The sequence below is a fragment of the Mesoplodon densirostris genome, chromosome 8 (genome assembly GCF_025265405.1).
Source record: "Mesoplodon densirostris isolate mMesDen1 chromosome 8, mMesDen1 primary haplotype, whole genome shotgun sequence".
NCBI lineage: Eukaryota > Metazoa > Chordata > Mammalia > Artiodactyla > Ziphiidae > Mesoplodon > Mesoplodon densirostris.
The window spans coordinates 7,608,619-7,680,244 of NC_082668.1; the positions used below are offsets into that span (position 1 = coordinate 7,608,619).

The 71,626-nt window shown below is 48.4% G+C and overlaps 1 protein-coding gene across 1 annotated transcript; it reads right to left on the reverse strand.

Annotated features, from left to right (window-relative positions):
- Window positions 1-545: 545 nt before the first annotated feature.
- On the reverse strand, window positions 546-40,964 carry EFHD1 (EF-hand domain family member D1). Its single transcript, XM_060106495.1, has 4 exons — window positions 40,591-40,964; window positions 17,892-18,039; window positions 9,711-9,845; window positions 546-1,851 (listed from the first exon to the last, which is right to left on the reverse strand). The coding sequence occupies exons 1-4, from the start codon at window positions 40,881-40,883 to the stop codon at window positions 1,717-1,719; spliced, it is 711 nt and encodes a 236-aa protein (XP_059962478.1). The 5' UTR covers window positions 40,884-40,964; the 3' UTR covers window positions 546-1,716.
- Window positions 40,965-71,626: the final 30,662 nt, after the last annotated feature.

Here is a 71,626-nt window from a genome sequence, read left to right on the forward strand (position 1 = left end):
TTGGATAAATACCAAGAAGCACGATTGCTGGATTATATGGCAAGAGTCCCTCCATGCCTTTTTCATATCCACTTCCTCTGGTGGGGAGGTTGGGGTGACCGTACATGGAAGAAGGATGCCTGTGAATTGTAGGTCTTAGGTTTGTGCAGAAACAGAAATTATTCTCCCTGGGGAGCTAAGGGTGTTCTTTTAGGCCAGGGGTCCTTACCTAGGTCCCCTAAATACCCTGGAATTATACATGGGAGGGAAGGGTCATTGGCCCTCATCAGAGTTTCAAGGGGTCCAGGCAGCAAGAGAAATTAAGCTGCAGATTTTACCTGCAGCTGAAAGAATCCTCAGTGATGGGAAGGGCAAGAGTAGCTGACAGGCAGCCTCAGTACTCAGAATGCCCCAGAGTGAAAGCCAGACCTCTAATCACCACTTCTAACTCTACTTCGGGGACTTGGTGTAAAACAGGAGGCTAGGCTGGATGTGGCCCCCACAGAAAACACCCTTCTCTCCCCTCCAATTCACAGAAGACGAGAAGCACATTGATGTGATGGCAAAGTCCATTTGCACTGTTTATTTAAAAAGAACAGCCGTAAGGTAAAAATGCAGATGTTTTCTTTTTTGTAGAGACAGCAGGTAAAAAAGAGAAGAAATAAATATGATGTTAGAAATTCTTTTATAAAATACAAAAAAATCCCCTGATATTTGTGAGCAATCCCAAGAACTCATAACATATAAAAAATTATGCTGAAGAACAGCTTCACCTCAGCACCTTAGAGCAGAGGTTGGAAACCAGCTAGATGGTGAGGATGGTCGTGACTTTTGGGATTTGGAAAGGCTCTAGGTTTGTCACTTGGGAATGTCAGGGGTCTACTGTAATATAATTTGCATAAAGTCAGAGTTAACAGGAATTCTTCTACTCATTAATATTACTTATAATCATTCTTTCATTCTTACAGTTAAGTAGCACAGTATTTAAGGGTAGGAAAAAAAGGCTGAAGTGGGAAGAGGAATGAAAAGGATAGATATAGGGGGAATGTTAAGAGAACAATGTTAAGAGGAGAAAGGGGATGGGAAGGAACAGAATCTTCTATCCTTTCACTATGTTGTGTCATCTCAGCAGCATGCCGTGCCCCCTGTTGGAGAGGGGATAGGGAGTGGTCCAGCCTGGCCTGCCTTAAACCTCACCATCATCAGAGGACAGAAGATGCAAAAGCACCCGGCAGGATCAGGCTAAGAATGAGAACAGGGAAGTTGGATGAGAAACAAAGGAGAGAGGGGCATGACGGGAAGAGGCACAGAGAAAGGATTACTCAAGAAAATGGGCAGCATTAACATCGTAGGCCTCCAGGGACTATCTCCTCTGAGGACCACCAAAGAAAGAAGTATCTGTACAAATTAATACAGCAGACCACTCTGATGTGGAGTGGGAAAGAGACAAGGAAAAAGTAAAGGTTGCCAAGTAGAGGCACATTCCGGCTACAGAGAAGCGCAGAGGAAGGCGAACAGGAGAGGGACTTGTGGGGGGCAGCTGGAACCCCTGGGAGGGGCTCCCAAATGGGGATGAGAGCCGCCCCCTGCCACCCCTATGAGGTTAAGGAGTTTGCGCTGCGTGGTGGTTGTGAAGGCTTGTTGGGGCAAAGGGTCAGCAGGGGCGAGGATGCCCGGCCAGCTCTCCCCGGGTCATCTGTGAGGCACAGCTGTGGCCAGAGGTCAAGGTCAGCTCAACTATGTACTGAAAGCGGCCTTGAGTTCCCGGAAGGCTGCCTGGCGGAGCCTCCTCTTCTCTTCCGCCTGCTTCCGCTCATCTTGCTCTGCTTTTAGCTCCGCTTCAAACTTACTGGCAGAGTTCAAGGCTTGGACCTGCAGAGAAACAGCGAGGACAGACCAACAGAGTGAGAGAGGAAAGAGAAACCTGCAGAGGGAGCAGCCCATCAGACAGAATTCGCTTGTCTCCAGCCACGTGACCTGGGAACCTGGTCCTGTTGGGGGCCTGACCCCCGCCCAATACTCCCTTCCCTTGGTCTTCCAGCATTTTCTTTCTAACAGCGAGGACACCGTCACTTTATTTGCTGCTGTGTTACACATGCCCCTTCCTATCTGCTGGGGTTGGCTTTTCCACCTCAGCTTCTTTTTCAGGATACCCCTAACATCCACACCGATTGCCCACTTCTACTTTCCACCTTTAATTTCACAATAATATTCTTTAGTTCTAGGGGAAAACAAAAACCAAATGAGCTTCCTGCAGGCATTTCGAATAGGATTGCATCAATCTGCCTGTGGCAGAGGGATATCTTTATAATGTACAGTTTTCCCTGAATGACTCAGTTTTCATTCAGTACTGGTTGTTTTGGGTTTTTTTAATGTTACCGACTAAAATTTTCAGCTTTCTCTGAATCAATCCTTCCAAATTTACTTCCAAATACTGAATGTTTTTTGTTGGCATTGTGAATGGGATATGAATCCATCTTCAATAATACAGTATCAGCTAAATCCATCTTATCCTCTATTCTAGGACTGATTCTTTTTTTTTTCCTCTCTGTGTGTCTCATCAATTTTGTAGAATTTGCAAACATGTTGGGCATGTACATTATTTTTAATAAAGACTGCTAAACTGCTCTCCAAACAGCTGCTCCAGTTTGCACCCCACCATCACGGAATGCAAGCGCTCATTTCCCAACCTTACCAATGCTTATCATTAACCTTTTTCCTGTTTGCCAATATGACAGGCAAAAAAATTGGCACCTTCTATTATTTCCTCTTTGGTGAATTAGCCATTTGTATGCTTTGCCCATTTTTCTATTCAGTTGGTTTTTTCTTTTCCTTTAATTTGCAATTCTTTACATAATTTAGGTTTAGCCCCCTATTATATACTTTTCTTCACTTACTTTTCTCTAGTCTTTTGTTTGTCTTTTAACTTCAAGGTATCTCGGGTCATACAAATATTTAAATTTTGATGTCATCAAAAATTTCAACAGAGACTGCTCTTTCTTGACTCTGGCAAGAAGTCCAGGTTGGAGTTTACTATCTACCCAGCCTCCCCGAGCATCCATAGAACCCTACAACCAGGGTTCACACTCCCATTCTCTAGTGTGTTGGCCTCGCCCTAGTTTACTTTCTAACCCGAAAAGGATGCCTGACCGGTCTTTGCAACACACCTGTCACAGTACCTCCAACTCCCAGGACCTGCACTTCTTTTTTTTAGGACCTGAACTTCTGCCTGACACACTTCACCTCTCTTCTCCCAGTCTGCCAGGTGCTGCCCTTGGACCAAGGACTTTGTTCCTGCTTGCAGGCTGAGAACGTGTTTTGCTTAGAAGTTTCACAAGGACGGTGTCTGGACCCTCTGGGAGGTGAGGATTTCCAGTTTGGCCTGGGCCTTCAGTAAAGCTCAGCCCTCCTCCTCCCATCTCTTTCCCCATAGCGGTCATCCGAACAGCCGCAGCCTTAAAGGATCCTGCCACTCTCAGCAGCCCACCTCCTCCCTCATTTAGAAAACACAGAGGAATGCAGTCCGTCCACTCTGGACTCCTCACCCACCCATTTTATCCTTCCCCCTTTCCCTATGCTTCTGGAAGTGAGACCCTGGGCGCTTCATTGAACATCTCTAGGCTCAGAGGTGTACTGGCTGGTACCTGCTTGCAAGCCAGTTGTTTGATTTTCAGGAATTTTATGAGCTGGTTGTTAAATATAGCCATTGTTAGGGATTTCCCCGGTGGTCCAGTGGCTAAGGCTTTGGCTTCCAATGCAGGGGGTGCAGGTTTGATCCCTGGTTGGGGAGCTAAGATCCCACATGCCTCACAGCCAAAACACCAAAACATAACAAACAGAAGCAATATTGTAACAAATTCAGTAAAGACTTTAAAAATCGTCCACGTGAAAAAAAACTTAAGGGACTTCCCTGGTGGCACAGTGGTTAAGAATCCGCCTGCCAATGCAGGGGGGGCATGGGTTTGATCCCTGGTCAGGGAAGATCCCACATGCTGCGAAGCAACTGAGCCTGTGCACCACAATTACTGAGCCTGCGCTCTGGAGCCCGTGAGCCACAACTACTGAAGCCCGCGTGCCTAGAGCCCGTGCTCCGCAACAAGAGAAGCCACCGCAGTGAGAACCCCGCGCACCGCAACCAAGAGTAGCCCCGGCTCACCGCAACGAGAGAAAGCCCGCGCACAGCAATGAAAGACCCAACACAATCCAAAAAAGTTTATAACAAAAAAATCTTTAAAAAATATAGCTGTTGTTAAAAATTAGATTTATATACTTTCACAATTAAATAAATTATATTACAAACAAAAGTAATACATACTTAAAAGTCATCACTTCCTGATTATTTTACTACACTTTACTATTATTTGTGTTCTTGAGGTTACCTACGTCTGTTATACCTCTAAGGTGGAAATCCTATATGATGACATGCTACCATGAATCTTCCCAACTCCGCGTTCAACAGCATCCTGTTGGTAGCTTGAAAGCAACCCCAGTGGGAGTATTTACATCTTGGAACAACTATGCTACAAACAAGGGTTTGATTATTGTTTCATTGACTGCCTAGACAATCTTTTCTTAAGAAAGTGATGGAAAAATATTTAAAATGTTTTTAAGTTTTAAGTTTAAACTTAAACATGTGTAGTGTTTGTAGCCTTTACATTGTGAATAGCTCCAAGATGGAGAGAATGTTCTTCCAATATTTGGAAACTATTATCAAATTCAGTGAAGATGTTGTTCACGTCATTGATGAATGAATGAAGTTCTGATATATGTCCTTTCACTTTTTTCTTAGAAATTAATTTTAAACAAAATACCAACCAACATTCATGTTGGAATTACATTTTTTTTTTTTTTGGCTGCACCACACAGCATGTGGGATGTGTTAGTTCCCCAACCAGGGTTCGAGCCTCTTGTCCCTGCATTGGAAGCACAGAGTCTTAACCACTGGACCACCAGGGAAGTCCCCAGAACTACATTCTTTTGTCAGTTGCAATCATAGGCTGCCGACAGATGCAAGAATCCAGCAAAGGGGGATTCCTGCTCTGTCCAGGGGTTAGGACTCCTCCGCACTTCCACTGCAGGGGGCACAGGTTAGATCCCTTATCAGGGAATTAGCCCCCACTCACCGCAACTAGAGAGAGCAGCGCACAGCAACGAAGAACCAAAGCAGCCAAAAATACATAAAATAAATAAATTTATTTTTAAAAAAAGAATCAATAGGCTATATGGAATCTACAATTAAAATAGTATATATTTTATTATTTGCAAATTGTGTGCTACATATCTTTTATATCTTCAAAATATATTTATAATAAACTTAGGCATATATATATACACAGTTTGTCCAGACAGCCATTTGCTTAACATTTATCAACAAACCACTGTCTAAGTTTCAATCTCCTCATCTGCAAAGTGGGTCAGTAACACCTACCTCCAGAGTGATTATGTGAGCATTAGATAACACATGAATCTGAAGCGCTCAGCAGAGGGTCTGGCCAATCGTCAGTGCTCACATGTTTGTCAGTCACCCCACCTGCCCATTCCTGGCCAGGTCAGAGGAGGCTTGGGGGCCCTTGCAATTACTTCACTTGGGCTCCTCCTTCTCCACATTAAAAGTCTACCTCATCTCTTGATTCTGTGATCTCCAAGTCCTTGTCCCATCAATCACCCCTTCCTTTTTTTTATCTTCATGTTTTCTTCTCCCTGGATCACTTCCCTGTGACATAAAAACACACCAACATCTATCTTCCCTAGGCTTTAAAAAGAAACCCCAAAACTCAAGTTCTTTCCTGATCCTAAGCTACCATCCGCACTTTGTCCAGGTCCCCTCTGCCAACCTTCTAGACAGAAAAGCAGCCCTCAGGACTCCTTCCCCCCAGTTCCCACTCACCTCTTTACCCTGTTACAATCTGCCCCCCACAGTGAACCTCGTCTCTCAAAAATCTCCACTGACCCATTTTGCTGGACCCAAGACCTCTGCTCTGGCCTTATCTGATTCAATCTCTTCTTGAAATTGCTCCTGGCCTCCAAAATAGCATTTTTTCCAGGGTTTCCTTGTATCTCTGGTTACTTCCTTTCCCACAGTCCAGTCACCATTACATTCTACCCTTGGTCAATTCCCTCTAGTTCTCGGGTTTCAGCTTGTATCTCGTGAAGATAGATAGCTCCTGTGGTCTGTGTGGCTGAGTGTCCATGAAACATCCATTTCCTCCTTCTTTCTTTCTATGAGATGCTCCCCTGGCACATGGCCCAAGGGTCTAGGGGAGACTGACCTCACCCCTGGGCTCGAGGAGCGAATCCAATCAGGGTAGATGCTCCAGCCCTTGCCAGCAGTCGGTTCAGGAGTGGACAAGTGTGGAAGAGATTATTCCATGACCCTCAGTATCTAGTATGCTCATCTTCCTTAGTAGCAGAATTACAACTGGGCACGTGGATCCCCAGGAAAAATAAAGGCATTTTGTAGCCTCCCATTTAGCTGGGTGTGGCCAAGTTCTGTCCAATAGAACCTGAGCAGAAACTATTAGCAAACAAAAGGCACAAGGTCTTTCTTTTTTACTGTGTCTGCAGACAATCGTAGTGAGAAATACTAGAAAGAAAAATACCTAATCTAAAGAGGCTTGGGTAGCAGGGGCACTAAGACAAACCCAACAGTGTACCCTTCCGATGAAGGGGCCTGAAGTCACCTCGGACTTAACAGTAAAACCCAGCTGACCACTCTTCCTCCATAAACCATTCACATTCACAGGCATGGGTCCTGTCTTGATTCTTTTAAACATCAACCCCTGGCCACACAACTCCAATAACCTCGTGACATTACACTTTCCACCTCCAATCAAGTGGTCGTAAATACTGAGAGTTCTAGGGAGTTGGGGATTCATCCTTATCTTCTCCCCAGCCCCTTTGTCATGCTCTTCATCGGACCTGCAATTCTTCTCCAGCCATCTACGGAGGCTTCCCTGAGTCCAGCCTCCCCCGGGGCAAGTCTGTCCCCATAGTGCCCACGGCTGATCCCATCAAGGCCCTGCTCTCCAAGCCTGGCTATGCACTGCATCCACCTGCAGAGCCCAGGTAGAGTTGGGTGAGGTCTGGGAAGCTGGTTGGCAGATAATTCTGGTGATCAGCAGTCTGCGGAAGGCCTGACCCTCAGGGGAGCCCAGAGCTTCCTGTCCAACTGCATCCAGTATGGACAGAGGCCAGCCTCCAGACACTCCCCCCGCCCCCCGCCATGCCTTGGAGCCTTTGCTCTTGCTGTTTCCACAGCAGGAACGCCTTCCCTTCCCTGATTGCAAGGTGAATCCCCATTCATCTCTGAACATCTGTAGCAAATGTCAGCTCCTTTATGGCCTCCTCCCAAACTTGGGCAATAATTCCTTCCATTCGTCATTCATGCAAACATTTCCTGAGGGCCATTATTAGTCAGGCACTGTAATTACAAACATAACACACCTGCCTTTGAATCTGTGGGTGAGGAGGCAGACGTATAAACACAAAAAATTGTATTGTTATTCTTTTCATCTTTTCTCCTTGTTGTAAAAATAATGCACACACATTATAAAACCTTACAAAATTATAGAAAATAAGTTCCTCTGACATCACTATTACTAATACTTTAGTATATAATTATCCAGGTTGTACTTAACTATTTAATGAAATTGGGTTTCAAACATACTGTTTTGCCTAATTCATTCGGGAAATCTGTCCACACATAAATGCAGCTGCATCTCATTCTTTGAGAGCTGCAGGGTGTACAAATGTGTGGGTGTACCACAGTGGACTCAATTCCCTGGTAGTGGAAGTTTGGGCTATTTCCAATTTTCCTCTGTTATAACAATACTGTAGGAAAATCCTTGTCTATGCATCTATGTGCATTTTCATGAGTATCTCTGAAAGATAAAATCCTTAAGGCAGATTTCCAGAGGTGAAGGATATGAAATGTTAACAGCTGGCCCCAAACTGCTCTCCAAAAAGTTGGGTCAATTTATACTCTTACCAAGAGTGTCCAAGAATGCCTTGAACAGATAAACTATAATACTGCTTCCATTCATCATAGAGGCACCCAGAAGAGCATGGACAGTCTCAGCCCTGAGAGTCAGGAAAAGCAGCCAAGAAAAGGCAGCTCTTTAAGGTGGGTTTGATAGAATGAGTAGAGTTCTCGTGGAAGAGGCATTTGGGTGGGACATTCCAGGTAGAGGAAACAGCAGGTGTTGAGGCCCAGTTGTGAAAAGACGTGGCAGTTCTTGAAGAACTGTGCATAGGGGTGAAGAAGGCTGGAGCTGGGATCAGAGCCAGATTATAAAAGGTTGGGAATGCCCAGATAAGACATTCCCAGAGACTCCATACAGACTTGAGCACTCGGCATATCACGCTACAGCAGTGTGCTGAAAACAGGGTCCTGTTAACTTTGGGTTTCAATCCCAGGCCCCTGCCCAAGGCATCTCGGGAGATCTGCAAGTGGTGATTCAGTCAGTGAATAGAGAGGACTCATCCCACCATCCCTCCTCTCTACGCATCATTATCAATGCGAGTTTCTCCAGAGCTTGATTTGGTGCCTGGCATTTCTGGAACTGAGTTGAACCAATGTTACGTCATGAAGGAAGGGCCAAACCACTTTCAAGATTGGACATACGATGCTGGTGTTGAAGGTGCAGTGAGTGGACCGCCTGTCCCTGAAACTGCCAGGTGACAGCGGTAGGGGATTCAGGCAAAAGGAGGCCACCACGATTCACAGTTCACATACTGGCAGAAAGATGACGGACTCTTGTCTCCAAGGCAACGTCACAGAGAAGTGAAGAGAGAGTGCTGCTTAGGGGCCTGAGCAGGCTGGGCTGTATCACCAAGGACACTTTGTCTCCGGGCAAACTCCTGGAATAAGCCGAAACTCCACAAGAGGCTGGCTGTCTCCTGCCTGGAGGGGAAGGGCGTCCCCACAGCTCATATCACATACAGAGTGCTCTCGGTGAGCCAGGAGCTTGCTAAACACTTCAGACACATGAATGCATTTAATCCTCATGGCAATCCCATTATCAACCCCGTTATACAGATGAGGAAACTGAGGCACAGACAGGTGACAGGTAAGTAAGAGGAGGCAGAATCTGAACCCAGGTAGCCTTATCCACTGCACTCCACTGCTGTGGAGGGGGATTGTGCCCTGCGGAGAGGAAAATGACAGCACCCAGCAGGGGTAAAATCTCCATAAACGTTCAACGACCGTATGAACTCGTGAATGAATGGAAGCACCCAGAAGGGCTCCAAGACCAGGCACTGGAGATTCCTTCCCAGCTCCCAGCCATTGTCAATGATGCAAATACATTTTCTGATTCAGGGCAAGCCACCAAGGCACCCTCCTTGGGCCCCATTATTCACTTGTTTACACACAGGTGTCTAAGATGCAAACATGCAGGTAGCTGTTCAAGTAACTCAACTGTGGTTTGGGGTAAGGAGGAATTCTTTAGGAAAGTCTGGATTCAGAGTCAATCTGGCAGCATTGCACCAGCAAACCTGTTTGAATCTGAAACCAGGATCAAATGCATTTGCCGTCTGGCAGGTTTCCTGTTTTGCTTTTAATTTTCAGATGGCACACAAACGCACTCTCATTTCCCTACAAGCTCACACGATTAAGCGCTTGCTGTTTCACTTGTCCTGAGGGAGTTAATGAGCTGGTCGCGGGCTGGGAGCTCCTGCTGGGCAGGGTGCACAGAGGGAGGGATTGCCCCGCACAGGAAGGAGGCACCTACCTTGGCTTCAAAGAAGTCCTTGGCACCTTTGACGCCCTCCAGGGCAACATTGATCTCAGAAAGCTTCGCCAGCGCCATCAGCCCACTGTCCTCCTGTAGTTCCCCCGCTGCGGCCTTGTGGAATATGAGCAGGAACTACAGGGGAAGGTTGGTTAGGGTCAAAGTCAGCATCACCGAGAGATTCGCAACAGTCCCCTCTGGCCTGAGCTAGGGTCATTATAGCCCAGCCTATTAAAAGGGGTGTATATGTGTCCGTGTGACAAATTATTTTGTCAAAGCTGAAAACGTGGGGAATTCCCTGATGGTCCAGAGGTTAAGACTCTGCCCTTCCACTGAGGGGGGCGTGGGATCGATCCCTGTTCGGGGAGCTAAGATCCCATATGACCCGTGCCAAAAATTAAAAAAAAGAAAGAAAGACACACAGAAACCAAAGCTGCCTATTTTTTCCACAAGGATGTAGGGGAATGGGCACCCTTATATCGAGTTAATGGGAATGTAACTTGAATCAAAATTTTTGGAGGGCACTTTGGAAATATTTACAAAAGATAAAATGTTTTCACCCTACCAATCATTAATTCCACTGCTGGGAATCTATCTTTTAGAACCATTTACACAATAGTTTAAGAAGCATTGTCTGTAAAAGCAAAACATTGGCAACATCCTAGTTAACAGCCATGAAAGAAAAAATCCAGTAGACCTGTATGTACTATTTTTTAAAACTAAAAAATTCAATATTTCTGACAGTTTTGAACCATTCCTATTTTCCATTTGTGTCCCATTTTGGGCATTAGACTATTTACCTTTTTTGGTGTTTTCTAAGAGATCTTTATGGAACCTTGTTCCAAATACTTTATGTTTCAAATACATTAGTTCTGTCACTTCCCTTTCAATTTTGTTTACAGCAAAACTTTTTCAAAAATTATTGATCTTTCCTTTTCTTTCACCAATGTTATGCTTAGAAAATCCTTCCTTGCCACCAAGGTCACAGAAACAATTGCCTGTGTTTTTGTCTACTGCCTTTATGACTTTTTTAAAAGCGTAAATATTTAATCTCAAATTTATTCTGATTTGTCATGTGAAGTTGATCATTAACCTTATTTTCTTCCAAATGGTTAGCTAGTAATCCCCACATCATTTATTGAATAATCCACCCCCTTCCTCCAGATTCAAAATGTGACCTGAATGAATTTGTCTTTAAAGCCAACTTGTACTAAGACCTCTGCAAAATAAATTTTTAAATAAATAAATAGGCCAATCTGAAAGAGCTGTCCCTGCCCCTCCCCACTCCCACCTGCACGTCCTTCCATCACCCCCAAGGAAGTTTTATGGCTTTTTACTTCTCTTCTTTTTTTTTTTTTTTTTTGGTTTAATTTATTTATTTTTTGTTTTATTTTATTTTTGGCTGCGTTGGGTCTTCATTGCTGTGCGTGGCCTTTCTCTAGCTGCAGGGAGCGGGGGCTACTTTTTGTTGCGGTGCGCGGGCTTCTCATGGCGGTGGTTTCTCTTGTTGCAGAGCATGGGCTCTAGGCACGCAGTCTCAGTAGTTGTGGCACGCGGGCTCAGTAGTTGTGACCCGCGGGCTCTAGAGTGCAGGCTCAGTAGTTGTGGCGCACGGGCTTAGTTGCTCCGCGGCATGTGGGATCTTCCCGGACGAGGGCTCAAACCCGTGTCACCTGCATTGGCAGGCGGATTCTTAACCACTGCGCCACCAGGGAAGCCCGGTTTGCTGTTTTTTCTAAACCTACTTTGCGAATGAATGGGGCGGAGTGAGGCTCTAAGTGTTATGCAGATTGTGAAACTGAGTTTTTGGATGGTTAAGTGACTTTTCCAAGGTCACAAAGCCATAGAATGGCCAAGCCAAGGCTTCAGCTGCACCCCCTGGGTCACTCCCAAGTGCATATAGGGTGAATATGCCACCCCTGCTCTTAACCAGGTCCTGAAACCAGGTGTGTGATCTCAGTTGGAATACTGTGGGTTTTGGCCAGGTTCGAGTCTTAGCCAAAACCCAGACTGGGACTTTAACCCACGTGGCCGAGTGGTCTCAGGACTTAATGAAGCTCAGGTTCTTGATGTCTCATCGCAGAAGGAATTCAGTGAGAGACAAAGTGATAGGTAAGAAGTTTTATTTATTTAGAGAGATTTATTTAGAGAGAAACACACTCCACAGACAGAGTACGGGCCGTCTCAAAAGGCGAGAGCAGCGTTTACTTCTCTTCTTTAAAAAATTTTTGTGAATTTGTCTATCAGACATCTTCTATCCAACTTCCATAATTTACTTTTCCATCTAGAAAGAATAAAAATTGATGTATTCCAATTCATCCCAGAAAGAGGCTCCTCCAGGTTTTCAAGTGCCTAAAGTATGTGTGAAATTTCAGTTTTCAGGAGTTTTTTTCATGACCATCTCCTCTAAAGATTGTCTTCCCCAAGAGGAAGGAACATCAGCTAAAGCAGAGTGAGAGGTAAGACAGCTTCAGTGCGCTTTTTCCAAATTCCAACTTGTGTCTTTTACTGCCAACGCTCCTAATCCCTAGGGGGAAGCGTGTTTCATTAAGTGAAAGTCTCGGCTTCCACCACCACCACCCCAAAATGCCTTGCCGGCAAGCCTTTCTTTGTAATTCTTGCTTCAGGGGTCCTAACTCCACTGTGGACATCGCCAAATACAAAGCAAGCGGTGAAGCAAGATGTTCCAGGACTTTCAGCTTCACGGAGGCCACCATGGTCAGCTTGACTCTACAGAAACGCCACGTTCACCCACCTGCAGCTTCAAACTCTCTCACTAGAGGCCGGCAGAGACTCAGTTTGCTGCAGACTATCCGAGCCAGAACACTGGCTCCAAAGAAGCCTTGGAAATCAAGCCTAATGAAGGAGGTGAGGCCCCCCAAAGAATAGGATGGGGGACAAGGGGGCAGGGGGACGGTTGTGGTCGGGCTCTCATGGAAGAGACTGAAGCAGCCAAGACTTCAGCGCTGCAAACGTGAGCCTCGGGCAGAGAGCAGTAGTAAAATACCCATCCACCCCTCAGTACCCGGCCCATCCTTAAAGCACTTAGTTACAGAAGCCACCCCCCTCCCCAGTGCTCCATACGGTAAACACAAAACAGAGAGCCCCTCCATACCAGGGAGGCAGCTTAGGAAAGATGGAGCACTGCCCCCAGCCTAGAAGCAATCCAAGTGACCTGACGGGGAGGGGGTGTCTCTTCATCTCTGAAACTCATTTTTCTCACATCTGCAGCAGAGATGGCAATGTTGGTGTTTACAGAAGGACTCAAAGTATTCCTCAAGGGTCCCGGCCACGTGTGCTCACTCTCACTCTGCCAGCTCAGCGGGTGACCACCAGCAGCTCTGTCCTAACTTAGGGGTCCCCCCAGCCCCAGCCAGTTAAAGAAGAAAAAAGAAAAAAAATCCAGCTCAACCTGAAAATGTTCAGCCTTCCCTAAAGCATGCCAGACTTTCCCATTTAATGTATTACAATCACCAACCCCTGAATGACAATTTCTCCAACTGCCCAGCCTTGTTTGTCTTCCTATTTATAGTCCACAAAGACTGGTATGTTGTAGAGAATTGGAAAGTGTCCTAGCTGTGACTCTGAGCAAAGAGGGGGGAGGGAAGGAGAAGCAGAAAACAAAGAAACAGAGAGAACTAACAAAGCTAAAAAGCAGTTTCAGACACAAGCTGTCAAATGCTTCTGATAAATTTAAGGAAATTTTTTTGATTGAATTTTTTTTTTTTTTGGTGGTATGCGGGCCTCTCACTGTTGTGGCCTCCCCCGTTGCGGAGCACAGGCTCCGGATGCGCAGCCTCCGGATGCGCAGGCCCAGCGGCCATGGCTCACGGGCCCAGCCGCTCCGCGGCACACGGGATCCTCCCAGACCGGGGCACGAACCCGTATCCCCTGCATCGGCAGGCGGACTCTCAACCACTGCGCCACCAGGGAGGCCCTTGATTGAATTTTTTAAAAGATTTTTTTGATGTGGACCAAATTTAGTCTTTATTGAATCTGTTACAATATTGCTTCTGTTTTATGTTTTGGATTTTTTTAGCCACACGGCATGTGGGATCTTATCTCCCCGACCAGGTATCAAACCTGCACCCCTTGCACTGGAAGGTGAGTCTTAACCACTGGACCGCCAGGGAAGTCCCAAATTTAAGGAAATTTTAAACTTCATGGCTCTGATTGATGATGCAAACACTTCCCCACATTAGTTAGAGCTCTTAGATGGCAAGTGACAGAAACACACTTGTTGGCTTAAGTAAAAAGGAGGTATTCATTATACAAAAAGGATGTCTCAAAAACCCAAGGGTAAAATACAGTGACCTGGAAGAGGACTGGAACAGGGAGAGGCAATGTTCTCAGGATTGGAGGCAACATTCCCTCTTGAGCTCTTGTGTCTGGACCATGTGGGAGAAAATGGCTGCCCCACACTGAGTTATTCTTATGGGAAAAGCCACCTGCACAGCCAGCATGTAGTACTTCAGCCCCAGTTTCAAATTCCCAGATAGGGAATCCAACTGACCTAGTCTAGCCAGAGGTCCATCCATGGTCCAATCAACCATGAACAGGCAGGGGTGCAACCCAGTACAGCCAGGGCTGCCAGGGACCCACCCCAGAGAGGGTAAGGTGGGAGGAGAAAACAGGACCTACAGTTCTCAGTACTAACATGTAATCTAGTAAACCCCTTATCCAGCCTTTGTACAAAACTACCACACATCTGGTCTTGGAGCAATTCTCTTTGAGACAGGTGTAATGGAATTAGTAAGGACTACAAGAAAAAGAGGGGAGGATATTAAGGCTTCGCTGTCTGCCTCCAAAGGAGAATGAGGTGCTGAGTGTCTGGAATAGGATTCTAGATCCCTACAGTTATGGACATAGAACTGCTAACTCTGGTCCATCCTTCTGACTTCTTCTACATGTCTGTACACGTACATAAGCCATAAATGCAAACAATTATATTTTATTTTTTTAATTAATTAATTTATTTTAATGATTACTTCTTTTTAAAAATATTTATTTATTTATTTTGGCTGCGTTGGGTCTTCGTTGCTGTGTGCAGCCTTTCTCTAGTTGCGGAGAGCGGAGGCTACTCTTTGTTACGGTGCGTGGGCTTCTCATTGTGGTGGCTTCTCTTGTTGCAGAGCCACGGACTCTAGGCACATGGGCTTCAGTAGTTGTGGCTCGTGGGCTCTAGGGTGCAGGCTCAGTAGTTGTGGTGCACGGGCTTAGTTGCTCCGCGGCATGTGGGATCTTCTCGGACCAGGGCTCGAACCCGTGTCCCCTGCACCGACAGGTGGATTCTTAACCACCGCGCCACCAGGGAAGCCCTAAACAATTATATTTTATATACAGTTTGGAAATCTGCTTTTGTCCCTGCTTTTTACATTGTCAACATGTGTTCTATGGTCATCAAACACTGTGCTATTGAATACATCATCATTTTTAATGGTTCCATATATGCCATCTTCTAAAATGCCCCTCGTGTGCATATATATTTTCATAATTGGAAGAGAAATGGTTTAAAAGAAAGATCGATTTCCTTGTATGTTGGGGGAAAGTAGCTTTTATTTAGATGTAACTCACTTCAGTTGAGTTAATCCAAAGAAGAAGAAAGGGAATACAAACTCACCAAGCACCTACTAAGTGCCAGGTCATGAGGACACCTGTGATGATGGTGGAGCTGTTGACTATGGTGCCTCGTGGCACATGACCTGGATCTAGCCAATCACAGTACCCTGGATGCAATGACTGGTCCAGGAGGTGGGCATGTATCACTGTTAGGGCCAATCAGAAGACTTCCCCTGAGACTGGTAGGGACTCTAGGATAAAGAAGGCCTCTATCCCCTGGGACAATGTAGCCTGGAGCTGCCAGCAGCCATCTTGTCATATGCCAGGGACAACACCCTATTTGGAAAGAAAAGATGAGGTGGACACAGAAAAAAGCACATTCAAGATACGGCAAGAGGAAGACCCTGGATTACTTGTGACTAAAGCACTTCCACTTCTTCATCTCCCAGGTATGTAAGCCAATAGTTGTTTGTTCTTTTCTTGTTTAAATTAGCTAGCATTCTCTTTCCCTCACTTGCAATCAAGAGTTCTAACTGATGGATGCATAGAAAGAGAACTTGGTTCTCGAAACAGTCCTGAGCAAAAGCTATTAACAGCCCTATTTTAAGGACAGAAAAACTGAAGCTGAAAAGTAAAATAACTTGCTCCAGTTATGCAGCTCTTTGTGGAAGATGGAGGTTGGGCTGTAAGCCTCTTTTCATTACACAAACACAGCATCGGCCCACTAGTGGCTTACAGCATGTGCAGAAACCAGCAGAGTGAAATACTAAGAGCAGGAGGTTAGACTGTGGAGTATTAATGGCAAATGCATCTATACGTCCAAATCCTGTACCTCTGGGTACAACTCCTAGAGCTGGGGCCACAGTGGGGCTCTGAACTGACAAAAGACTGAATGTGAATGTCACTGAAGGCCTGTAGGCAGGTTGAGGACCCACAACAAAACCCTTTGGAGATGTCCAAGCCTCTGATGTCCACTGTCTGGGCGAAATGGCCAAGCCAGCAGCTAACCAAAAGCTAACTGAGCATCTTGGATGCAGAGAGGGGCACATTTGGGTGGCTCCTGGGTAAAACAGGCAGAGGGATTTTGTCTTAGCTCAGTTGCTGACTTGCACAGACTTTCTAAGCACCCTCAATTTCTGTTCTCCAGAGGCCACAACTTTGCCGTGGAAGTTCTTTCCCCAACCTTGCCTCCAAAGCTTCGCCAAGGCATGATCCTTTACCTTCTATACTCCAGGGGTACCCAGATTGGAAAGAGCCAATGCCCAGCACGATGTATGAATGATACAAAGGAACCAAATGAGAGGCGAGGGAGACAGAGAGGCAGCTGGGAAGTTGAATGTGGTGAATGATGCGGGGGAGGCTGTAACCCAGGCCCAGCCCTGAGCTGGGACCTGATTTCAGGCAAGTGCTGACCCTTTTGGTCTTCTAGCTCCTTAGCCTTGAAATGAGAAGTCTGGTACCAGATTATCCTGAGGGCTATGCCCAACACAGGTTTTCGTGATCCATCTCCATATGTGCCAGTTCAGGAAAGGAAGAGATGGGAGATTCTGGAGTTGATCTGTGGGCAGTTAGAGGCAAGGCCAGCTGGGGAAGGGACTTATGGCTGCTAGGCCAGCTGCAGAGACCCCCAGGAAGAGCATCCAAAGGCCCTATCTAGCCTGGAAAGATGACCAATATTAGGCTAAAGTTCTTACTCTCAGAAACCAGGATGCCTGCACTCCACTCTTTCTGGAATAACCAAGGTTAAACACCAGGAGACAAGAACAGTCCTCTCTTCTCTCAACTCCTGAGGGCCCCCAAAGAGACATGACTGGAAATGAGACCACAGCAGCTGGGCTAATGTCCAAGCCTTTAGCCTGGATGGTGTCGCTAAAGTTATTCTAATAACAGGTCACTGACATATCTAAAAACCTTTCCGCAAGACTCAAACACACAAAACATGGAATTCCCTTCCTTGTGGAGCTGCATCCTTGCCATGGAAGAAACCCAATGGCCTTGAGATTTATTCCCCAAAATAAAAATGGCTGAGGTTTTCATCCATTGGGGGATCAGGTGACTCCATGTGCTCTTCTAGGAAGATATTTGTACGAACACAATTTCAGGGTTTCAAAGACCAAAAAAACCCATCCTTGGACCTGTTTGGAGGGGAAGGTCCATGGGCACAGAGTTAGACCCTTTGTATAATTTCTTTTTTCTTTCTTTCTTTCTTTCTTTCTTTTTTTTTTTTTTTTTTACTATTTTAAATGCTTGTTATAAAATTAACAGTTTAAATATATTTTTAAGTATAAAATTATAAAACCACCACCACTGTGCACCCACAAACATCCACAATGAATATTTTGGTGAACATCCCTCCAGATTTCTCAGTACTTATCATTTTACCCAAATGAGGTTATTCTACCCACACTGACTTTCAATCTGCTAGCTGAGCATTTTTTCATGCCAGCACTGTGGTTCACTAGATCCTTAAATTTATTTTAAAAAGCAGAACTGTAGGTTAAATATCCAAGCAGCGCTCAAGAGAGGTCAAAGCCATTTGCACTCCAGGGGATGGTAAATCTGCAAGTCCTCTCAGGGCCACCCCCCTCCTCCAGGGGCTCAGGGCCAGCAGGACGCAGGTACCTCACGGAAGCTGAGTTTGCCATCAAAGTCCTCGTCCACCTCCTTGATCATGCTCTTCAGGCCCAGGTGGGTCTGGGGGGCCCCCAGCTTCTCCATCATCAGCTTCAGCTCCATCAGGTCAATGAAGCCATCCCTTCCAGCATCATACCTGTAGGTCAAAGGCAGGGCACTGGTGAGGGATGGCCATGGCCAGGACCAAAGGACACTTGTTAATCTACCAAATGTGCAATGGTTTTGGCCTTATTTACTGAAAAATAACTCAAAAGACTCCTGTCTTGCAGTGCCCACCCGGGTCACTGCATTGGAAGCGTCCCCCTCTCTCTCCTCCAACACCTCTGGGGCTCTGCGGGATATGATTCAAAGTGGGTCTTGTACTGCAGGAGTGTTTTCATGTCTTTCAACTCCTTAATTAGGCCATAAGTTTCTTGAGGATGAAAAAAATGCTCGTCTACCTTGATTTTTCCCAGTTTGGGTCAACGAACATCAACTGAACCCCCTGATGCTGGACTATAGAATAGCTGCTGCAGGGCGCCCCACGCACCCACTCTATTATGTGGAACAACTGACAGCTCTGGAAGCCTCCCCTTGGCCACCGGCCCCTGGGTCTCTGCCGCCCCCAGTTCCACCAACCCCTCCTCTTGTCCTCTGGTCTCCTGTCTCTGGAAACTGCTTCCCGCCCTGGTGCTGGGCTGTGAGTCAGGCCTGGCCCCAGCACTGCGGTTTCATGCTTTGCCCTCCAGCTCACAATCTAGTCTCCAGGTCTGAACGGTCACACCTGTGTGTGACACAGATGAGCGGGGTGGTGGCTCTGCCCTCCTGGCCAAGTTTCGACACAGGGCCAGCACCTTTGCTGGCTGTCCCCCCACCCCCAGCCACCTGCAGGAAACGACCCCAGCCTCCCCATGGCAGGGGTCCTGGCCCTGCCCTCTACTCCCGAGTGCCTGGTCAGCCCCGTGGAGCCCTCCTCAGCCTTCTGTCCTGGTCACTCCACCACCCCCGCCCTTCTCTATACACTTGGGCTATTATGGAGCTTCCTCACAGACTCGCTGGCTCTTCTCCCGTCAAGTCCATCCCATTTTCTGCTCCCCAGAGATCACTTGTTGCTCAGGTATGAACATCATGCTTTAAGAAACAAATCCATTCATAATAGCCCAAAGGCAGAAACAACCCCGAGTGTCCACTGACAGATGAACAGATAAACAAAGTGAGATATATCCATACAGTGGGATATTATATATTTACACAATAGAATATTATTCACCATTTAAAAAATGAAATTCTAATACATGCTACAACACGGATGAACAGTGTCAACTTTATGCTAAGGTTGAAATAAGCCAGACGCGAAAGGACAACCGCTGCATAATTCCACTTATGTGAGGTATCTAGAATTCATAGAGACAGAAGGTAGTTACCAGGGACCAGGGGAAGCGGGGGGTGGAGGGGGTTATTATTTCACGGGTTTGAGTTTCAGTTTGGGATGAGGACAAGGTCCTGGAGATGGGCGGTGGCGAGGGTTACACAAGAATGTGAACGTACACTGCTCTCAACACTGACACGGTTAAGATGGTAAACGTAAAAATCAAATACAGGAACAAACAAACAAAACAGGCTTCCTCACTGTCTATCACCCCCCAGCCCCAGCGCCACAAAAGAAACCACCATTGTTAGGAACCACCGTACCAGCCGCCAAGAAATGTAGCCTGTGGGCAGCCAGAAATCTAACCCTGTGGGCTGCTGGTATTTTGAGGCCCCATGTGGTCATGCTGGAGATGAGGCCCAGTACTCCCCAGTGTGCCCTGCTCCAGCCACAGTGGCCGACTCATGCCATTCCTCCCACCCGGAATGCACCTCCACCCACCCTCCTCGGTGGCCTTTTCTGTCCCCTGGAGCTGGGGAGCTGCCCCTTCCTCCTCTGGCCGCCGGCAGCACCAGTCTGCCCTCCATGCCTCAGCAGACGCCTCCTCCTTCAAGCAGGTCTGCGCTCCCGCTGGGCTCCCGCTCCCTCCCTGCCTGGAAGGATCACGATGCTGCGAGATGCTAAAGGACACAGACAACACCCCTGGAATCCTGTGGGTGAGCTCTGAGGACCCTGAAGGACAAGACGGGAGTTCCAGTGTGGTTTCCAGGAAGCGGGCAGAGTGTATGAATCACAGATGGACCAGTCCAGGATCTGGTATTATCAAGGGATGGCACTTAAAAGAGGAAGCAATGGTTGCCAGGGGTCCCCTAAAAGTGATTCGAGGATTGGCCTCATTCACTTGGTTTTTCACTTCTTTTTACAGATGTTTTTGGGGTTTTTTTTTTTTTTGACCGCGCCGCACAGCATGCAGGATCTTAGCTCCCCGATCAGGGATCGAACCCGTGACCCCTGCAGTGGAAGTGTGGAGTCTTAACCCCTGGACCCCCAGACAAGTCCCCACTTCTTTTTAAAATAGCAGCTTTATTGAGATATAATTCACATACCATAAAATTCACTCTTTTAAACTTGCACAACTCAGTGATTTTTAGCATATTCGCAAGGTTGTGCAGCCATCATCACTATCTAACTCCTCAACATTTTCATCACCCCAAAAAGAAAGCCATGCCCCGTAGCAGTTGTTCCTCATACCCCTCTCCCCAGCCCCTAGCAACTACTAGTTTGCTTTCTGTCTCTATGGTTTTGCCTATTCTGGACACTTCATATAAATGGCATCATACGATAAGCAACCTTCTGTGTCTGGCTTCTTTCACTTAGCATAATGTTTTCAAAGTTCACCCAGCTTGTAGCACATGTCAATCAGTACTTTATTCTTTTTATTCATTGCTGAATAATATTCTATTGTATAAATAGACTATATTTTGTTTATCCATTCACCTGCTGATAGATGTTTGTGTTGTTTCCACTTATGGCTGTGATGAATAAGGCTGCTGTGAATACTCACATACAAGTTTTTGTGTGGACATTTGTTTTCATTCCCCTTGGGTATATAACCAAGAGTAGAATTGCTAGGTCATATGCTCATTTGCTTTTGAAACAGGGTTGTCAAGCTGGTCCAACAGAAAAGTGCGGTGACTGATCTATTATCTCTACCAGAGTCAGCAAGCCCCCTCTATTAGGCTTCTAGGGGAACGACAGACAGTAGTAGAGGCCCATACAATTCAGCGGCTTGCCTGTTAGGTGTAGGGCCACCTAGGAAGAGCACTGACTATCAAATTTGCTGGTGACACAAAGCTGGGACAGAATCTAGGCCCAAAGGATCTCAGCAAGCTGGTGACAGCCGGAACTGGGCTCTGTGTGTGGACATGACAGAGACGGGTATTAGCCAAGCACAAGGAAGACCTTTCTGGCAAAAACAGCTAACACAAGACCTGAGGCGAGAAGAGCTCTTACAAACAGGCCGGAAGGACGGTCTCTGTTACAGGGAGTCCTAGTCAAAGTAAACAGGCTTCTTTAGTGTGGAACTTTCCAGAGCCTTCCATATGGTCACGTGTCCGAAACTTACCAGAGGGAAACAGCACCCAGACTCATCCAACCACACAATCCTCTGTGTTCAGGGATCTTCCACTGGAGGAGGCACGTCTAAGCAATCGAGTGTTCCAAGGAAAACACTTTGGGAAGCGCTCCTCAGGCAATTCTACCTTAGGAAGGCAGCCCGTTAAACAGCCCCTATGTTCCCCTCCAGGCCGAGATTGTGAATGAATGTCCTCTGCCTGCTGCTCAGCGCACAGCGCATGTTCCTGCGAAGTTTGCAGAGGAGACTGAAGCCACGAAGGCGGATGCATTCAAGATGTGGATCTTTCCGAGCAAAGGCAGAGGTTTGGGGTCTGAACGCAGAGAAGAAAGGAAGGAAAGTGAAGGGAGGACGAGAGCAGCTGAAAAGCTCAGGGGTAAAGAGAGGGGAGGGGGCCCCAGGAATAGGAGATGAATTGGGGCAAGATAAGAAAAGGTCAGGGAACAAGGCAGGAATTTGTCCTCACCCAGCAGGGGCAGGAACACAGCTAGCTCAGCCTCCCCAGCACAAACGGCAGTCAAGATGGGGTCATGGCAGAGAGGGGCTCGGAGATCTTATCCCTGGCATTTCTCTGGGGTTCTAACTGAGAAGAGTCAAGAAGGGTTGGAAAACTTCTTTTAGGCCCTCAAGCCAGAAACATTCTCCAGGCCTAAGAAAGAGGACAAATATGTGAGAAAGGGCCTTTGCAAAGTCTGGGTGACAGGTTAAAGGAATTCCAATTTCTTTCAACAGGCAGGAAATTTTGGTTTGACCACTTTGGTGAGTATGTGCCTGGGAGCAAAAGCACACCACCTTAGTGGGCAAATCCCAGACAGAAGAAAGGGCCAGGGGACTTCCATGGTGGCACAGTGGTTAAGAATCTGCCTGCCAACGCAGGGGACATGGGTTCGAGCCCTGGTCCAGGAAGATCCCACATGCCGTGGAGCAACTAAGCCCGTGCACCCCAACTACTGAGCCTGTGCTCTAGAGCCCGCGAGCCACAACTACTGAGCCCACGAGCCACAACTACTGAAGCCCATGTGCCTAGAGCCCATGGTCCGCAACAAGAGAAGCCACTGCAATAAGGCCACACACCGCAACCAAGAGTAGCCCCCGGGCTTCCCTGGTGGCGCAGTGGTTAAGAATCCGCCTGCTGATGCAGGGACGTGGGTTCGAGCCCTGGTCCGGGAAGATCCCACATGTCGCAGAGCAGCTAAGCCCGTGTGCCACAGCTGCTGAGTCTGCACTCTAGAGCCCGTGAGCCACAACTACTGAGCCCGTGCGACACAACTGCTCAGGCCCGTGCACCTAGAGCCCGTGCTCCACAACAGGAGAGGCCACCGCAATGAAAAGCCTGCGCACGGCAAGGAAGAGTAGCCCCTGCTCGCCGCAACTAGAGAAAGCCCGCGCGCAGCAGCGAAGACCCAACACAGCCAATAAATAAATAAATAAATAAATAAATAAATAAATTTTAAAAATTTTAAAAAGAGTAGCCTCCGCTCTCCACAACTAGAGAAAGCCCGCTCACAGCAACGAAGACCCAACGCAGCCAAAAATAAATAAATAAATTTTAAAAAGAAAAAAAAGAAAGAAAGGGCCAGGCGTCCTGCCGGGAGCACCAGTTTGGCACAGGAATAAAGCCAGTGTGTGGACTGACAGGGGATGTCTCCAAGGCAAGAAGGGCAGGAAAGAAATGGGTCACGAGTCAGCCACTGCCTCGACTCCCAGGGACTCAGCAAGGACTGCATCCCTTTGTTCCTGCCCGAAGCACCAGCCAAGCCCATAGTTAAGTCCTGGGAGGACCATAAATTGACCACATTAGTGGTGTCCTCGCCCCTCCCCATGGAACTGGGATTTGTAATCCAGAAGTGCATCTTTCCCTCTTTAAAGTGACCATCTCTGAGGGTTTGTCCACAGCCACTTCCTTCAGGGCCTGCATATGCAAGACAGGCAGGAGAAACCTCCCAGGTCCCCCTCATCAACTTACTGTTTCATCTGCTCCTCTGAAAGCATCCGACTACCATATGCGTTCCGCGCACACAGTGGGATTCAAAGCCCCTAATAACTACAACTAGCCTGCTTTGCAGTTCACAACACATTGTCTCATACACTAACCCTTTCATCTTTTTTTTTTTTTTTTTTTCCGGTACGTGGGCCTCTCACTGTTGTGGCCTCTCCTGTTGTGGAGCACAGGCTCCAGATGCGCAGGCCCAGCAGCCATGGCTCGCGGGCCCAGCCACTCCGCGGCACGTGGGATCTTCCCGGACCGGGTCACAAACCCGCGTCCAATGCATCAGCAGGCAGACTCTCAACCACTGCACCACTAGGGAAGCCCAACCCTTTATCTTTATGACAGTCCTATGAAGAATTCATAACAGCCGGCTGCGTTTACTGTTTATTGAGTGCTTACTAAGTGCCAGGCACTGTGCTAAATCACCTGATTTAATTCAGCAGTGCTGTGAGGTGGTAATGAGTCACCCCATTTGACAGGTCGTGAAAGCTGAGGGGTGCAGTGAAGCCAACTGCTGTGGATCAGAACTAACCTGGGGCTTTCAAGCGGGTGCCTGGCTTCACGTTGGAACAGGGAAGGCAGGAATGACCATGAACTAAGCTTATACTATGTGCCCCTTAACTCACTGGGGAGCCAGGGGATGGATAGAGTGCAGACACAATGTCCCAACGAACAGAACACTAGTTAACTGTGCGATTCACACATTTTACAATTTATATCTGATGACTTTGGCAGAAATAATAGGAGTCATGTTGCTGAGTCCTGTACGTGTGTAGATTCTGATTCTGGTCTCGGAGTGTGGTATCGCCAGCTGCCCACATATGCAAAATTATTCATTTTTGCCCGAGAGAATACCGATGTCTCACAAACATTTGAAGAAACAGTCTCACCAACACAGCCCTTCAAATAGATTTGATCTGCTTTAACCCTCCAACATGCCTTTAAGGAACGTCACACTGTCAGGCTGACGAAGAAACCAACCCACCTAGGTCAACCAACCGAAGGTCACTAGGCCCAGTAACGTTAGCCCCGGTTATCCCCACTTGATGCCCAAGCCCACAGCCTGACCGCAGGGCTGGGCAACACAGCCACCAGACGTAGGTTTGGGGGAAGGAAGACTTGATAGCAGGTCAGTCCTTACAGGATGCCAACGTGGCCCCTCCAGTGACGGTTGACAGAGACAAGCCAGCCAAAGCTGAGGCAGAGAGGTGTCCTGGGGAAGCAAGGTATTAAATGGATAAAGGCCCTTCTGAAAGCTGTAGGACAACTTCAGCAACGCATTCCACCGTGGGTGCACTTGAAGGAAGCTGGAGGTAAGGACTCCTAGCAGAGGCCCCCAAGGTTGGACCGGGGGCAAAGCACTCACCCTCAACCTGCTCAGAGCTCCTCTCCTCAAGTAACTGCAGTGTGAGGACCCCCTGAGACAAGGCCATCTTGTGATGGTGACCTTACACCAAACTTCTGGGCCCGTGGGAGAGATGAATGCAGTCGGATTTGTTTTCCTCATTCTGGAAACCTCCTTTGCTTCCAGTCCCTCCACGAAAATTCCATCACATTCCTTGCAGTTTGGAATCCAGCCCCATGGAAAGGGAGCAGCACCTAGAAGAACCTGCCCAGGTCGGGCCCACCTGCACTGCTCAGCTGGCAGAGCCACCCACTAGGGTGGGACCAGGCCCCAGGGGAGTAGGGGAGGGAGCTCCAGCCCTAGGCTCAACTGGGGCTCTCCTTCTCCCTGCAAAGCTGGCCTAAGCTGCATCGCTCTCCCCCTGTTTCAAACCATAAAAATATCTCCTCTCCCCGCATCCCAGTACTTTCTATCTTTCAAATGCTTTCAGGCTCACTGGGGCTCCCTTAAGCCCCTGGCTCCTCCCCCTACCAACATCTTAGCTCCCTGTACCAGTTTTTTTTCTATAATTTAAATTTTAACCAAGATTTTTCTTATTAAAGGCAATCCAGGATATTAAAGAATCAAAAAACAAGAAACCTCACTCATAACTCCAAGACCCTGCATCCTTGTTTGTTTCCTAGGGCTTCCTTCTAACCCTCCTCTGGATTGGTGAGCTTTTTCCATGTTTTTGCTTTAAAATGTCCTCATTCCCTTCATCTTCCTAATCTCCAGGATCTGTTAGATTCCAGTTCCATCAGCACTGCACATGGTCCTGCAGACACAGGCCTGGGTGCAAAGCCAGACCTGCCATTCATTTGGGAGAGATGGGCTGCCGAGCCCACTGCAGGCTGACTATAACTGAGCTGTCTGTGCCTTGAAGAGCTGTAAAGGGGCCAACAGGAGATAACACGCCAGCACTGGTCCCCGGCACCCAGTAAGCAAGCAATGGGAGAGAGCTATATTTAAAAGTAGGACTTGTCTGCAGCCGTGAAGAGGAAGCAGACAACTTCCAGGGCTGCTGCTCTGAAGAGCTGCCCACACCCACTGGCCTCAAACAGCCTCTACCATCTTTAGCATTCTGGGGGAAACCCAAATCCACAGGCTGCTGTGGCCCCTTCGGCTGAATTTCCAGGAAGCCCTTGATGAGTGACTCTCATCGCCCCGCCTGTCCTGTATGAGAGCATCACATCTGTCTTCCAAGGGCTCACTTGAAAAGGCTTCCCAACTCAACTGATTGGGGTCATCACTGGTCAGGGGAATGGGGTGGATTGAGGCAGGATGGGCTGAGATCCCTGAACCCTGGGCCCACCACCCTGAGTGCCTATGAACCTGGGAAAGCCCCTGGCCTGGCCAGAGGGGCCCAGGTGACCCCTAATCCTCACCCCACCAAAGGCCTGACAGTAAGGAGACAGGAGCAAGGGCTCAGGGGCTGGTTTCCGATGTCCGCCCAGTGCTGGTCCATGAATGGCTTGCGCTCTCAGCTCCACTGTGCAGAGCCCCTGGGTTTTCTTGGTTTTCACCTCCCCAGAATAATCCTGCTATCAAGGAAGAAAGAAGCAGGCCATTCTTTGTCTGCCTGAAACTCAGCCATCAGAAACTCCCCAGGGATCCCCAGGGGGTAGGGGGGTTCTCAGGAGGATTGCCCCAGAAAATGCCTTACTCTTACTGTTGGGGGGAACCGCCTCCACCTCAGAGACCCAGAACATGGGAACACACCGGCTTTTCTCCAGAAAGGCCTTGTATGGGAAACATGCACTGCCTTTTCAGACAGGCAGGCTCCGGCAGCCACTCAAAGTGTGGTCCCCGGACCAGCAGCATCACGGTCATCCACGATTATTCGAAGTACAGAATTTCAGGTCCCTTCCCAGACCTGCTGAATCAGAACCTGCATTTTCACAAGATTCCCCGTGTTGCTCAGGCTCTTTCAAGTAGGAGAAGGGCACTGTGCCAGACCATCCCCAGAGCAGGCCCTTCCTGGGGCTTTCCTGCTTCTCCCATGGGTGTCCCTACCTGTGCCTATCCAGATGAGCCTCAGGGTCCCCCAAGCCCACAGGACTGTTGTTCCTCCGTGCTTCGCTGCCTGCCCCGTCTCTGAGGTCCTGGTTTCCTGTCTTTTGTGTGGGTCCCCCTTAGCTGTCAAATTATCTGCCCTTTCTTTCCTCCCTTTCTCCCTCTCCTTCTCCCTCCCTTCCCTCCTCCCTCCTCCCTTCCTTCTGATTTGCTGCAGACTGAGAAACCGCATCTCCAAGTGTGTTACAACTGCATGCAAAGTAAGAGAAAGCAGGATCCGAGGAAGGGGGGACTCTGAGGAATTAAGTACAAAAGCTTGAGCCCAGAGTCTGATTTCCAATCAGGCTGCTCCCAGCCGCCTTTGTGGGATGAACGCCTGGTTCTCTGAGTCACCTGGCTCACATCTACCTGGGGCCTCTCCAGAGCAGAAGAAAAGCACAAAGACCAGTCCCAGCGGGAAGGCAGATGTACATACAGTTGAGCTGTGATAAGGCCGGAGCATGGGCAGCGCTCGCTCTAACAGGAGCGAGCATGCAGAGCCCTGGGAGGGAGCCCCCGTCGCCAGTGCAGTCCGGAGGTGCCGGGATGTCCCAGAAGGGGGGAGGGGGCCAGCTCCCACTAGGCATTCTGGGAGAGCTGTGTCTTCTTACGGGTAAGAGGGGCAACCCCCAAAGAGTGTGAAGCAGAGAAGTGACATCAGATGGCTGTCTCAGAAAGACCCCTCAGCTCGATGTGCAGGATGGATTTAGGGGGTCAGTAGGGGGGAGAGTGGAGTGAGCATTTGGGGGGCATGCAGTAGTCCTCACTGTGGAGAGATGCAGGGAGAGAGAAGGTGAGCTGGGAGTGGCCCTGGGTGCAGGTGAGCGCCAGCTTCACCTGTCCTGTGCACAGCCAGTGCTGCGGGGACTCGCTCCTGGGAAATATCCTTCTTTTTCTGGTAAGAGGCCAACATCTTTACAGGCTGCAGGAGACCAGCTGGGTCTCCCCAACCACAGCCTCCTATAGTTCTGTACATGGTGTCTGGAAGTTCATAAAGAAAGGGAAGGTGGCAGGGCGGAGCTGAGGGGCCATCCCCACCCCTACAGGGCACCCACTGTGTGCTCAGGGCCCCGCAAGACAGCAGAGGGGATGCAGAGTCAGGCAGCTGCTACCCAGGCTTTTGAGACGAGCAGGGACATCCTCTTTGTCCCAGATGCCTGCAGCGGGAGTGCACTGCACCTGCCAGGGACTCCCACACGGATTCAGAAGGAGAGAGAACAGAGGGTGCACCAAGCTCCCCCAGCCTCGTGCTCTCAGACTGGCTGCCGTAGCCCAGTCGTGGAAAAGACCTCAGATTGGGAGGTTTCAGCTCCACGCAGATTCTCCCACTGATGCCAGCAGCCCAGCGTGGAAACAAAGCAAGCCAGCCCCCGCGACCACCCTGCAAAGGAACGTGCCAGTGGCAACCAGTTAATAGGCCAGGAGTGCTAAGTGCTTCAGCCACACTGAGGGCACAGATGCCAAGAACCCACGAGTGACCAGGTAGAGAAGGACAAGCCTTGGAAAGCTTTTGACCTGGCAAATGTAGCAGGGAACAATTTGGTCTATTGGAGCCTTGCTGGACTCCTCCTGAGGAAGGTGGAAGGCAGCAGGGGCTGGCAGTGTGCTCCTGGGGTCAGACTGCCCTGGTTCAAGGCCCCGGTGACCTGTGTGTCCTGTGATCCTGTGCTGTGTGTCCTGGGGCGAGTTACTCTCTGGGCTCTGTCCAGTTGCTGCCAAGATTACAGGAAGACAGATAAACTCTCAGCTTATCCGTAAGCTCATCAGTAAGGGCTCACTTTTTTAGTTTTGGCTCATTAAGAGAAGTACCCTAATCCTGGGGTCTCCCCTTGGTCCTTTTGAAATCGGGGCACCTTTGCTGGGTTTGGATAAGTACAGGCAGCTGGGGACTCACTTGGGAACAGGGAATGGAGCAAGTGGATCTGGGAATTCAGAGTTACCGGCTATCCATCCAGGAAGGAGGGGGAGAAGGGCATCCCAGGGGACGCCCGCCCTGCGCACACCCTGATGGAGGCGATGGGGAGGCCACAACGGCTCTTCTGATCAGGGGTGTCGAAATGAGCAATGGTGGTTCTTTGCTGTAGTAATGGGGTGTCTCCCCTTGTCTCCCCACACCTCCTAGAAAAGGCCTGACGGGCTGGGAAACTGGGCCAGAGGTGGCTCTGGAAACCTAGTTTGCCTGGGAATCCCCAGGAGCCCTGTGGATCTCAGGGGACGGGTGCCCCCAAACAACCCGGGGTTTCCACCCCCAGACCCAGTCAGGCCTGGTGTAGCCCCGGTAGTGACCCACACTCCCTCGACTCCCAAGCCCAGGAGTCAGGGAAGGAAATGGCCAGGGGGAGGCCCTGAGGGAGGGGGAGGTCAGGGGCTACAGGCCCAGTGGAAGTGGACTGTGGGGGGACTCAGCCGTGCCTCCACATGGAAAGGGAAAGCACCTGGGCTGCCAGCCTCTGGGTCTTCAGAGCCTCCACCACAGCCTCCACCCACAGCTTCCCTGCCGGTGGCCCCTTTCCAGTGTCCTTCCTCTGGGCTGGCACCACCTTAAATCCAGCAGCCCTGCTAGGGGCCTGGACCTGCAGCTCCCTCAGTGGAAAGAACCTGGGGCTGGACCTGGAGTGACCTAGTTAAGGCTGCGACTGCACACCAAGTGGTCACGCGATCTTGGGGACAACCTGAGAAGATGGTCACTTTCCTTTTTCCGCATCTCACTTACAGGCATGTGCCCTGTGTCACGTGGTTGTTGGCACTGCCGGAGGGGACTACACAACCCCACCGAAGGCTCCTATTCCTGACAGCCCTGGGAGCTGGGAAGCTCCGCTGGAGCCGTAATTAGGGCCTCAGGGCAGCTCCAGAAGCAGAGCTCAGGCCCCTCTACAGAGGTCAAGGATCCCCTGTCTTGCCTGTGGCCCTGGGTCCAGCCCTGGGGACTGAAGGAAGAAAGAAGTCAGCCACAATCAACCTTAAAGAGCGGACCCTGCTCTCCCAGGGCAAACACCTGGGAGGAGGGAGAGGGGAACCTCCTAAGAATCAACAATAATGGACAGATTGGAAATTGGGGGTTATGGGAGAGAGACGGTGGAGGGGCAACAGCCCAGCAAGAATGGGGTCAGGCTGGGGCAACCAGCGAGAGAGAAGAATGCAGTAGCCAGCTGTGACCGGCCTTGAGGGTCAGCGTGAAGAGTCTGAACTTCGTCCCACGGTCCCCATCTGTAAAATGAGGGATGATATAAGCACCCATCTCATAGCGCTTACGAGGTGTAAATGCCAAGAACAGTGCCTGCACACAGTAGGTGCTCTGTAAGCAGTGCTGTTAGCAGTGGCTGTGCTCAATGAAGTTGGCCCTTGTAGGAAAGGGTGGGGGGAGTATGAACCATTTAGGGAGGGGACAGAGACCCTGTCACTGAGGCCAAGATGGACAGAGCTGCACAGGATCAGCGGCCAGCACCTCTCCAAGGCTGTGACAGAGCTCACCATGTCCCTGCGGGCGCAGAGCTGAGCCTGTCAGCAGCCAGATCTTGTTGGTAGAGGGCTGATGACCGGGGACCATGGTCCCAGGCAGAGTGTTCAGTGAGAATTGCCAGGCGGGGCTGGGGGTCCCTGGGAGCTGCCTAATCCCAAGGCTAGGATCAACTGCAGCCCTGGGGTCCCTTGCCATTCTGACCAGGAAAGGGCAGCAGGGCCGGCCTCAGGCATGTGACCGTTTATAAGTCCTGAACGACATCCTTCTACTTCCTGCGAACCCGATCTGAGCTGGCAGACTGCTAAGGACATAGTGTCAGCCAGAGGCAGCCTTGTGCGGAGACAGACCACCCAGTCCTCACCTCCAAAATCAAAGAATTTACCTTCACTCAGCAACACGGGGGGCAGCTAGGCGGAGACTGAAAGAAAATAAAACCAGGCCTGGACACCCTCCAACACACACACCTACCCACCCACGACTTGTACAAAGGGCTCCACACTGAGAGAAGGGCCGTTAGCAGCAGAACATCAAGCAGGCACTGAAAGGAACGAGAGCCATCAGTGCAGGTGACACGCACCAAAGATGGCGCTGGCCACGTGCACTCCCGCCTCTCCACCTGGAGACCCTTCTAAAAGGAGAGGGAATCAGAGGCACTCAACTCATGATGATAGAGGGAATAAGGGAGGTTGGAAGGGGGCCTAGGGAGAAGGGGGGGTGGTCCAAAGACTTGAGATGAAGAACACCTGCTTTAACCACGGGGCTCAAGGAGGCAGCCACCCAAGGCCAAGGTCTCTGTGCAACCAAGTTAGTTTTCGTTTTCCTTTACATCTGGAGGGCTTTTGTTCTTTGTGGGTTTTTTTTTTGTTGTTGTTGTTGTTGTTGTTGTTTTGGCCGCACCACGAAGCTTAGTTCCCAGGCCAAGGATCGATCCCGTGCCGTCTGTAATGGAAGCACAGAGTCCTAACCACTGGACCGCCAGGGAAGTCTCTAAGCCCTTCCTGACCACAGCCCGGCTCAAACACACCTTGGACCACCTCTCAGAGGAAGTAACACCAAGGCAGCCCTTCCAGGGTGCAGAATGTCACCCAGGGATCCCAGCTGCAAGGCACCAGCTGCCCGGCCCTCTTAGGTGGCAGGAGAAGCAGATACACATATTGCTCCTACTCCAGCAATAATCTTCCAGAAGCAGCTCTGGGGTCCTAGAGCTCTGGGATCACTCTGCCGTCCACTTCTGCTTCTGCCTCTTTTTCCCCTGGGGGCTCCAGGTCTGCCCCAACCAGTGAAACCACAGGCCACTGACAGGGAGAGAGGCCGAGAAGTGAGGAAAGGGACGAGCAAGACCACCGACAACTCACAGGGCTCAGGATTCAGAAGATTCCAAAGCAGTTGCCTAGAATAGGGGCCGGCAAACTATAGCCTGCAGGCAAATTCTGCTCACCGAGTTTATCTGGACACAGCCATGCCAGTTAGTTTAGGTTCCTTGATGTATTGTCTGCAGCTACTTTCGGTCACAGTGGCAGAGTTGAGCAGTGGCAACAGAGACCCTAGGGCCCACAAGGCCAAAATAGATTTACTACCTGGCCCTTTACGGACCAAGCTGGCCCAACCCTGGCCCAGAAGGAACTTTGACCGTCGTCGTACAGCCTATCCCCCAGCCTTCCAAGAGCCTCCCAACCCTTCCCTGCTGCAAAACTCTCACTCCACGAAGACAGACCACACCTTCCAATGGAACTCCAGAGAAAGGGGCTTACCACCTTTGAGACTACTCTTTTTATTTCTCAACAACTCCAACCACGAGAAAGTTCTTTCTTCTCTGCGCTGAGCCAAGGCCGTGGCGTCCTTTCACTGAACCCTCATTACCCACCTTCTGCCCCCTGAGGTCGAGCAGATCCCCACCAGACTTCAAACTCTCAGCCCCCATCCTCTGGCTCCAAGAGCCTCGGCCCCAAGGCCTTTGATCCATCGAGGGCCTGAACCCCTTCCCAGTCCTGGCTGGCTGCTCCTCCCTGGCTTTGTCCAGAAAGACCACGACCCCCTGCCCTGAATGCAGCAGCTTCACAGTGTCTGCTAGGCTACCCGGGGTTTCTTATACATGGGTGGTGGATGGCTTTTCCAGGATGTGCATCCTTCCCTGTCAAGCAGCATCATGTTAAATCCAGCCCATTGTTCAGAGTTCATAGAGCTTCTCGAGGGCAGAAACCCCTCCAGATCAATCTGTATATTACCAGTACCTGGCATGTGCTTCACTGAATGAATGAAAAAACTGAATGAATGAATGAAAAAAATGAATGAATGAATAGCTCATAGACAGCAGGTGAGAAAGAGGCTAATCATTAACATCATTTTGGTATCATAGGAGCAGACATTAGCAAATGTACAGACAGTGCTGGCCATGGGAGCCCAGGGGTGGGAGCACTGGGAAAGGGATCACAGAAGGTCCGTGCAGCCTTGGAACCAAAGAAGGATTCAGTGCGGGACTTGGGTCTGTGTCTTGGCAGGCCATAGAGCACAGGTAGAGTTTCATCCTGCAGGATGGCACAGTCCACGCTCCAACAACTCAGATATCCCTGTATGTAGGCCTTCCAAGGACCATCTAGCATTTAGGACCAGGGGAGCCCTTCAATCACCAACACTGAAGGGACACAGAAGCAGGGGGAGGCTGCAGAATGTGAGCCTGCAAGAGTGCACCTGATACATAGATATTCATGAAGCAGGAAGCTAATAATAGCAAGCTGTGCAAAACCTAGCGTGTGTGCTGGGATCCTACACTGAGCATCTCTTCCCCAAGTCACGGACAGGCCTGGCAGCCACTAGCTCCAGAGCCTGAGACCTGATTCATTCGACACATCCTTAGAGATCACTGGTTCAGCCACGCCGTGAAACCACACATGATGTAGCCCGTGTCCACCAAGCCCCCCAAATTCAATGGAAGATGGTATTTCTATTTACTAGTTAGTCTGGTGGGTGGGGAGGTATCACAGGGCTAAGAGTATAAATAAAGTTAGAGTCCCCTGGACCTTAATGCTTTGAAACTAGGCACTTAACTAATTTTGCAAGAGAGAAAGGAAAAAGAACTTTTTTTTTTTTTGGCGTTATGTAAGATTTTAATAAGTCACTCGAATTCTCACAAAATGTGATGCTCTGTAATAAGGAGGGTGGAGGAGGCTTCCCAGAGAAAGGAGGTGAGAAACAAGGAATGAGGAGAAAGGAAACTCTCCGCAAAGATAAAAGTGCCAGAAACAGTGGCACCTCCTTCCAGCTCCCCGGACATCACACTCTGGGCAAAGAAAACCAGTGCTTAAACCTCTCTAAGAAATAGTTACCGGTTACAGCATCTTTCTGCCGGAGACCAAGGCCCCAAGCAGAAGCCGGCCTGGGTTCTGGCTGACTGCCCGCCAGGAATTCAGACAAGCCCTGGGTTCTCCTGCCCCACCTTCAAGCAGAACAGTCAAATGTGCAAAATCCAGTGCAGGTGAGGGAAATTCGACTCTAAGGTGGATCACCGTGCACTAAAGACACAATCAGGAGAGTCAGAAGCCCTCGCCCTTCTCTAAGGGGGAAAAAATCACTTAACTAACTTCCAGTTATTTCCATCCACCTTTCCCTGTGTATAAGGCAATTCGCTCAAAAGATACAGATAAAGATCCACCTCCCCAGTAAACCTCCTTAACGGGGCTCCCTTCACCCCTTTGGCAAATTCCCAGCCCCCCAAGTCCACACCCCTTCCTCCCTCCCTTAGAGAAAAGTCTAGGGAGGAGAAAAAGAAACTGGGGGTGGGGGAGATGAGAAATGAAGAGTTCCGGGGCAGCCCTGCCTTTTCGGGGTTCAGCAGTGATGGGGAGTCACGTCCTGGCAGGGCGTCCATGATGTCATCATTTCCGATTCTGATAAAAAGACAACTTTCCCACAGCCAAAGGCTCCTCTCCCCACCCTCTCTCTGGGGCATTGAAACACAAGCTTTTAGTATGCTGCAAGAACATCACAGCTGCATTTTAAGATGCTGTATTTGGGTCCACCCTTAAGTGGCTGCCCTCATTACCTCCCTTTGAAAGGGGCCTCTGGATAAGCCCAAGGTAATTAAAATTTCCTGTCTAACCTTCACCGCTCCACCAGCTCGTATTACAGCCCTGGACACACACTGTAGAGTCAGTTTCTTCGGGGCCGTCTCACTCTTCGTTTAAAATCAGGCCACTATTCTCTTGGCCCAGCCTATCCAGTAACACTCTTGGAAACGGAGAGGGAACTTTCTCTGGCGGGGCTGGTGACGCCTCTGGCTTCCCACACTCATTAGAAAATTCTCTCTCTTCTACAACACACCAGGCTCATTTGTAGTAGGTCCCAACAATACAAAGGCAAATAAATGACCCCCGCCCCAAGAAGCTGATGTGTTCACAGGCTGGAAAGGATCCAGGGTTTTTTAAACCTTGAAAATGTAAGAGATCCCTAAGTGAAATACTTTTAAATAGGAAAATCAACTTTAAAAGATCAAAGCACGTTCTGCAGTGTCTGCATGAATCTATATAGCCCCGGACAAAAAGAACAGGCGTACTTTGTTCCGGTCAAGTCAGGTTCTGAGTGAACTCTAAGGCGACATCAGAATCTGGATCTAGAAACGGATTAAAAGCGAAATTCTTGCTGAAAGTAAGTGCACTCCTGGCACAAGTTGGGGGTTTTCTATTGGTATTGTTTTTTTGTAGTTAGATGGCAACTCCATTTGAAATAGGGTTAGGCTTTGCGAAGACTGATCCCCCCTTCTGTTGAGGGTAGGAATCATTCTGGCTTTGGTTACATCTCAGACCTCCTAAATCACCTAAACAATCTAAAGTGGTTAAGACTCTGACATGTCATGATGCACATAGACAGAGCACCTCTGCCCAGGGGCAGTAATGGGTTGAAGAGGGTCCCCCCCCCCAAAAAAATTCACAGCTATCTAGAACTTCAGAATGTGACCTATTTGGAAATAAGATCTTTGAGATATAATAAATTGAATTAAAATGATGTCATTCTGTGGAATTCCCTGGCGGTCTAGTGGTCAGGACTCAGCATTTTCACTGCCGTGGCCCGGGTTCAATCCCTGGTCAGGGAACTAAGATCCTGCAAGCCACGCAGCGTGGCCAAAAAAAAGAAGTCATACTGGATTAGGGTGGGCCCTAAATCCAAGGACTAGTGTCTTTACAAGAAGGCCACGTGAAGACACACACACACAGGGAGAACACCATGTGACTATCAAGACAGGGTGATGCGTCTGTAAGCCAGGGATGCCAAGAATTGCTGGCAACCATCAGAAGCTAGAAGAGGTATGGAAGGGTTCTTCCCTAGAGGCTTTGGAGCGAGCATGGACCTTCTAACACCTTGATTTCAGATTCCAGCCTCCAGAACGGGAAGAGAATACATTTCTCTTGTTGTAATCCACCAGCTTGTGGTCCTTGTTACAGCAGCCCTAGGACACTCATCCACTCACCCAGAAGTAGAACGAATAAGTCCCCTCAACAGAGCCCTGGGGGTAGTCCCAGGGGGACCAATTACCCACGAAGCGGCCATGTCCCCACTCCACAGCTCAAGCTGCAGGTGAAATCAACTTCAAAGGAGAAACCAGACATTGCAAAGTGTTTGTAAATTATTTAACAAAAAGGACAACACACAATTTGCACATCCACCAAAATTATGGCTGTGAAAATTAGTGCTGAAACTTACTGGCCTCACCATGGGCCAAGCATTGAGCTAACTGCTTCATATACATGAATTTATTTAATCCCCACAGTAAACTCACAAGGCAGGTACTTTTCTATCCCCACTTGACATAAGGGGAAACTGAGGCACAGAGCTTTTCAGTAGTAACCTGCCCAAAGTAACCTTCCATGTAGCAAGTGGTAGAGTTGGGGTCTGAACCCAGGAAACCCGGGTCCAAGTTCACGCTCTTAACAGCCGCACAACACTGCTTCTGCAATGGATAGAATGTGGAAAGCATGAAAAACAAGTTGAGATTTTTCACATAATTTTTTTAAAATTTATGCATAAAAACCAAAGGAAAAAGAAAAAGACACATTTCAGTTGGGGTCAGATGTGTGGCAACGAGCAGCTGCTGACTGGACAGGGTGATGGCGGAGTGACATACCCACAGGGCAGGGAGACGAGTCGGGGACGGGTGGGCATGCCCAGGGCTTCTCCAGGAAGAAGAGGCACCACAAAGGGATGCGCTTGCCCAGCCCAGAGAGTGGCCAAAGCATGTGCAGAAAAGTGTCGATGCAAGAGTGCGCATGGGGACGGGGATGTGAGCAAAAATTAGGCTTTCAAGAGGACCTACCCAGATGTAGTTTTGGGTTTTTTGTTTTTTTTTTTTAAGTCATGCCATTTTTTGTTTTGTTTTGTTTTGTTTTGTTTTTTTGCAGTATGTGGGCCTCTCACTGTTGTGGCCTCTCCCGTTGCGGAGCACAGGCTCCGGACGCGCAGGCTCAATGGCCATGGCTCATGGGCCCAACTGCTCTACGGCATGTGGGATCTTCCCAGACCGGGGCACGAACCCGTGTCCCCTGCATCGGCAGGCGGACTCTCAACCACTGCGCCACCAGGGAAGCCCAAGTCATGCCATTTTTTTAAAAAAGTCAAGTAGGACAGCAGGAACAGGAAAATATGAAAGAGGGCCAGCAGAAAAGCTGGGCTGGGCTGTGAGCAAAGCTGGGACCTCATCAGCTCATCAGCTGCGGAGGGCCAGCTACAGGACAGGTGGTACTGCCAGGTCAACGGGTGGCAAATCCCTAAATCCCAAGCCCCACAGCAGCCTTCCCAGGTAGGAGTGGGCCCACAGCCTACCGCAGCCTGAGCAAGGGCAGTGGGTGCAGGCAGCCCCCAGGGCTAGCGAGATCGGCAGAGAGGGTCCTGGAGCCAGCTGGCCGCCTGGAGGGAGCTCAGGGTAGCAGGATGGCAGAGAGACCGGGGGTAGCAGGGGGGCTGGCCTGACTTAGCAACCATAAGGGGCCCTCCACGAGATGAGGGGTTTGTCCATCAACTAGAGTCACCGCCACGTGCCAAGCACCGAGGATGGATGAGGACTAAAACCGGAGCTGTGTCAGAGATGTCCAAGTGACAAAATCTCCCAGACTGGGGAGTCCCTGACCCTGGTGGGGTGGGGAGAGCAAAGTTTCAGCTGCCTCCCAGGTGAGGAAACTGGGTGGAAACACCTGAGGGGAACCCCCTCGGGCTCAGCTGGAGGAGGCTGAGTCTGGAAGCTCAGGGGGGGACCGGGTGTGGGTAGCAGGGCAGCCTGAAGGCACAGCAGGGCGGGAAGCGTTCTAAACATGGACATAAGCCTGGAGCCAAGGTGGAGGGGGGACAGCCTTCAGCAAAAGGCCCCTGTTCCACGTCACATGCTGACTTGGCACTGGCCATCCCCTCCTCTCACTCAGTTCTCACCAAACCCTTGAAAGAAAGGGTTGCCCCCGTTTTACAGATGAAAAGACAGAAGTGGTTAAGCAACTTGCCCTTGATCACAGCTAATGACCCTGGAATGAGGGGACTATAGCCCCACCTTCCTCAAACTCATGATGGATAATTGGGTCTCTTTTTTTTTTGGCCGCATTGTATAGCATGTGGGACCTTAGTTCCCTGACCAGGGATGGAACCTGTGTCCCCTGCAGTGGAAGCGCAGCATCTCAACCACTGGCCCACCAGGGAAGTCCCAAGATAATTGGGTCTTGATACTAGGTTTAAGGGGTGGGGGGTGCCTTTCCAAACCACTGTTGGGGGAAATATCATGCCCCGAGTGGCCCCTGTCCCTGGCAGTCACAGCAGCTACCTGGCCTTCATGGGAAGGTGGTACTCTTACCAGCAAGAAACTAAGGCTTCGAGGGACCATGTAGCTTGCCCAGGGTCACAGGTCCTAGGCCCTGTCTGACCCTATGCCTGTGAGGCTCCTCCTGCCACACTGGTGTCTCCAGCCACCACTTGGCCGACTCTAACTGGAGCAGTCTTGCCTCCCCTGCCTTCTAGGACATGGGGGGAAATCCCCAGGAAGGTTTCTTTGTAATTACTCGTGCCTCAGATGCCAAGGACACTGGAGGCTGAAGGGCTGAGTCTGCCCACAGTCAGGTCCGGGATGGAGCTGTGAAGGACCTTCACAGTGAGCAGCGCAAATCCCCCCTCCTCAGCAAGAGCCCCACTGCCAGTCCCCCTGCTAGTCTCCGCAGGGGTAGGACACGTGGCTCAGGCCTGGCCAACCAGAGCAACGGGCTGCTCTGGCCACAGCAATTGGTTCAGAGCCAATAAGAAGCAATAGTAAAGCTACAAAAGACACACACACAGTAAGGTCTTTGCTGTGGTTACTCTTCCCACTGGACTTGCTGGAGTTGCTGTGGCCACACTGCCGCCACCAGGGATAAGCCACCTGAGAATGGGGACAACACAGAGAGGAAGCTGGCTTAAGAAAAAGAAATTAAGCTCTGATGACATCATTTGAGCTCCCTGATCCAGCCATACCTGACACCAGTCCTTTTTTAGGTTTATGAACCCATTAATCCCTTTCTTGTTTATGCCAATTTTGGTTGCAAGTGACAGAAAACCCAACCTAGACTTGTGACTGACACAGTAGCTCTGGAGGAAGAAGTCTTGTGCTCAGGCTGGACTGCCAGCTCTGTGGGACCCCAGACCACACACTGGCTTCCCTTTAGCTTGACCCTCTTCCGGTATCTGTTTCCTCGCCAACGCCACCTTGCTTGGTCTCCCAAGCCCCTCTGATTGTGTGGACTCCCTTTATTACTCTTAGGCAGCCAACAAACAAACAAACAAACATCCTTTCAAAGATTGTTCTGCAGAAAAAAATAATAGTAATAAAAATAAATGAAAGAAATCTGAATCACCCCACAGTGATTGGAAGAAGAAGGTCCCCAAGATGTGCCCTCTGAAGCCAGCTGGACTGGGAGGAAGTGCTGGGACCTGGGAGCAGCCAGAAAGGGAGCAGAATGCCAGGAAATGCATAACCCCAAATAAATCAAAGGGGCTGTGACGCACCATTCACTTTTCTGTCTCTGCCCCAGTGCATTCTTTTGCCTCAACTCAGCCTTCCTTAATGGCCCAAATTATACCTATCGGGTGTTAACACCAGAGATCAGTGCCTGGAAGCCAGGGACGCGGAACTCAGGGTGTCAGGGAAGCGGAGAAGATGCGGAGGCTCCGGGTACCAGCCTCTGCTGACCTCCGCGCAGGGGCTGGGGCTGGACAACAGCCCAGCCTCAGGAAGGGGCCCAGGCTCCCGCCACACAGCGCCGGCCAGAGCGCCTTTAAATAGAACCTCCACGCGGGAGGACAAACACATTCCAAGCGCATTTTAAACCGCCCCAAGCATGACCTGGCCGGCGGCCTCCGCTCCCCCAGGCATTTTTCCGGTCTTGGCCCAATTCTGGAACTAATATTAATAGCTCAGTTAGGAGCTTACGGTGTGCAAAATACTTTATGGCCTTAAAAGGCAGGGACGATTACTTCCCCCACTCTCCAGATGAAGAAACTGAGGCCCAGGGAGCTGCCAAGCTACGAGGCCGACTACCGGGGGTCTCTCTACGCTGCCTCCACCGCCCGATGGGGTTGACACGGCAGGGCCGGAATGAGCCCCCGCCGGACCAGCTGCCACCTGCCTTGTCCGGTTCCGGAAGGGCGCCTCCTGCCCAAGAGGCAAGAAGGGGGAAAACAGCCAAGGCGACGCTCCCAAGAGGCTCCCTGAACGTGCTCGTTCCAGGAACGTCCTGATCTTTCGTGAAGAGTTTAACAAACTCCCCGTTCTCAGTCTCTGTTGGTACATCAAACCCCGCGCGGCAGCCAAGGATAACTTTCCTCCTTTGTTTTAAAAGATAAAGGACAACGAGGCTAATTTCTCCCTCGGGAGATAAAGTTAAAGTTGGCAGGTGAGGCGCGGCGCGTCTCCGTTTCCTAGAAGTTGCGCCCTGGGCAAATCTCGGAGCCGGCCCGCAGAGGGGGCGGGACCCGCCGTCCGGACCCGGGAGCCCCGGACTCGGGCTCGGCTGCCCGAGGGGAACTTCTGACCTGGGTCACGGAGAACGGCGGCTCCTGCTCTCGGTGTCCCAGCCCCGCTGGATCCCCCCCCCCCCACCGCGCCGGGATCGGTCGGGGCGCGCTGGATCTGGGGGGCGTTGGGTTAAATGCTAAAGACACCCCTGGAACCCCTGCACTATCCCACCCTGTGTCCCACCCCCCCCCCCAAGCGGGGTCCGGGACTCCCAGCCAGAAAGATCAACCCACCACCACCTCCCCCTCCCCACCCCGGGCTCAGGGTCCCCGGGGGCGCACGGCGCAGGACGCGGAGGGGAGCTTACAGTTTGAACATGCTCTCCAGGTCCTTGATGAGACGGCGGCTGAACTCCGGGAACTCGGAGTAAGGGTGGAAGACCTTGCAGCGGCGGGGCCGCGCCGCGCCCTCGTTGATGTCCAGCCGTCGGTTCAGCTGAGCGCTCAGCTCGGCGTCGGCTCTGGCGGTGGGCGCCCAGGCGGAGGGCTGCGGTTGGGGCTCGGGGACTGAGGCGGCTCGGGGCGCAGGCTGGAGTCCGCCGTCCACCTCCTCCCAATGCATTCGCCGCTGCAGCTTGCTCGCCAGCTCCTCGCTGGCCATGGCCGCGGTGGATCCGGGGACGCGGGGACTGGGCTGACAGCGCGCTCCTCGCCGACTCGCGACTCTGCGACACTTCGCCAAGACGGCGGGGACCCGGCGGTTGGGTGGAACATGGGCGGGGGAGGGGGAGGGCGGCGGGCGGGGCGGAGCCGCGGCTTTAAGGAGGCGCTGGGGCTCGGGGACCGCCCGCCTGGCCACAGACCAGAGGCCACAGGTGTGTGACCTCGACCTGTTCTCCACTACCTGGGGCTCCAGACCGGGAGCTGAGCGCCTTCCGGGACGAGGAGTGGACCCTCGGATCAACTCTGACTTTGCCGCCCGCTCCCAGGGAGCCCAAGGACCCTGTGGTCCCCGGAGAACGGCACCGGGAAAAGTTTCAGTACCGTTCTGGCGGTTCCTTTCTCGTCCCCCAGAAGTGCCCAGACTGGAGCCGCTCGCGGCGGGGGACAGACTGGGGGTGAGGGGAGCCGAGCGCCTCCGGATGACACCTACGCGCCCCCAAGGCTGTGGGTGGCACCCAGTGGTCTCGAGGTCTGGGTGAGGGAGGCGCCCGCAGGGAGAGCGGGGAAGGGGAAGCTGAATTTCACTCACTGAAAAGAAATGTTTCCAAAACGTACTAAAAACAAATAAGCAAACCGAAAAAAAGAACAAGCAAGGGAGACAAACTCGTGGCTCTCCTGGTGGTAAGACACCAGCGCCACTTCGGGGGCTCTGGCTTTTTCTGTGAAACACAAGAAAGAAAAGAAAAAGAAGCTTGAAAATAAAGAAATAAATCAGCCTTTTTAACAAGAGGGTAAAAACAAGTACAGTCGTCACTCCCCTAAGGATGGCTGTTACATCAGCCAAGCCTTGAGAAGAATCTTGTAAACACTGATCCGCCCCTACTGGGACACACTCTGTTCTGACTGCCTCAGGGACTGCTGACCCAGGGCAGGTCTGCATCACCCGGCTGTGGGTGCCTGAGACCCAGGACCAGCCTTTGGCATGCAGGCATGTAGGGCCCACAGAGGTCCTGCCAGGGATTCTGAGCATCTGTAGAGGCCTAGTGAAAAAAAAAAAAAAAAAAAAAAAAAAAATATATATATATATATATATATATATACACATTTTTTTAATTAGGGAAAATATTATGTTTTTAAATAAAGTGATCAAATAGAATCTTTTTAACATCCCTACTAAACAATTTTATTCGGTTTTATAAATGACCTTCTTTACATCAGATTTAATGCTTGAAATGGCAATTGATGGACCCCTTCAAATACACCACAGGACGCTACCCTTCCTGACCTGGTGATGGTGACTAGATTTGCTTTTTTTTGTCATTTGTGAACACTTTATGTGACATTATTTCACACACATACACCAAAAAAAGAGATGTAAAATTCTTAACACTCTACATCAACAGGAAACTTTACGTGAATAGGTATTAAAAAATGTCAGCAACCGTTTTACAGGCTAAAATTTACCACAGTTCACATTAAATTTAAAGACTCTAATAGCTCTTCCTTTTCTTTCATTTATGATTCAAGTATAATGTTGAAAATTCTCATGTTCATGAGAATGGATTTTAAATGCAATTCGACTTTTTCATTTAAGTGCCTCCAAATGAGAAAGAGCTTTAAAAAAAAACAGCTTTATTGAGGTACAATTGATACACAAAAAACTGCACAGATTTAATGTACACGATTTGATGCACTTGGACATGTGCAAACACCCATGATACTATCACCACAATCAAGGTATTAAACATTTTCATCACCTCCAAAGGTTTCCTTGTGTCCCTTTGGTTGTTTTTTTTTTTTTTTTTTTTTGCGGTACGCGGGCCTCTCACTGTTGTGGCCTCTCCCGTTGCGGAGCACAGGCTCTAGACACGCAGGCTCAGCGGCCATGGCTCACGGGCCCAGCCGCTCCGCGGCATGTGGGATCTTCCCGGACCGGGGCACAAACCCGCATCCCCTGCATCGGCAGGCAGACTCTCAACCACTGCGCCACCAGGGAAACCCTCTTTGGTTTTTGTTTTGGCGATTTTTTTGGTGAGAACACTGCACATGAGGTCTATCCTCTTAACAAATTTTCAAGTACACAAGACCATATTGTTAACTACAGGCTCTGTGCTGCACAGTGGATCTCTAAGGAAGCATTTTGGAGTCACATACATGTGGAATACAAGCTGTCCCCCAGGCACCACTCAAAAGGCACATCACCTACCAGGGGCAGAGTTTGGGGGCTGTGCCCACCAGGCATCCCCAAGCCTCTCTGCCCTGAGGTAAGAGTGGAGGAGGGAATGCCTCCTAACCCCTGGCACCAAAGCAGAAGGTACCCAGAACGCTCACCAGGCAACAACTGGCCACCCCTAGGGAGAAAATTTCAGTATCTCACTAGTGACCCAAAGTGAAGCACAACCACAGCCAAGACTGGAAACCCTGCTTCCCATCTCCCTTTTTCCAGTGTCCAGCTGGGTGCCTGACAAAGAACTCAAAACAAGATTACTGAATGATGGGTCAATATGAGTACTACTGTGCAAATATGACCCATGTTTTATAAAATACATTTCTATGTATAGAAAAAAAAACAACTAAAGGGAAAGAGACCAAATTATTAAGTTGTAAATGCTAGGACTCAAACCATTTTCATCAACTATTTTAATTCTCAGTTCCCTGACTTTTCTACAATGACTATATAAAACTATTATACCAGAAAACAAATGTTATTGCTTGCAATGGTGAAGAACGAGAGGGTGGATATTTTATCGGTAGAGCAGGCGAAAGTATTGGGTTGGCCAAAAAGTTCGTTCAGGTTTTTCCATAAGATGCTACAGAAAATCCGAACGAACTTTTTGGCCAGCCCAATATTTTTGCCTGTGTCATCCCATGAGCGCGTTTATTTCACTAACATTCCTCTGGGATGGCTATAGGCGCTTTTGCATTTCATAGGGAAAATCAAAAGTGTTTTACCTGCAAGACTTCTTTTTCAGTTCTCTATTGCTGTGTAACAAACCATCCCCAAACCTATGGCCCAAACAACAAATCTACTTTGCTCATGAATCTGCAATTTGGGCAGACCTTCAAGGGGAACTCTCTTCTCTGATCCACTTGGAGTAGGCAAGGGCAGCTCTGAGGCTGGGGTCGAGAATCATCTGAAGATTCATTCCCGCCCAGGTATGGGATTGATGCTGGCTGATGCTTGGCCCTTGCTTGGAGCTGTTGGCTAGAACACCTACACGTGGCCTCTTGATATGGCCTGCGCTTCCTCACAACATGGTCACGGGGTTCCTAGGGCAGGCTTGCAAAGAGGGAGAGTCAGGTAGAAACCGTATCACCTTTTATGAAGTAGGCTCAGAAATCACTTAACTCAACTTTATTGGTCAGAGCAGTCGTGAAGGGGAGAGAACACAAATCTCCACCTCTCAATGGAGGAGCGACAACATCATCGAAGAATAGCGTGTGAGATGGGATATGTATCATTGTGGCCATCTTTGGAAAATACAGTTTGCCAGTCCTCCCTCTGAAAATCCCTAAAGGCTTGAGTCTATTGTGGTTCTGTGGCATCCAGACAAAAACAGGTATGTCCTTCAGCCCGGATGTGTTGGCACAATTCTCTGGGCCCTCCAGAAGTACGGACCTGCAAGTCACAAAGAAGTCAGAATGAAATGAAGTCCAGAAAGGGAAAGCCCTTCCAAGAGGGCAGAAACCTGGGGCTGCGTCCATCTTTGGAGGCATTCAGTCTTATCTTCACATTATCAACTTCTTCAATGAGTCAAAATCTCAGGGCTTTGATATGTTTTAGAGGAAATTGTTTTGTGTGTTTTTTTTTTTTTTTTTTTTTTGCGGTACACGGGCCTCTCACTGTTGTGGCCTCTCCCGTTGCGGAGCACAGGCTCCGGACGCACAGGCTCAGCGGCCGTGGCTCACGGGCCCAGCCGCTCCGTGGCATGTGGGATCTTCCCGGACCGGGGCACGAACCCGTGTCCCCTGCACCGGCAGGCGGACCCTCAACCACTGCGCCACCAGGGAAGCCCTGTTTTGTCTTTTTAAAATGAGGTAAATGTTAGTGCCAGGTGCTCTTTCTAAGTCTCTTCACGCCCTAGCTCACTGAATTGAGAATATTCTAAAATTAGGGAGTGGAGGCAGAATCAAGATGGCGGTGGGGGAAGACGTGGAGTTAGCGTCTCCCCACAACTAGGGCACCTGCCGGCCGCTGTTGGGGGACTCTGACGCCCAAGGAGATGGGAGAAACCCCACAGTGCACTGGTAGGGGTAGGATGTAGAGGGACTGAGGGGGGAGGAGAAGTGGAGGCCAGACAGGATCAGCATCCCTGAGGCTGGGGAGATCAGCAGGCGGGAGGGGCCCTCCGGTAGGAGCGGAGCGGGAGAGGAGTGGAGGGTGATTGCCCCGCCCACTCGAGCTCAGAAAGCCTGCTGGGCTCCCAGGTGAGGTCCCCTGCCTTCTCAGACCAGGGCTGGGGGGCACGCCTGGACTCCTTCTGTTCCTTGAGCCTAAGCCCCACCCCCCAGGCCCCCAGGGCCTTTTCAAACCCTGTGGATCCTGAGCATTGGCCCCACCCACCACCCAAACCTCGCCCTTGCTTAGGCCCCGCCCTCCACAGCCAAGGCCTTTTCCCCCTCCTTTTTTTTTTTTCCTTTTTTTTTTTTCCCCCCTCCTGCTCTTCTTTACTATTGTGGTACTGTTGTACCTTCTGATTGTTGATTCATCTATATTTTTATTTTTATATTCTTCCTAACATATCTGTTAGTTTCCTAGTCTAATTTCATTTTTTACTTTGTTATTTTGTTGTTGTTGTTTTGCCGCCCCAGGCAGCTTGCAGGATCTTGGTTCACGAGCCCAGGGTCAGGCCGAAGCTCCTGCATTGGGAGCTCTGAGTCCGAACCACTGGACTAACCTCAGACCCCGGGGAATATTCATTGGAGTGAAGTCTCACAGAGTTCTTCATCTCAGCATCAAGACCCAGCTCTACCCAGTAGCCTACAAACCCCAGTGTGGGAAACCTCAGGCCAAATAACCAGTAAGACAGGAACACAATCTCACTCATAAAAAAATAAATAAAAAATGAGACGGCAAAAAAATATGTCACAGATGAAGGAGCAAGGTAAAAACCGACAAGACCAAATAAATGAAGAGGAAATAGGCAATCTACCTGAAAAAGAATCCAGAGTAATGATAGTAAAGATGATCCAGAATCTCAGAAATAGAATGGAGGCACGGATTGAGAAAATATAAGAAACATTTAACAAAGAACTAAAGAAAAAACAAACAGAGATGAACAACATAATAACTGAAACGAAAAATACACTAGAAGGAATCAATAACAGAATAACTGAGGCAGAAGAATGAATAAGTGAGCTAAAAGACAAAACGGTGGAAATAACTGCCGAGGAGCAGAATAAAGAAAAAAGAAAAAAAGAATCGAAGACAATTTCAGAGACAACACCGGGACAACACTAAATGCACCAACATTCAAATTCTAGGGGTCCCAGAAGAAGAAGAGAAAAAGAAAGGGTCTGAGAAAATATTTGAAGAGACTGTGGTTGAAAACTTCCCTAACATGGCAAAGGAAATAGTCACCCAAGTCCAGGAAGCACAGAGAGTCCCATATAGGATAAACCCTAGGAAAAACACAAGACACAAATTAATGAAATTAGAAAACTACATAACACCATACACAAAAATAAACTCCAAATGGATTAAAGGCTTAAATGTAAGACCAGACACTATAAAGCTCAGTAGAGGAGAACATAGGAAAAACACTCTTTGACATAAACCACAACAAGATCTTTTTTGACCCACCTCCTAGAGTAACGGAAATAAAAAAAATAAATAAACAAATGGGACTTAATTAAACTTAAAAGCTTTTGCACAGCAAAGGAAACCATAAACAAGAAGACAACCCTCAGAATGGGAGAAAATATTTGCAAATAAAACAACAGACAAAGGATTAATCTCCAAAGTATACAAACAGCTCATGGAAGTCAATATCAAATAAACAAACAATTCAGTTAAAAAATGGGCAGAAGACCTAAATAGACATTTCCCCAAGGAAGACATACAGATGGTCAAGAGGCACATGAAAAGACGCTCAACATCACTAATCATTAGAGAAATGCAAATCAAAACTACAATGAGGTATCATCTCACACCAGTCAGAATGGCCATTATCAAAAAATCTAGAAACAATAAATGCTGGAGGGGGTGTGGAGAAAACGGAACACTCTTGCACTGCTGGTGGGAATGTGAACTGGTACAGCCACTATGGAGAACAGTATGGAGGTTCCTTAAAAAACTAAAAATAGAACTACCATATGACTCAGCAATTCCACTACTGGGCATATACCCTGAGAAAACCATAATTCAAAAAGAAACATGTACCGCAATGTTCTTTGCAGCCCTATTTACAATAGCCAGGACATGGAACCAACCTAAATGTCCATCGACAGATGAATGGATAAAGATGTGGCACATATATACAATGGAATATTACTCAGCCATAAAAAGAAACGAAATTGAGATATTTGTAGTGAGGTGGATGGACCTAAAGTCTGTCATACAGAGTGAAGTCAGAAAGAGAAAAACAAATACCGTATGCTAACACATATATATGGAATCTAAAAAAAAAAAACATGGTATTGATGAACCTAGTTGCAGGGCAGGAATAAAGAGATAGACATAGCAAATGGACTTGAGGACGTGGGGTGGGAGGGCGAAGCTGGGGCAAAGTGAGAGTAGCATCAACATATATACACTATCGAATGTAAAATAGTTGGCTGGTGGGAAGCAGCCGCATAGCACAGGGAGATCAGCTCGGTGCTTTGCGATGACCTAGAGGGGTGGGATAGGGAGGGTGGGAGGGAGGCTCAAGAGGGAGGGGATATGGGGACATGTGTATGCATATGACTGATTCGCTTTGCTGTGCAACAGAAACTAACAGTATTGTGAAGTAATTATACTCCAATAAAGATCTACTAAAAATAAATAAATAAATAAATATAAATAAAATTAGAGAGTGATGATGGTTTTACAAACTCCATGAATATACTAAAAACCATTGAATTGTATACTTCATAAAGATGAATTTTATGGCATGTGAATTATATCTAAATAAATCTGTTATTTTTTAAATGATGACAGTAAGCCATTACATATTAACATGAAAAATATAAGTGAGAAGAAAAACATTGTTTTACATTTTTGCATGTCTTTAATCCCTGCCTTAATAGAAGACACTTGGATATCACATCTGCTTCTACATTTGATTTGCTGCAACTTGTTGCTGTGTTTGCAGTATGTGACGAAAATCCAGGCTTCCACAGATGTCTGGGAATTTAGTTGGATATATAATTGGAAAAGAGAGGAGTATTTGTTCAGTCTTTTCAGATAATTGTGGTTATTATTTTTCTTTGTTACTACTGATAAGTGATAGTTTCCTGAAGTTTAAATGCAACATGGAAAGTGGAAGCATCCAAACCAAACTCTCCATACTCTGTTACACTGAAATCCATCACTCTACCTTGCACATGTAATGGGGCCTTGATTTAGGCATAACTTTGTACCATTATGCATTGGTCATGTTGACACATTTCACTTACATGATAAAGTCCAAAATTCTAACTTGTGCTTGGAACTCAAGTGTTATTATTGATAGCAAATACTACCAACTGTTTCCAGAAGGCCCTCAATTACTTCTTCCTTTTCTCCAGGGATGTCTCCTTGAGGGCAAGTTTCAGGTCTTTATTTTTATTTGGGAAACCCTTAAAGTGACTCACCTATCTGACCCCAGGCTGGCTGCATCTTCCGCAAAGGAAAGCCCACAGGCACTACCTAAATGGGTTTTCTCACCTTTCTCTCTAGCCCAGTCAGTACAAAAAGAACCCCTAACCACTCCTTGCCCTGCACAGCTGCCGGAGAAATTCCTGGCAGAGAATCAGGCAGAAAAGCTGAGGAGTGCTTTAAACCTCAGACTCCAGGCCCCAGGGTGGACCTAGAGGCTCCGACCCCCAGGGGAGGCCTGGTCCCCAGGCCCCTTTGGCTCCAGGCATCCACGTCTGTGGCCTTGGGGACTTGCCAGGGAGCTCCCAGGGGTGTCGATGAGCTCAGACCCAAGTTCCCTGGGTGGCCTCAGCTCCCTGCCTGCTCAGAAAGCAGAGACGCTGGGCTGTAGTAGATGCTGCTGAAAGCGAAAATAATTCACTTTCCTATTTCTCACCTGATGGAGCAGCGAAGAATTATGAGTGGGCGAAAATGAATTCTACAGGGTTGGAGGAGAGGCAAGCCAGACCCTCCCACGGCTCTAGGGACCCCTGGCTGTGATTGTCAGATCACCCACCCTGCCCTCTCTTCTCCCCACCACACCCATCAGGGTTGGCCTTCCCTCCCCCTGCTCACCTAGTCAGTCAAGTGTTGGTTCCCCTCCCTGAGGCCGTTCAGATCTCTCCCCTTCTTCCTTGAATCCAGCCAGAGCTCGTCTCTCTGGAAGGGCGATAGGGGACAATGCCATCCTCTGAAGCCGACTTGCCCTCTGCCCATCTGTCCTCCATTCACTCACCCAGGCAGGAGGAACTGGTCTAGAACAGTGTTGTCCAATAGAAATAGAATGCATACTTTTATTTTAGAATGTGTATTTGGTATTTTAAATTTTCTAGTAGCAACATTTTTAAAAGTAAAACTAAAAGAAAACAGGTGAAATTAATTTTCATAATATATATTTTTTTACCCAATATATGCCAAATATTATCATCTCGACAGGTAATCAATGTAAAAAATGTTAATGAGATATTTTACATTATTTCCTACTAAGGCTTTGAAATTTGACGTATATTTTACACTTACAGCTCATCTCAATTCAAACTAGCCATATTTCAAGTGGTTGATAGCCACTTGCAGTTGGTGGCTACCATCTCGGATAACTCAGGACTAAGGCAAATCACAGGGGTCCCTGCTCCCTGGCTCTGACCCTCAGCTGGTGAAGAAGTTCTGCTACTGAGAAGTTCCTGTCTGGCCTCACCTCTGGCCTGTACTCCCTCTGATTTGAAATAACGCCCCCAACACCCCCCCCCCACACACACACTCAACTTGTCCCTAACACAAGGTACTCGGATCCACCCAGATCTGACCCAGTGCTCCATGGATGCTGGACCTGAGAATAATATCCTAAAATAAAGACCAAACTGTGCCACTGGTCCCAGTTCTCGGTCTCCTTATTTGTTCCAGTCTGGCGCCCTGTCAGTGGCTGCAGGAAGCTGGTGGGAGTGGGTGGGGCCGCCCTCCCCCTGCAGAGGGGACACCTCTGAGGTTCAAAGGTTTGCTTGGTTGTCAGGCACCTGATGATAAGAGCATTTCTTAAAGAGTTTAGGGATATTACACTTCATTTGATCCCCCAAGTTCTCTGACAGTCTTTACATCTAGCACAGGGTAAGATAGGCTTTTGGCTATCTTATCTAATAATAATAAACTATTCTGGCTCTTCCGTTTAGACACAGAACCAGGAGCCCTCAGTCATGCGGACAGAGGTGGAAGGAGGAGAGCAGCTGTGGAAATGCTGCCTCTGTCACTCAGCGGCTGTGTGACTTTGAGTTAGTTACTTAACTTCTCTGAACTTCTGTTTCATCATATATACAACAAAGATATAGCCGTAGTCAGAGATAGTGCAGGTTTGGTTCCAGACCACTGCAATAAAGCGAGTCACATGAATTTTTTGGTTTCCCCGTGCATATAAAAGTTACATTTACACTATACTGTAGTCTATTAAGTGTGCAATAGCATTATGTCTAAGAAGACAATGTACACACCTTAATTTAAAAATACTTTATCGTGGGAATTCCCTGGCGGTCCAGTGGTTAGGACTCCATGCTCTCACTGCTGAGGGCCTGGGTTCAATCCCTGGTCAGGGAACTAAAATCTCGCAAGCCATGCAGTGCGGCCAAAAAAAAAAACCCAAAAAACTTTATTGCTAAAAAATGCTAACCGTCACATGAGCCCTCAGTGAGATCACTGACCACAGATCCCCATAACAAATATAACAATAATGAAAAAGTTTGACATATCGCAAGAATTACCAAAATGTGACACAGAGATATGAAGTGAGCGAATGCTGCTCGAAAAATGGCACGAATAGACTTGTTCAAGGCAGGGTTACCACAAACCTTCAATGTGTAAAAAACGCAGTATCTGCGAAGTGCAGTAAAACAAGTTGTGCCTATAATACTACCCACAAGACATACAAGGCAGTTGTGATGACTGATTGCATGTAAAGCACCTAGCAGGTGTTGAATTAATGTCACCCTTTTGCTACAGGTGCAGCACAGGTGGTGCCTGACGGTAGGGCTGAAGGAAAAGAACCCGAGCCACAGGGCAGGCCCAGGCTCTCCAGCTTTCACCAGGGCACCAACTAAGTCTGTTTTTGCGGGGGGGTGGGCGGGGGGAGCATCTTGCAGCCCTCACCCACATTCCGGCTACGCAGACAAGCAGCTCGGCCCTTCCTGATTTCAAAAGCCTACACTGGCCAGCGTGATTTGGAGACACCAGGGAATCACATCACAGTCATGGCCACAAATGATTTGACACACCTCCCATTGAGAGGGTCTGTGTCCCTACCCCTTGAACTTGGATGGGCTCATGTGGCTGGTGGACCAAAAGAATATGGTAGAAGTGATACAACATCGCTTCTGAGACTAGGTCAAGAAAGGCCATGCTGTTTTCACCTCACCTGCTGGGAACATTCATTCTTGCAACCCTGAGCCCCTGTGCAAAAAGCCTGGTTACTTTGAGGCTGCCAGGCTGGAGGTGCCACCTGTAGGGCTATAGTCTGCAGGCCCAGAGGAGCTTGTCCATCCCACGTGCCACACATGTGAGTAAAGAATCATCTTGGAAGCAGACTCTCTGGCCCAGCTCTTCCAGCCCCAGCCATTGGGGTCACCCCAGCTGAGGTCCCAGATATCCTGGAGCAGAGAAGAACCACCTTCCCTATGCCCAAACTCCTGATTCAGAGAGCCCATGAACATAATACAGTGATGGTGGCTGTTTTACATCACTGTGTTTTTTTAAATTGTGGTTAAAAGAAAACAACAAAACACACAACATAAAATTTATCATCTTAATAATTGTTAAGTGTATGGTCCAGTAGTGTTAAGTATATGTGCAACAGATCCCAAAATATTTCATCTTGGGAAAATGAAACTCTGCACCCATTAAACAACTCCCCTCTCCCCCTCACCCCTGTTCCTGTCGACCAGCATTCTACCTTCTGTCTCAATGAATTTGAAGACTCCAGAAACCTCATCTAAGTGGAATCACACAGTATTTGTTTTTTTGTGACTGGCTTATTTCACTTAACATAATATCCTCAAGTTTCACCCATGTTGGAGCATGTGCCAGAATTTCCTTCCTTATTAAGACTAAATAGTATTCCATTGTACGTAGAGACCACATTTTGCTGACACATTCATCCATCAGTGGACACTCCAGTTGCTTCCACCTTTTGGCTATTGTGAATAATAATGCTGCCATGAACACCACTAAGTTTTGAGGTGGTTTGTTACACCATAGCAAAGAGCTGGAACAACATTGTGCCTCAATACAAGTGTATTAAAAAAAAAAAGATAATTAAAGATGACTACACTTAAAAAAATATTACCCAGCAAAGCATTCTTACAAGGATTAGGCAACATGCAGACGCTCAGGGAATGCAGCCCTGTGACTTCTTGAAAAAACAAAACCCTTCCGTGCTGGACAGCACCATCCAGAGATAAATCCAAATAAACAAGGCTAGGCATGGAAAAGCTATAGAGGAAGGTCTGGTGGAGAACACCAAATCTACTCTATTATAGAAGCTAAAGAAGAGGGGGAATCATGGTTATTCGGTTGAATATGTACGATATAAACCTGGAGGTTTTAAGCAAAATTATGTAAATAATCATATTATTTATAGCCATATAATTACAGGTGTAACACTATATATAGTTATACATATATATACATGAAGAAGGTGGGATTGGTACAGAGCTAATTTCTTCCTCTAAATATCAGAAAATCAATCCATTGTATCTACTACCAAACTACACAGGGTTTTGGTTTGTTTTCTTTTTAATAATTATAAACACAACAACAAAGAAGGAGTGATTTGTCTGGAAGGGGCTTTCTGTACAGCACTGTCTTCAAGCCCACACCACCCTGAGGTTAGTGGTATCTGCTCATTTTACTGAGGTTCAGAGGAGGTAAGTGCCTGCCCAAAGGCGCACAGCTGGCCGTGGGAGGGGCCCAGATGCAGGGTTTCTCATGCCTGATCCTGACTCCAACCCTCCAACTCCATCCCTGCAGGCTTGGGCGCCCCTTCCCCAGCCTTGGAAAGCCCTCTCTTCTTCTGGAGTAGGGAAAATGTCCAGGACTAGGCCTTAGCGGGCTGAGTCAGCTGCTAATTTGGAAGAACATGCGAAAATGGCCTTCTAGCTTCAGCTTCATCTCTAAGACAGAAAGAACGATCCTTTGCTTTTCATTTACCAATAACAACAATTGAGGGCATCCTCTGTGCCAGGCCCTGGGTCACAACGGGGCAAAGTGCTGTGATGGAGACAGCCCAAGGAAGTGCTGACACCTCGGGGCTCAGGGAGACCGCCGGAGGGAGGAGAGACACTGGAGCTGATAGCTTGGCAAGGACGGGAGGGCGTGCCCGCCAAGCAGGGCACAGACAAGGCAGAGAAGTGAGACCCTCGTGCTGGGTGGCAAGTTACCCCTGCCCCTGGTAATCCGGATCCGTTTTCTGCCACTTTCCATTCATTTGCCTGTTCTAGAATTTTATATAAGTGGAGCCATGTAGTATGTACTTTTTTGTGTCTGGCTTTTTCCATTCAAACTGATTTTGAGATTCATGTGTATAATAAGTCTGGGTTTCTTCTTACTGCTGAGCGGTAGTGCATTGTATGGATACACCATAGTTTACGCATCAGTCATGATGAATGCTATAGACTGAATGTCTGTGTCCCCCCAAAATTCATATGTTGAAACTTGACCCTAATGTGATGGTATTTGAGGGTATTTATGTATTCTGGATACAAGTCCTTTGCCAAATATATGTATTGTGAATATTTTCTGCCAGTCTGTGGCTTGCGTTTTAATTTCCTTATTGGTATCTTTTGAAACTCATGCTTGTTTGTTTGTTTGTTTTAATAAATTTATTTATTTATTTACTTTTGGCTGTGTTGGGTCTTTGTTGCTGTGTGTGGGCTTTCTCTAGTTGCAGCCAGTGGGGGCTACTCTTTGTTGAGGTGTGCGGGTTTCTCACTGCGGTGGCTTCTCTTGTTGCAGAGCACGGGTTCTAGGTGTGTGGGCTTCAGTAGTTGTGTTACGTGGGCTCAGTAGTTGTGGCTCGCGGGCTCTAGAGCGCAGGCTCAGTAGGTGTGGCGTAGGGGCTTAGTTGCTCCACGGCACATGGGATCTTCCCGGACCAGGGTTTGAATCTGTGTCCCCTGCGTTGGCAGGCGGATTCTTAACTACCTCGCCACCAGGGAAGTCCCTCATGCTTGTTTTTATGTCAATAAAACATCCAGTGGTGATCATTTTGTGATGTATAGAAATATCAAATCACTATGTTTTCCACCAGGAACTAACATTGTATTGTTGGTCAATTATACTTCAAAAACAAACAAAGAAACAAACAAAGTCATAGAAAAAGAGATCAGATTTCTGGTTACCTGAGGTGAGGCGTGGGGCGAGGGAATTGGATGAAGGTGGTCAAAAGGTACAAACTACCAGCTCTAAGATAAGTACTAGGGATGTAATGTACAACGTGATAAATATAATTAACATTGCTGTATGTTATATATGAAAGTTGTTAAGAGTAAATCCTAAGACTTCTCATCATAAGGAAAAGTTTTTTTTCTTTTTCTTTTATTTTGTATCTATATGAGATGTTGGATGTTCACTAAACTTATTGTGGTAATCATTTCACGATGTATGGAAGTCAAATCATTATGCTGTACACTTTAAACTTATACAGTGCTGTACGTCAATTATATGTCAATAAAACTGGAAGAAAAAAAATATCCAAAAGAGGGAGGAATTCAGTGCACGGGTGATGCTCCAAGCTCAGCTGATTTGGGCATTACTCAGAAATGAGAATAAAGCAAAGCTGAAATGACACGGACTCTGACATCCTAACTCATGTCTGGTGTTAATGTTTCCTCATTTGGAGCCCTGGCAGGTAAAGGGCCAGGCAGGCTGGTTTTTTACTGGACACTGACCACTGCCGTCTGCTCTTCTGGACAGCTGGGAGCTGGCCTGAGGAAGCCTGCACGCGGTTGGGAGAGCATGGCCCCCCATTTCCCAGACAGGCTGCCCCCTGCTGGAGGTCATGGGGAACCACATGGCAGATGGTTCCCTGAGTCACCTGGCTGGTTGGTGGGAACCCCCTGGGCATGGAGGCCTCCTACCTGCCCCTTCTCCGGATGCCAGCAGAGGCTTCTTGATGGCAGTACGTCGCTGGGACAGTTCTTGCCTCAGGGGTTTCAGATTTAGTTCTTGGAATCTCTGAGGTTTAGGAGGGCAAACAGAACTGCTCTGCCAAGGAAGGGAGATTCAGGTGCAGAAGTGGCTCCAACCAGCCGGTGAGTAGCTGGGAGCACGGCAGGCACACCCGCCTCCCTGAGTTCTTTGCCACTGCATTCCAACCGACTGCCACAGGGTGTCTGCTGCTGGGGCCTGGCCTTGACAACGACTTCTTCATTCCCCAGGTGACTGGAGCCCTCTAGCTATGGAAGATCTTGCCACGAAGGTCATGCATGTGATGGGGGGTTGGGGTCCGGGGGCAGTGGACGGCCCCCTCCCAAGATGCCACTGTGGGCCAGGTTGCAGAGCCAGTGTCCTCATCTGGCTTTAGGGCTCTGGACAGGCTCACCAAGGCAGCTGTCTTCTCAGGATGGACCCCCCTGCACTTCCAGGATGCATGTGGGATCAAGGGGCCCCTGGAAACCCAGTGGACAGGGTGGGTGCCCTGATCATACTAGTTCCCTTGTCCCTACAAATGGGGTCTGGAGCCTCCACCCTCTGGGTCTGACTGGGAGGTTGTTAATTCATTTGACAATATTTACTGGGCATCTACTACGCACAGATAATCATAGGCACCTGGGTTGCTTACTGCTAGTGGTAAAAATAATAAAAGCGGGCTTCCCTGGTGGCGCAATGGTTAAGAGTCCGCTTGCCGATGCAGGGGACGTGGGTTCGTGCCCCGGTCCGGGAAGATCCCACATGACGCGGAGAGGCTGGGCCCGTGAGCCATGGCCGCTGAGCCTGTGTGTCCGGAGCCTGTGCTCCGCAACGGGAGAGGCCACAGCAGTGAGAGGCCCGTGTACGGCAAATAAATAAATAAATAAATAAATAAATAAATAATAAAAGCTCCCGTTCAACCAACACTTACTCTGTGCTGCCTGCTGCCCATGGTACTAGGATCTTTACATATATGGCCTCACTTGATTTCCCAAAAGTCCTGCAGGCTAGGATACGTCTTATTTAATCTTCCCAGTAGCCTGGTAAGCACCCTCACCCTAACCGGAATCAGAATCTCTGGAGATGGAGACTGGGAATCTCTATTTTATTTCCTGAGGTGCCCCCAGCTTGGGGTTACCAAGGAGGCGGATCCTGTGCACCCTAACTTTAAAGATGAGGGTCTGTGCGGTGCAGAACTTGCTCAGGGCGTCTCCAGCCCTGCGGGTCTCCGCACTCGACCCGCCCCTCAGGAGAGACCGCTAGAGAATCGGGAGCAGAGAAGGAGGGAGAGCGTGGGTCCCCCTCTCACTAATGTTCCGGGTGAGTCCGACTGCGGGCTTCTCCACCTCCACCCGCCTGCTAGGGTTGTAGGGGGCTGCGAGATCTTACAAGCTTTTAGTTACCAATCCTCTCGTCTACAGGACAAACTCGAGTATGGGTTTAAAAGTGGAGAGGATTTCAAATCCCGCCAGGCAGGGGATTTAAACCTGAAAGTGCCTCCTAGTGGCGGCAGCGAGGAATTACCGCGTCCCTACAAAGCTACAAGAAATTTGCTGAGAGTAGACCTTAAAAAAAAGAAAGAAAAGAAAAAAGAAAATTATGTGAGGTGATGGATGTGTTAATTAACTAAGTGGGGGATGCTTTCACAGTGTATACATTTATCAAATCACCACAATGTACACTTTAAATGTCTTACTATTTTATATGTCAATTATACCTCAATAAAGCTAAAATTTAAAGAGAAAAAAAAGATTGTCTGGTTAACGTCGAAAATTACAGACTTTCAAAACTGAAAGGGGTTTTAAAGAGCACCAGCTACAACCCTCCCACTTTCCGTCTGGGGACTGTCTTACTTGTAAGGACGATGCTCTCATGGTCGTCCTGAAGAAAGTGAGTGATATCACTTCGGAGAAAGGCCTCTGTTAAGACTAAATCATCAAAAGGAAGCCACACAGGGGCCCGAATATTATTTACCTGCACTTGGTATGCTTTCCTGAAGCACACCTAAGGCTGAACCCGGCGAGTTCCGGTTCATCAGGAGTTTGAAGCGCCCTCTTCTGGGTACCAATGGTTTGTCAATGACACTCTTAAAATTTGCTTCGAAGACCAAATAAAATTCATTATGGCCATAGCATTTGTTCATTCATTGAGCAAATGTTTATCATGACACCCCATGCAGGCACTGTGTTTCGTGCTGGAGATTCAAGGAACACACGACCTCAGTTCTTGTGCTCAGGGCATTAATGGAGGAGACAGATATTAATAAAACATTCACATAAATTCACACCAGCTGTGATAAATAGCCAGGATGAAAGAACAGGGAGGTGACAACGTATTACAGGGGACCTGACCTGGGAGGTTAGGGAGGGCTTCCCATAGAAGGTGACATTGCTCCTGAAGTGGAACTTTGGAGTTAAAATGTCAGGCAACAGGGCTTGATGTGGAAAGACTGATCCCCCATCCAGCCTGGTGCTAAGGTCACTGCAGAGGAAGCTGACCTCAGGGCACTGTTAGGTGGAAACAGTTTCCCAAGAGGGATAAGAAGCAGGATCCCGTTTCCAAGTTTCATCAAGGAATGTTAATAGGAGCTCATTTTAGAATGGGAATTTGAAAAGTTCTATCTATCATCTTTTGTCATTTCTGGGTCAGTTAATATAATCTGATTTTTCCTCAGGCTAAAGGCAAACTTTTACTTATTTTTGTTTTAATCATTAAGTCTATTATTTATTTACTTATTTATTTATTTTTGGCTGTGTTGGGTGTTTGTTGCTCTGCACGGGCTTTCTCTAGCTGTGGCGAGCAGGGGTTACTCTTCGTTGTGGTGCGCGGGTTTCTCATTGTGGTGGCTTCTCTTGTTGCGGAGCATGGGCTCTAGGAGTGTGGGCTCAGTAGCTGTGGCTTGCAAGCTCTAGAGCGCAGGCTCAGTAGTTGTGGTGCACGGGCTTAGCTGCTCTGCAGCATGTGGGATCTTCCCAGACCACGGATCGAACTGTGTCCCGTGCACTGGCAGGTGGATTCTTAACCACTGTGCCACCAGGGAAGTCCTTTACTTCTTATTCTTATGTCAAGTAATTTTTTTACTGGATGTCAGACATTGTGAGATTTTTGTTTTGGGGTGCTGGGTGTTGTTGTGTCCCTTTAAAGAGTGTTGGAGTTTTTGTGGCAAGCAATTTATTTGCAGATCACTTTGATGTTTTTTTTTTTTTTTTTTTTTTTTTTTTTGCGGTATGCGGGCCTCTCACTGTTGTGGCCTCCCCCGTTGCGGAGCACAGGCTCCGGACGCGCAGGCTCAGCGGCCATGGCTCACGGGCCCAGCCGCTCCGCGGCATATGGGATCCTCCCAGACCGGGGCACGAACCCGTATCCCCTGCATCGGCAGGCGGACTCTCAACCACTTGCGCCACCAGGGAGGCCCCCGACTTTGATGTTTTAAGACTTGTTTTTAAGCTCTTTCAAGACTGGTCTCTCCTTTACCGCCAATTTAACCCACTTTTAAGTTGTGGCACTTCTGGGCTCTCTACCCAACACCCTATGCATTCAATGAAATCTCTTCACTTTGGCTGATGGGAACTCAATTCTTAGTGTTTATGAGCTTGGGGAATTGTTCAGCTTATGGCTCTGCAGTAATTGTTCTTTCCCTGGAAGGTGTTATTGTCTGCCCCCCCCAAAAACTCAGGGGACCCTATGAAGATTTCCAGAGCTCTTCATCAGCTTCTCCCTCCTCCTGCCTGCTCTGTCCTGTCAGTTCTAGCTGTCTTGACCTCCCCAGATTTCCATCTCTGGCTCTTCAACTCGGAGAGATTACTGAGCTCTGCTTGGGTTTCCCTTCTTTGTGCCAGTCTGGATTTTACCTCCAGGCAGAAAGCCTGAGACAGGGTAGGACTCACCTCATTCATTTCCTCTTCTCCTGAGCCGCCTGCTTCTCAAGGCCAACTGAGCACTTCGTCTAGTTATCCAGTTGTTTCTGAGAGTACATGGGAGGACGGTCTGATGCTGTCAGGGCAGGAAGCAGAAGATTCTATTCTTCACCGGAGAAGCCGGCAGTTCTGTCCTCTAGTTGTTTTTAACATTTTAATGTAAAACAGCTTTAAAGTTACAGAAACGTTGCAAGAACAGGACAAAGAACTCCTGTATGTCCTCCAGCTGGAGACCCTATTCACGTGTCACCAGTTGCCCCAGTAGCATCGTTTCAAGCAAAGGATCACACATGGCAGCCAGCTGTCTTGCCTCCGCAGTCACTGTCCGACTGAGTCAGCCCCTCAGTCCTTCTTTGACTTTCAGGACTTTACATTTTTAAAAGAGTCTAGGCCAGTCATTTTGCAGAATGGACCTCATTTTGGATCTGTCCAATGTTTCCTCGTGGTTGGACCCAGGTAACGTGTATCACATGCACTGTGTTCTCTCCCTTGTAACCTGGTGGATGACGCCTGAGGTTTCCTGGTCGCACAGCTGGTGGCAATAACTTAATCCACTTGATGAAAACAATATGTGCCGGGCTTTTCCAATGTAAAGTTTCTTTTCTTCCTTTTGTATTTAATAAATGTTTTGTGGGGAGATACTTTGGGACCATGTAAAACCCTGACCCTCACTCCCTTTCACCCACTCAACACGCCTGAGTGTTTCTTGCTGGAATTAGTTCTTCTATGGTGGCTGCCAGACCGTGATGTTCTCATGTCTGCACTGCTTCTATCCCCGCCATGTCATACACTAGATTTTTTTTTTTAGATGTTGGGGGTAGGAGTTTATTAATTAATTAATTTATTTTTGCTGTCCTGGGTCCTGTGCGAGGGCTTTCTCTAGCTGTGGCAAGCGGGGGCCACTCTTCATTGCGGTGCGCAGGCCTCTCACTATCGCGGCCTCTCCCGTTGCGGAGCACAGGCTCCAGACGTGCAGGCTCAGTAGTTGTGGCTCACGGGCCCAGTTGCTCCGCGGCATGTGGGATCCTCCCAGACCAGGGCTCGAACCCATGTCCCCTGCATTAGCAGGCAGATTCTCAACCACTGCACCACCAGGGAAGCCCTCATACACTAGATTTTAATATGTACCTTAAGGTCGTCTGGGGAGGGGGGGTTGCTACTTGAAGAGTCATGGAAAAGTGAAAGAAATTATCGTGCAGTTAGTCAATTGATGTCTCCTCCGCTGAAGAGGAGTCACGGATGAGGGAGCCAGAGGTCCAGAGCAAAAGCAGGAAGGGGGTGAACTCCATCCAAGCCTGTTGAATTGTGGGTGACAGTGAAATCTGTGTCTAGTGAGAAGGTGGGAAGAGGAGACGAGAGCCTGGACACTCTAGGTGACACCCATGTAGCCCACGCCCTGCTGGTCCCCTCTCAGACGCCCCCAGAGTCCGGCGCCGCTGGATAAAGCGTCGCTGGGGTCTCTTTGGTCCTCAACTGGCTCTGATTCTGTTCTTGCGCCGGGTGTGGGCTGAAATGCAGCAAAGCAGAAAGCGACCGCCAGAGGGCGCTGCCACACCCCTTACATTCCGCCCTGAGGGTTGTCCGAGACTCAAGCGAAGATCTTCCGCTGGCGTCAACCTTTGATAGCGATGGCGGCGGTTCATTGACCCCCACCACTTCCCGGGCACTGCGCTGACTCTTCGGGACTTTATAGTTTATTTGATGCTAGGGGAACCTCACGGCGTAGGAAATCGTTACCTTTCCCGACGAGGACCCGAGGCTCAGAGCGGTCTAGTGACTTGCCTGAGGTCACACAGCTAGCAAGCAGAAAAGCTGGCCTGACCCCACAGGCTGTACCCTCCGCACCTGCCCTGCACAAGCGCTTCCAGGGATTAAACTTCCGTGTTGAAGGTGTTTTTCTAGGTACTCAGGAGTCATAGACAAAAAAGTCACGTCCCTATGGTAAAGGAGGGTGGACGTCACAGTCTTGAGGATTTGGTCCCTAATTCTTTAACATGCCCCCAAGACGGGGGGTGCTGCAGCTTAGTGTTTGGGTGTCTGACTTCATCACCAACTGAGTAAGAAAATGGGGCAAGAGAAAAAAAGCAGGACAGTGAGACATCCAGGGAGCTGGGACACACCAGGAGGGAGGGGTGTGCTGAGGACATCGGGGTGCCTGGTACATCCCCACCTCTTCCTAGGCTCTGCAATTAATAGATGCCCAGTCTGGTAAATTGCTTCCTTTCCTGGAGCCTCAGCTTCCTTATCTGTAAAATGGGATCACAATTGTCTGGCTATGAGAGCTTGGAAGGATAGAAGGAGATTATGTATTAAAGGCATAACTACACATTGGTGTCAGTGCTGGTAAGAGAATGTATGGGCACCAAGGGGAAAGGGCAGCTGTGAGAAACATGCCCAAGGAAACCAACATGTCCAAGAGGGGCACCAAGGTTTCTGAGTCCAATTCATGCAGGCTGAGAGGGGGTTTCTCTGTCTTGAGGACTGCGGGAAATGGGAGACTGGAGATGAAAATGACACAGTTATCTAGCTGGAAAAGCCCAAAGAATCAACCACCTTCTACATACATACATGCCTTACAAACTCAAAAAACATTAGAACTAATAAGCTGGTTTCAGTAAAAGGTGATTATAAAGGAGAAATTTACAAAAACAATACCCATTCCCTCCACTATAATATCAGTTTAAAATATAATGAAAAAAAATCTACTCTCAATAACAACAAGATATAAAGTACCTTGGAATGAATTTAACAAACATGTATAGGATCTAGATTTAAAGGTAAACAAAAACAAAAGTAAACAATAAAACTTTGCAGAGAGACAGAACAGACTTGATTAGAGAGGGATACAGAGCACGGCCTTGAAAATAATATATCATGTTATTAAAATATTCGGATTTTAATTCCATGCTCAGTTTAATCATTACATAAAAATAAATTCTAATGCATGTATGAAAATAGTCAAGAAATATTTGAAAAAGAAGAATTATGATAGAAGACTTTCTTACTGTTACTAAAACATATTTTTAACCTATGTTTATTAAAACCATGTGTTATAGGCATAGAAATAGCTATTCAGATCCAAGGAACTGAACAGAAAATCCATAAGTGGGCCCACACTAAAATATGATAATTTAATATGTGATAAGGGAAGCATTTCAAGTTCTTGGGGAGAATGCTTAATAAATGGTGTTTTTAAAAACCTGGCTAGGGCTACCCTGGTGGCGCAGTGGTTGAGAGTCCGCCTGCCGATGCAGGGGACGTGGGTTTGTGCCCCGGTCCAGGAGGATCCCGCGTGCCGTGGAGCGGCTGGGCCCGTGAGCCGTGGCCGCTGAGCCTGCGCATCCGGAGCCTGTGCTCCGCAACAGGAGAGGCCACAACAGTGAGAGGCCCGCGTACCGCAAAAAAAAAAAAAACCCAAAAAAACAAAAACAAAAAAAAACTGGCTAACATCATAGATTGAAAATAAAGCAAAATGCCTATCTTATATCTGAAGCCAGATTTATTAAGAATTTAAAGGCAGAACAAAAAACAAAACAAAAAGCACCAGTTTTACTGGAAGAAAATATATTATAGGTTAAAGTTTACATAACTTTAAAATAGAGCTAAGCAAAAGCTAACATCATAAAGAAAACAACTGATAAACTTAACAGGTAAAAATTACCATAAATGAAATTCAAAAGCAAATGACACTGTGGGGAAAATAGTTGCAACATCTATGAAAAGAGATTAGTATTTTTAATCTCTAAAGAGCTCTTCAGAAATCAATAAAAAATGTTTATTTTAGTAGAAAAACTGTCTCTGGGCATAAGTAGGCAATGTACAAAAGAAAAAAACATATGAATACCCAACAAATACAATGTCCAAAATAGAATAATATCATTTCTTGCTTATTAAATTGGCAAAGATTTTTAAAAATAATAGTAAGACCTAGAGTAGAGGGGTGTGTAAGAAAACAGGTATTTTCTGGGGCACAGTTTGCCAGTGCATGTCAAACACCATTCAAAGGCATGTGGAGCACGTTGGGATTCCCAATATCCCTGACATCCCTGCCCTGTACTGTGAAGAAACCCTTTTTAATCCAACTGGGATAATCTCACCCTCTTGCCACAGCAATTGGCCAGGTAACCCAAACTGGTTTAGGTTTGGCCACTTTACCCTAATCAAGCCAAAGAGACTCAAGGAAGATGTGCTGGGGCTACTGGGATGGAAGATTACTTATTCTTTAGCAAGAGCTCCTAGACTTCTGCTCTCCATCCTTTTCTGTAAGGAATGGAATGCATTGAGAACCCTGGAAGTGCTGCAGCCATTTTGCCACCATGAGGGATGGTGCCAAGAATGAAGCTGTCCTGAGGGAGGCAGAGTGGAGAAAAGAGGATTGGGTCCTTGATGGTATTGTGGGACCAGTGAATCACAGCAACCTTGAAGCCTGCTCTACCTCTGGACCTTCTGGCTTTGTGTGTCAGTAAATCCCCTCTATTGTTTGGTTTGGGTTTCCCTAGAAGCAGGCCTAGAGCAAGGATTCAGTGCAAGGCAACACCAGTAGGAGAGTCTGGAAGTGAGACAGGGGAGGGAAGTGTGTTTTATGAAGCCACTTCAGGGAGGCACATCGAATAAATACACTTAAATGTAACTGTTATTAAAATTAATGCAAAGAATAAAATAAAATTAATGCCTTTGGTGACAGCAAAAAGTTGGAAATAAACTAATATCCAACCACAGGGACTATTGAGTACTACACAACAAATTATTACAAGGTCATCAAAAAGCCCACAACACTGCAGAAATGTAACCACTGACAGAAAGATGTTCATGATACATTGTTAAATAAACAGAGGCGATTACAAGAGAAAAAGTACAATTGTGCCAATGTCAGTTTCCTGGTTTTGATACTGTGTGATCTTTGTATAAAAATTACCACTGGGGGAAGCTGGGTGAAGGGTGCTCCCCACCTCTCTGTACTATTTCTGCAACTCCCTGTGAGTCTAGAACTATTTCAAAAGAAAATGTGAAAACAAGAAAAAGAGGACCTACAGAATAATCCTATTTTTTAGAGATCTCTAACATGTATATGGTAGAAGTTTCACACCTTGGTAGTTAAGACTGTTTTTCTGAATAAGTGAGATGATGGATTTTTCTAGAACCTTTTTTCTTTTCCTTTATTTTTTCCCCCATCTCTTTGTACTTTCTGTAATGGAGCAGTTTTAGGTTTACAGGAAAAATTGAGCAAAAATTATAAAGAATTGCCAGATCCCCTCTATCACCCTCCCCAATTTTCCTTATTTTTTAACATCTTATTTAGTGTAGTACACTTGTTACAATTGACAAGCCAATATTGATACATTATTATTAAACAAAAGCCTCTTGGTGTTGTACATTCTATGGGTTTCGACAACTGTATAATAAGTGTATCCACTATTACAGTATCGTACAGAATAGCAGTTTCACTGCCCCAAAAATCCTATGTGACCCCCCTCTTATCCTCCTGTCCCCTCCGCAACCAATGATTTTTTACTGTCTCCATAGTTTTGCCTTTTCCAGAATGTCATGGAATCACCTGGTATGTGGCCTTTTCAGCTTGGCTTCTTCCACTTAGTGATATGCATTTAAGGTTCCTTCATGTCTTTTCATAGCTTGATAGTTCATTTCTTTTTATCACTGAATAACATCCCATTGTATAGATGTACCAGTTTGTTTATCTAATGAGCATTTTTTAAAATAAAGGGGGAAAGAAAACCCTTCCCTTAGAAAGGGGTATAAAGCACATTTGAGGGAGATGAGGGAGAACAAAAAGGTGTGTTCAGAGAGGCACCATACAACAGTGCTGTGCACTGGTGAGGCCGGAGCACAGCGGGCATGCCAGGGCACAGGCATCAGGTTGCCTGGACTGGAAAGGGGCCTGGGGAAGGAGGGGCACCGGCAGGAGGTGCTCAGCGGGAGCCCTGGGCCTCTGGGTCCCGGGAGATAAGGTGGAGGCACGACAGGTGCAGGAGCGGTTAGATCTTATGTGGCTGCATGTTGACCTGTGTATTGAGGAATTTCCTGCCTAGCTCATGGTGGTTTTCAAACCACTCGTCTACCCTTTCCTGGCAGCTGTGGTCTGGAAAAGCTCATCACCGAGCCATCGTTTTATAAATATGCTGCAAGAATTTCCCAGGAGGCCAGGGGCTCAGAGCCTGGACATTTAGCACCTTCGTGGCCAGACTAGTAAGCTGCTGGCTGTCGCTGGTGCTAGGGTGTAATTCACCAGCCAACAACAGCCTGAAAGCCTGATGCCACTGCATCCCCAGAACCAGGGTAGCTGCGGGAGGTGGCAGAGTAGCTGTCCCCTCAGTTCTGAGACTCTCATATCCAGGGATGACTGTGGCCTTAAAGGCCATCTGGTCTACCCTTGGGTGTGCCACTGGGATCTCCACGGTAAACTGTCTCTCTCTGTCTACCCAGAAGCCCTGGTTTCATGGCACAAGGCCATTTTCCACAGTCAATGAGACATTTGAAGCCATTCAACTGGCACCGTTCCTTTCTCCAGACTAGAGGACTTCCGTGGCCATCCTCCTCTCCCTCAGACTCTCCATCTGCATTGACTAGCCCTATGTATAGGCAGTTGAAGCCTCTCTCCTTCCAGGGAATCGAGTTTAGGTTTCCCTGTCTCGGTTGTGAGCACACCTCCTGTTTTCTGCCTGGGTTAGTGCCGGGGGATCCATGATTTCCTGGGCTCTTGTCTGCACCCATGCTGCTGGACCCACCCTTTCCATGCTGGGGACAATTCAGTCTTCCTCTATTGATCTCACACTAGTTTCGCCATGTTCCTTTTATGCTCTGATCATCAATTAAAAGATCCTTTCTATTGCCCATGGTCATTTTAGCAAGTGTCCGCTCATTTGGGACTTCCATCTTACCAACGGTTGTTCTAGAGATCCAGTCTTGGTGTGGTGCCCTTTTCCTGCTTTTCCCCCCCGATATGGTTGACCTGTGACCACCTTACCAAGACTTAACTTGGGAGGAGACAGTCTTACCACTGGCCCATCAGCTGGTGGGGTGCCCCCTTCATTTTGGACTCCAGCCCCCTGTCTTGTGTGGACCACCCAGAGCCCACTTAGGAAGGGGGGGATCAGGTGGGGCTCCTTGATGGGCAAAGTGGGCTACGCCTTCCTGGGACTCCCACCTTGTCCCCTTCCTGCTGGTCCTTCAGGAGCCACACCTGCTCTCTGGGGCCCCTTTCTTTACCACCTGCTACACTGGGTCTTACTGCTCCTGTTGCTCCTGGCGACAGGGGGTCCCATTCATCTTCATAAGCACGACCTTTTATTTATGTTTGGCTGTGTTGGGTCTTCGTTGCTGCGCACGGACTTTCTCTAGTCGAGGCGAGCAGGAGCTACTCTTCGTTGCGGTGTGTGGGGTTCTCACTGCGGTGGCTTCTCTTGTTGCGGAGCACGGACTCTAGGCGTGCAGGCTTCAGTAGTTGTGGCACGTGGGCTCAGTAGTTGTGGCTCGCGGGCTCTAGAGCACAGGCTCAGTAGTTGTGACGCACGGGCCCAGTTGCTCCGCGGCATGTGGGATCTTCCCGGACCAGGGCTCAAACCCGTGTCCCCTGCACTGGCAGGAGGATTCTTAACCACTGAAGTTCCAGCACGACCTTTTCTGACCTGAGCTCATGGAAATATTTCCCTCGTGTCAAGTGGGGCTCATGTTCATTTATTGTCAGTCTGGGAACCTAAAGCACTTACAGTCTGTGTGGTGACATAGAACTAGCATTGGGGAAGGTGGAGCTTTGTGCATGGAAGATAGGCAAAGTATACCTGAGTAACAGGCCTGTGGGTGTTCTGCCTGGTGCTGGCCCTGATGGAGCTGCCGGAACCTGCTCTGGAGAGCAGGAAGCCGGGATCCACCTTAGAGCAAGATCTGGGCATTGAAATCAAGCATCACGCCTCGGGCAAGTTCTTGGGCTTTTTATTTTGAAATAATTTTAGATTTATGCAAGACTTGCAAATATAGTACACAAAGTTCCCATATACCCTTCACCTGGCTTCCCCTAACATTAGCTTCTTACATAACCATGATACATTGATCAGAACTAAGAAGTGAGCATTGGTACATTACTCTTAACTAAACTTCAAGCTTTCTTCAGATTTTCCCAGGTTTTCCACTGGTACCCTTTTTTCTGGTCCAGGATCCCACATTACGTTTGGTCATCATGTCTCCTTCATTTCTTCCAGTCTGACAGTTTCAGGATCTTTCCTTGTCTTTCATAATGCTGACACTTTTGAATAGTACTGGTCAAGTATTTTGGTATTTTGTAGAATAGCCCTCAGTGTGGGTTTGTCTGATGTTTTCTCATGAGTAGATGATAGATATGTTATGGATTTGGGAGAGGAAGACATCAGAGGTGAAGTGTCCTCACCACATATCAGGGTACATGATGCTAACATGACCCAATGATTCTATTAAAATTGATCATTTGGCATAAGAGGGTCTCTGCCAGATTTTATTGACACATTGTTATTAACTAAAGTTCACAGTTTATTTGGATTTCCTCAGTTTCTAGTTAATGTCCTTTTTTTTATCCCAGGATCCAACCAGGGTCACTCATCTTGTCTCCTTAGGCTCCACTTGACTGTGGCAGTTTTTAGACTCTCCTTGTTTTTGACGACCTTGACAGTTTTGAGGAGTACTTGTCAGGTATATTGTAGGATACCTCTGTAGTGGAATTTGTCTGATTTTTTTTCTTAGGGTTAGACTGCGGTTCTGGGTCTTTGGGAGGAAGACCACAGGGGTAAAATGCCATTTTCATATCGTATCAAGGGTACATACTATAACGTGACATACCTGTCGATGTTGACCTGGATCACCTGGCTGACGTCATGTTTATCACGTTTCTCTCCTGTAAAGATACTCTTTTTATCCCCTTTCCATACTGTACTCTTTGGAAGGAAGTCACTCTTGCACAGCCTACACTTAATAAGAAAGGAGTTATTCCATAAATTAATTGGAATTCTTCTCCACAGGGGATTTATCTATTGTCCTCCATCTATTTATTTATTAAATAATTTATTTATATCAGTATGGGCTCATGGATATTTATTTTATACTTTGGGTTATAATCCAGTAGGACTTTTTTGTTGTTCAAATTGTTTCATCTTTGGCCATTGGGAGCCCTTCCACTCCACTCCTATGTCCTTTTGACATACCTCCATTAATATGAGGTTTTGCATGGTGTTTTAAAAATACGTTCCTACTTTCAGGCACTTCAAAATGCCCCAGATTGGGCCTCCCTGGTGGCGCAAGTGGTTGAGAGTCCGCCTGCCGATGCAGGGGATACGGGTTCGTGTCCCGGTCTGGGAGGATCCCATATGCCGCGGAGCGGCTGGGCCCGTGAGCCATGGCCGCTGAGCCTGTGCATCCGGAGCCTGTGCTCCGCAACGGGAGAGGCCACAACAGTGAGAGGCCCGCATACCGCAAAAAAAAAAAAAAAAAAAAAAAAAAAAAGCCCCAGATTCATCTTGTATTTTTCCTGCCTCAGCCCTAGAATCGGCTGTTTCTCCAAGGAGTGTGGCTCTTTTTGTTGAATAATGGTATTTAGATGCTAAGATCTGGCTGCAAGGTGTGCTTGCTGCTACTGGTGTAGCATTGCTTCTGGTCCCTCTCAGAGGATAAAGCCAGGGAATATATATATATATTAATGTAAGATGTTAATAATATGGAAAACTGGGAGACTTCCCTGGCGGCCCAGTGGTTAAGACTCTGTGCTTCCCAGGCAGGGGGTGTGGGTTTGATCCCTGGTCAAGGAACTGAGATCCCACATGCTGCATGGTGTGGCCAAAAAGAAAGGGGAAAAAAAAAAGAAGGAAAACTAAGTGGGGAGAATATGGGAATTCTCTCTACTATCTTCTCAATTTTTTAATACATCTAAAACTGTTCTAAAAACATAGTCTATTAAAACAAACAAAAAGGACATATGAGCCAACCTGAAAGAGTTCCCTCTAGCCAAAGCTGGAAAAATTTAAGCAACAAAATAAGGTAATATTGCACTATAATGCAAAGAAGAAATATTCATGGATCCATACTAATACAAATAAATGATTGAATTAATAAATAAATGAGGGAGAAGGGACATCTTCCTTATAGAGGAAGTAGCATCCAAAGGGTGATAGAGGTGGGCAAAGTGTGGAGAGGTGTGAACGGGCCGCGTAGCAGGAAGAACAAGGGCATATCCGGGGCACCCCAGGACTCAGTCTGCCCAAAATACGACCAGGGAGGGTATTAAAGAAAGAAAGACAGGCAGGCCTTCAACAGTACCAGGCTTAGTAGAGTGAGCTACTACATGGCTGGATAGCAGAGGGTGTTATAGGGGGAGGTGGGAGGAGCACACTGATTAGATGAGGGGAAGATGCTGTGGGGTGAGGGGAGGTGTCAGGTCACCAGAGGCCAGGGCATACCGGGAGGCAGGCAGGCAGGAAGGACCAGTCACCTGCCCTATGTGAAGGGTCTTGGAGGCCAAAGGGACAAAGCGGGAGCCGTCAGGAGGCAGAGGGTGCGTGCAGGGTGGGGAACGAGGAGACGCAAATAGGCAGCGGGATTAGTGAGAGCAGGGGGCCTGGCCTGGATGAGCAGGCCAGCACTGCAGCCCGGGGGGCCAGAGGGGGCACTGCGAGCCGGAGAGCAGGGAGAACAGACCTGAGAAGACAGAGAAGCCACAGGAGCCCCGAGCTCGGTGGTGCCAGGCTGGCCCAGCCACAGATGTGCTCAGCCTTTGTAGGACTCTCACCCCCTTCCAGGAACCGTCCTGTGCGGGAAGTGAGTGGGGCCCAGGGAGTGCAGAATGAGGCCAAGGTGGAGATGGGCCTCCAGCTCTTGGGCCACCACGGGTAACAGTCCTCTTGTCAGTGACAGGGGAAGATGGACTGGCCAAGGGACATCTGACTGATCCACCTGCCTTCTTGGGCTCGTGAGAAGAGCCCAAGTTCAATCCGCGTTTCTCTGTCCTTTCACTTTCCTGATTGAGTGTGTGGCAGGTGAGGGGTGTCCCGAGCCCCCAGCCACACAGATGGCGGTCAGGGTGGAGATCAAGTCCCAGGACACAAAAGCTCACTGTCTGTGTTTATGGGGCAGAGGGCGGGGGCGGATTAGGTAGAACATTGGGTGTTTGCTCTCAGGGTGGGAGTATTGCTTCCCAGGCGGCTAGTGGAGGGGCTCTGATGAGACAGTGGGCCTGGTGGACTAACATGGAGAGAATGCTTTGGGCAGAGCGACTTTGCAGGAATATTCATGACTGTGGAAACAGGCAACGGAGATGCTGAGGACCTACATGGTGTGGTCTGGTGTGGGGCCAGCACTCAGGGTTTTTTTTCCTTGGCCACACCCTATGGCATGTGGGATCTTAGTTTCCCAAGCAGGGATCCAACCCGTGCCCCCTGCATTGGAAACGTGGAGTCTTAACCACTGGACCGCCAGGGAAGCCCCACTCAGGCTTTCTTGATGTCAGAAGGATGGTGCAGGATGAGCAAAGGATATAAAATGTCACCTGACAAGTAAACCACTGAGCCCTCCTGCCCCTCACAGGGACCGCAGGGGAACTACCCTGCACACTTTTTCTTGAGCCTCTTTGGCCAGCTGGGTGGGGCCTCTCATCCCTTGGGACCACCCTGCAGCAGCAGGGGTCATTTTATAGCCAAAGGGCCCGGGTGCACTCTGGAGACCATCATTCTTATCCATCCAAGTAACTGCAGACTGGGCGAGCCCTCCCTCCCCTGCCCTAGAAGGTTTAGGAGCTCGGGACTCAACTGACCCAAGGTCAAACCCCATCTTTGCCCTTGCATGACATGCGTGACTTTCTGCAAGTTGCTTACTGTCTTTCTGCCTATTTCTTCATCTGTAAAATGGGACCATAATAACCTACCCATAGGGCTGCTGTGAGACTAAGTGAACTACACACATAAAGCTATCACAGCGCCTGGCACTGAGAGCGTTTAATAACTGTTACAATTTTCTACATGTGACACCAATCTCACCCAGAGGGAACACCTCCAGCATAAAGCCCACCAGTCGTCTCACATCTGCATTTTCAAAGTCCGGTGCGTGAAGGTTACCGACCCACTGGACTGGGCCTACACTGACTACATTTGAACCCCAGATCCTCCGGGAGGACTTCCTTCCTCCCTGGCCCCCCAGGATGCTAGAGCTCCATTCAGTTCTCCCACCACACTCTGCACACCTCACTTGCTGTGTTCTGGAGCTTCTCCCCTCCAGCCTGAGCTCCTCAAGGGTACAGCCCCAGACTGCCTATTCATCTATCACCATAGCCACAACACTGCCCAACCACTGCCCCCCTCCGCCCCAGGAGGC

Coding starts and splice junctions, on each gene's coding strand:
- EFHD1 (XM_060106495.1), bottom strand. CDS start 40,883: ATGGCCAGCGAGGAGCTGGCGAGCAAGCTGCAGCGGCGAATGCATTGG. Junction 18,040..40,590: donor CTGGAGAGCATGTTCAAACT/GTAAGCTCCCCT, acceptor TTTGACCTACAG/GTATGATGCTGGAAGGGATG. Junction 9,846..17,891: donor GCAAACTCAGCTTCCGTGAG/GTACCTGCGTCC, acceptor CTTCCCCTGTAG/TTCCTGCTCATATTCCACAA.